General features: G+C 42.4%; 4 protein-coding genes across 6 annotated transcripts; all 4 read right to left on the bottom strand.

The window, feature by feature from the left end:
- Positions 1-17,976: 17,976 nt before the first annotated feature.
- Positions 17,977-24,747, bottom strand: LOC133916434 (serine/threonine-protein kinase ATG1c-like). 2 transcript variants are annotated; one of them, XM_062360108.1, is made up of 13 exons: positions 24,276-24,747; positions 23,522-23,639; positions 23,390-23,448; positions 23,195-23,259; positions 21,648-21,741; positions 21,478-21,558; positions 21,264-21,369; positions 20,269-20,341; positions 19,835-20,193; positions 19,370-19,710; positions 18,765-19,035; positions 18,617-18,687; positions 17,977-18,515 (listed from the first exon to the last, which is right to left on the bottom strand). In XM_062360108.1, exons 1-13 carry the CDS (start codon positions 24,519-24,521, stop codon positions 18,312-18,314), a joined length of 2,088 nt encoding a protein of 695 aa, XP_062216092.1. In that variant the 5' UTR covers positions 24,522-24,747; the 3' UTR covers positions 17,977-18,311. The 2 variants fall into 2 exon arrangements, with proteins under 2 accessions (XP_062216092.1, XP_062216091.1); XM_062360107.1 differs by having other exon boundaries at positions 19,370-19,743; positions 24,276-24,745.
- Positions 24,748-25,270: 523 nt separating this feature from the next.
- LOC133916435 (digalactosyldiacylglycerol synthase 2, chloroplastic-like) lies at positions 25,271-29,478 on the bottom strand. 2 transcript variants are annotated; one of them, XM_062360109.1, is made up of 5 exons: positions 29,320-29,478; positions 28,443-28,761; positions 27,456-27,722; positions 26,249-26,598; positions 25,271-26,093 (listed from the first exon to the last, which is right to left on the bottom strand). In XM_062360109.1, the coding sequence occupies exons 2-5, from the start codon at positions 28,725-28,727 to the stop codon at positions 25,598-25,600; spliced, it is 1,398 nt and encodes a 465-aa protein (XP_062216093.1). In that variant the 5' UTR covers positions 28,728-28,761; positions 29,320-29,478; the 3' UTR covers positions 25,271-25,597. The 2 variants fall into 2 exon arrangements, with proteins under 2 accessions (XP_062216093.1, XP_062216094.1); XM_062360110.1 differs by lacking the exon at positions 29,320-29,478 and having other exon boundaries at positions 28,443-29,313.
- Positions 29,479-33,756: 4,278 nt separating this feature from the next.
- Positions 33,757-36,743, bottom strand: LOC133916433 (probable mannose-1-phosphate guanylyltransferase 1). Its single transcript, XM_062360106.1, has 4 exons — positions 36,585-36,743; positions 35,480-35,624; positions 35,032-35,094; positions 33,757-34,928 (listed from the first exon to the last, which is right to left on the bottom strand). Exons 2-4 carry the CDS (start codon positions 35,588-35,590, stop codon positions 34,017-34,019), a joined length of 1,086 nt encoding a protein of 361 aa, XP_062216090.1. The 5' UTR covers positions 35,591-35,624; positions 36,585-36,743; the 3' UTR covers positions 33,757-34,016.
- Positions 36,744-58,577: 21,834 nt separating this feature from the next.
- LOC133916432 (probable protein phosphatase 2C 30) lies at positions 58,578-60,430 on the bottom strand. Its single transcript, XM_062360105.1, has 3 exons — positions 59,987-60,430; positions 59,527-59,862; positions 58,578-59,415 (listed from the first exon to the last, which is right to left on the bottom strand). Exons 1-3 carry the CDS (start codon positions 60,296-60,298, stop codon positions 58,903-58,905), a joined length of 1,161 nt encoding a protein of 386 aa, XP_062216089.1. The 5' UTR covers positions 60,299-60,430; the 3' UTR covers positions 58,578-58,902.
- Between the last annotated feature and the right edge of the window lie 232 nt (positions 60,431-60,662).

Genomic DNA, 60,662 nt, shown 5'->3' with positions numbered 1-60,662 from the left:
CTGCCAAAAATGTCCATCCCTTGCCTTGTAGAGATGGGCTAATCATCCAGATCTTTTACAGGTCAAGCACCCCTCGCCATCTTCTCTTAGCCCCAAATCTCGGGACGAGATTCTTTTAAGGGGGTAGGATTGTCACGTCCCAAAAGTCCTAATTTAGTCATTAAGTATGCATAAGCATTATGGGATTTTGAAATCATATTTTACATAGACAAAAATGTTTTGAAAATGTATGTATTTAGCTTATGTGCATTTCCATCGGGTATAATTAAGTAGAAATGGTTTGGAGGTGGTTAGCAAGATCCCAAAACCCTTAGGAAGAAAGTCAGGAAAAGACCCCCTTGGCGGTCCAACCGCGCCATCGTCGGTCTAACCGCTAGAGGCGTGCAAAACAAAATTTAGCCTCTGTTCCCGAGCGGTCTGACCGAGCTTCCTCGCGGTCTGACTACCACTACTCAGAACTGCCACTCAAAGCCATCGCCAAAATCTTATCTGCTCAACCACCCCCATTCGTTCTTCCCCACCAAGAAAGAGAAAGAGAGAGAGAGAGAGAGAGAGAGAGAGAGAGAGAGAGGGGAGAGAGGAGACCCCCCTTGAGCTCACCGGAGGCTGGAGATCAAAGGTAGAGGTTGTCCACGAGTCCCCTATGTCGTCCCCGAGCTCGTCCCCAAGCTTCTTCGTCACCGGAGCGAGCCCCAAGCCGGAGGAGAGCTCCACCTCGACCACCATGATGTTTGGAGATCAACGAAGATGACTTCCCCAAGATTCCTGAGGACTTCCTCGAGATCATCCCCTTCATCCTCTTTGTCAAAGAGGATTCCAAGCATGTACATCTATCTCAAGCTCCAAACCACCTTGGAGCCCGATCGCCAAATCAGAGCCTCCCCGGAGTGGACCCCTCCGCGAGAAAACTTCTCCATACCAAGGTGAAGCTCCCCCAACCTCTTTCCCTTAGTTTCCCCCAAGTTTTCCTTGCTCTTCGTAACCGTAGATAAAGTTCAACCCTATCCTAGATCTTGTCCATGGAGCTTCCTGAGTTTGGCTCGGTGAATGTCATTCAAACCACCCTAGAAGCACTCTACTAGTCTCATAGAATATTTGGTACCCTTGTAGTCGAAGACATCGCCGAAGCCTTCGCTGGTGGCCTCGCCAAGACACTGTCGGTAGACCCCAGCGGTCTAACCACCATCTTGGCTGGTATGACCAATGGGACGAAACTTAGCCAATCAGCTTCATGTTCAGATCCACAATCAGGTCTCAGACCACCATTGGGCCGGTCTGATTGCCGAGCCCCGAGGTCTGACCGCCCCAGGGTTTGGTCTGGACATTAGATGCCAAATCTCTGTGCAAGCCACTGGTTTGACCGCTCGACCACTTAGAAAAGCCACAGGTCTGACCGCCACCCCTTCCTCAGTTTGATCGCCACCTTCCTAGTCTGACCACCAGCTTCACAGAACTCTGAAGCCTTAGGTTGTCATATCTGACGTTTAAATTTCCTTTAGCCTAATCATTCGAGCATTCTTTTACAAAAAATTCATAATCATGCATAATGCAAATTCGTTTATAGCATTTCATCATACTTATTGCGTTGCATTCTTCCCCTTTTAGTGATCAACGAGCCGGAGAGTAACGGGTTTTCGCGACAATGTTTTTCGGTTTGATCTAAAATTGAAGAAAAGTAGCAAGGCAAGCATCTAAGCATACTCAACATATTACTTTGGATCTTGTATTGTATAACTTGATAAATTATATTTTATATATGTTTTCATGAGTAGTGGGTCCATTGTCGGATTTTGGTGGTAGAACCTATGTTTATGCATTAATTCTCCTTCCTTGAGTTACTGATATTTCTTATCCTTGTCACCTGAGTTCAATATGATGTTGTCTAACCTGAAAGATATCCAGAATGCTTAACAATGAATAGGTTACCGGTAGAAGTCGAGCGATGGAGTGTTGCATCATTCACAAGTATAGGCTTTAATTTCTTTTATAATGATAACATATTGGGTTGATGATGTGTGTTGGATGAGTTGTGAGAATGAAGCAAGATGTGGACGATGCTAGGGGTATCTTCTGCACCGGAGGAGTTCCTCAGTGTAGTTTGGAAGAGGAACCCGGATGCCATAGACTACTTGCATTGTTTAAGTATCGTCTGTTGGTGTTGTTGGCTTAAGGCTTTCCGTACAACTAAATATTCGGATAATGAAAGAATTGTTTAAGTATCATACGCCGTGTTGACGCTTGCTTGTAGCCCTATGACGCGAAAGAAAAATAAAGGAGAAGCAAGGTGACGGGGAGCCTGAGGTGTCCGAGACACGTTCACGGTAACCCTAGTGACATAGAGATATGTGCAAGTAGGTAGTTTAGGATATGAGAAAGGTTGTCTCGGGGGGCCAAGAGGATGGACCCAGGTCATGTGAGTAAAATTGTACCCTCTCGGAAGGGTGTAAAATCAATTCGATTTGCTGCGCTCTCGGTCATGAGCATGCTTCTGTCCATCCGAGTCGGTCGTAGAGTCATGAATGTGGGATAGTGTGGTATGACATGTTGAGTTATGGTTGAGATAGTTCTATTTACATATATGCTTATTGTGGTTCCAGTTACATATGTTCTTGTGATGATTATGGGATAGAATGATACCTGTGATTAAGTATATATGCTCACATGTGTATGTCAAGTTGCATTTCTCTTATGAAATTTACTTAATCATGTGTTGATTCCTTGCTAATCCTTCAATACATTCTCATTAGAGTCAGGTTATTATATGTACTCATTATGGATTAAGTCTTGCGAGTACTTTCATATTCACGCTGCTTATTTTCTTTTTAGGTGAAGTTAGTTGCCAGCTACTCTAACCCCGGTCGGTTGCCTTGTGGGCAAATGGCGCCATCAGTTTTGTTTTCTTTAGCTATTTTCCGCTGCAGCGTATGTATGTTTACGCTAGATGGAACCTTGTCTTTGTTAATGCATAAACTTGTAATATGTTGAACCTTGATTTTGTTATGTTGTGATATTCATGTTGGTAAAGGTATGTGTGGGCAATAGCTTTCTTGGAAATTACCAGATCACACATACCGGGACTGTCGGAATTAGATTTGCTTTAATCATTAGTGGCTACAATTATTGTGGTGAGATGTGGGTTAGCACGTGGTTCGTCGAGATATGAGCGCAGGCTAGCTCTCATCTTATGAAATGATCGTCCTAATGATTAATTAAAATTTAATTTGGACGGGTCTATGAGTTCACCGTTATGTCCTTCGGCCTTACCAATACACTGACATTCTTCATGTATTTGATGAACACGGTCTTCATGGAGGAACTCAGCAAGTTTTTTGTTGTGTTCAACGATGATATTCCCATCTACTCCAAGACCGAAGAAGAGCATGTCAATAATCTCCAAGTTGTTCTTGGCCGACTTTGAGATCACCATCTCTATGCCAAGTTCAGCAAATACGAGTTCTGCCTTAAGAAAGTTGCTTTTTTGGGTCATATCTTTTTGAAAAACGGTGTTGTTATTGACCCGAGCAAATTACAAGAAGTTCTTAAATGGGCTCAACCCAAGAATTTCACCGACATCCAGAGTATTTTTGGACTCGCGGGTTATTACCGTCGGTTCATCGAGAACTTCTCCAAAATTTCCAATCCCATGACCGAGCTATTGAAGCAAGGAAGTGTATTCGAGTGGTCAAGTGAATGTGAGTCACCTTTCCAGAGTTTTAAGAACCTGCTCACGACCGCTCCCGTTCTTGCTCAGCCTGAAGTGGACAAGGGTTTCAACGTCTATTGCGATGCTTCCTGCATATGCCTTGGATGTGTCCTCATGCAAGAAGGTCGAGCTGTTGCATATGTTTCACGCCAATTAAAGCGACATGATGAAAATTATCCAACTCATGACTTAGAGCTTGTGGAAGTTGTACATGCTCTGAAGATTTGGTATCACTATCTGCTAGGTAATCTTTGTCGTATCTATATGGATCATAAAAGTCTCAAGTATATTTTCACTCAAGCTGATATGAACATGAGACAGAGTAGATGGATCGAACTGATCAAGGATTATGAGATGGAAGTTCATTATCACCCCGGCAAGGTGAATGTTGTCGCCGATGCACTGAGTCAAAAGGCTCAATGCAATTATATCTTGCTCAGTCACCACACTTTGTGATGATTTCCGAAGGCTTGGACTCGAGATGGTTTTGGAGGGATTTCTTGCACACTTAGAGATCAAATTCGCCCTCCTGAATTAAATCAAAGAAGCTCAAAAGGATGACAAGGGCATGGCCCGAATTCGAGATAAAATGAAGGAAGGCAAGACTACCTATTTTTCTAAAGATACTCAAAGTACTTTGTGGTTTGGGAAGAGGCTAGTGGTTCTAAGGGTTGATGTATTGAAGAAGAAGATTCTGGATGGGGCCCGTGATTCTTTGTTGTCCATTCACCTGGGGAGTATCAAGATATACCAAGACTTCAAGCTAAAATTTTGTTGGACCTGCATGAAGCGTGAAATCGCTTGTTATGTCACCGAGTGAGATATTTGCCAGAGAGTGCAGACCAAACACCTCAATCCAGGCGGTATGCTCTAGCCCTTACCTACTCCCTCCTGGAAGTGGGAGGAGATCGGTAAGGATTTCATTACCAGTTTGCCAAAGACCTCCCGAGGGTATGACTCGATTTAGGTCATTGTGGACCGACTCAAAAGTCAGCGCACCTCCTCCCTGTGAAGACTTGATACGGTGCTAAAGACTATGCAGAATTATACCTCACCCTAATTGTTTGCCTTCATGGAATTCCAAAGAAGATCATCTCTGATCGAGGCACTCGGTTTACCTCACATTTCTAGAACAACATTAATAAAGCCATAGGAACCGAGCTCTTTCATAGCATTGCTTACCACCCTCAGGCCGATGGTCAAACTGAGAGGGTGAATCAAATCGTAGATGACATGTTGCGAGCTTGTGCTCACACATATGGGAAGAAGCGAGAAATTTACCTGCCGTTTGTAGAATTCTCCTACAACAACAGCTATCAATCTAGCATTAGAATGTCTCCATTTGAGGCTCTCTATGGCCGAAGATGTCAAACGCCATTGAATTGCTCCGAGTCCGATGGAAGGGCTTTTCTAGGTCCGGATTTGGTCAAAGAGGCAAAAGAATATATTTTGACCATTCACAAGTGCCTCCTCATAGCTCAGTCCCGATAGAAGAGCTATGAGGATCGCTGTCGATGAGAACTTGTGTTCGCCGTTGGAGATTTTGTGTATCTCAATGTGTCTCCTCTCAAAGGGGTTCGACGCTTTCAAGTTAGAGGGAAGTTGGCACCTCGGTATGTGGAACATTTCCAAATCATTGCTCGGTGTGGAGAGGTGTCCTATTGGTTGGACTTACCTCTGTCCCTCTTCGCTGTGCATAATGTGTTCCACGTCTTGCAATTGAAGAAGTGCATTTGTGTTCCAACCGAAGTCATTGAAATTGTAAACCAAGACTTGTGATGCGCGTTTGCCCGATCTTCTGAAAAGTAATATGATAAGTAAATTGGTGGAGCTTCAACTTTGATGATTCAAAGGCTCCGAACAAAACAGATCGAAAACCCTCGCACCCACTACACCACTACTCTGTGGTTATCAACCATGCGAAGAAGTGGTTGACCTCGCTAAGAAGGCTTTTCCTGCAAGCGAATCGAGAACACAAGCAAGAAGAAGTAGATGCAATCTGAATATTGCTAATTACCAATGAAGTACTCGAGTTAGGGTTCAACAAACTGAATAATCTAAGCTAAACTCGAGCCGAAACTACAACGGCTATTGTGTATATATAAGGGGACGTGAGGAAGTCGACCTCGGATTGGGCATCCGTGGAAAGAGGCGTACACAACCTGGACTTCGACTCCGACACGATTACAAGACCCAACTAGGTCCAAAACGGTGGCGCAACACCTTACTTCTTTGACTTTAACTAAAATATAAGGAATATTTAGTAGAGTTCATATCCATTATAAAGGGCTCGTCGTAAGCTTTCCAGAATGTCCAAGATTGCCTAAAACGGACTTCGTATGAGAGAGTTATGCCCGTTTTACTGACGTGCTGTCCTGAGACTCGATAGTGACCACGACTTCGACCTCGACAATGACTAGAGCTCAGCCTCAAGTCTGAGTAGACTTACCCTTTGAGGGGTGATGTTCAGGTAAGGTAGCGGTGCTTCTCCCATGTTCCTAAACAATAAAACATCATAAGAACTTAGTAGTAATCCATCCAATGAAGCATGAACAGCAAGAAACGAGTTCACTGGTGGTTTAATTATCGCGCACGTGCTCTTGTAATTGGACCTTGTATGATTTGAGGAATATTAGTAGAATTGATAGTATCCGAAGGAGCCATGAGCTCATCAACTTGCAAACTGATCTAGCTTACTGTGAGCAACTGTCGGTGATATAGGAACTGGGGGTTCCCGAGTCCCGAGGCCAGGACAGCACAGTGCCACATGGCGCCATCCCTCAGGGACCATCTCCCCGAGGGTTCGAGAAAAGCTAGACCTGGGAGGGGGTGCTTGGGGCCGAGAACAGTTGGCCCCCGAGTACCCAGAGCTAGGGCCCGAGAAAAGCCAAGTCCAGGAGGGGTGCTCGGGGCCAAGAACAGTTGGTCCCCGAGTACCCAGAGTTCCCCGAGGATCCGAGAAGAACCAGGCCTGGGAGGGGGTGCTCGGGGCCAAGGACAGCTAGTACCCGAGTACCCAGAGTTCCCCGAGGACCTGAGAAGCCCCTTGCCGGTGGACCCCGCAAGGGCTCCACGGTGAGGTGTCAATCGGTGGGAAGCCCGATGCTGCATTTAAGGGGGAGCGTGGCCGGTCACATCCAACCACTTCCCCCCACGCCTGTTGTACTGAGTACATCAGTCCCTGCCACTGCCTGGCAGGAAAGTGCGGGGACAATTAATAAGACGGGTCCCATCGCACGTCACCCTGCGGGGTCCATAAAGGAAGACGGCTTGAGGATATCGTCGATGGGCTCGAGGCGTATCGCCTGTCGCCCTGCTGCGTCAGACCGTGTCAGATCTACTCTGACCGGACGTGCATGCGGGGATATTCAGTGGTTGGCCAGTGGGCCCCCCTGCACCTGCTAAAGTTGGGGCGTAATGACCGACGGGACCAACCGAAGGGCGTATTTTCAACCCCTGTAACATCAAACTGTAGACCCATAATGGTTGTTTTCCATTTATGGCTTACGAAAACTTGTGCCCCTGTTCTAGGCACACCGAGCCTCCCTCTCGGTAGGATAAAAGGGGGGAGCACTTTGTAGAAAGACAAGCTAAGTAGAGAAGAGAGACTCAGATAGGTTACAAGTGACAAGCTGATCGAAGCTCACCTCCACACAAGCTCAGAGAGACCAGCACTTGAAGACCGAAGCTCAAGACTTGTTAGATAGACCAAAAACCCTTGTAACACAGAGATCCAGAGAAAGGCATTCCAAAAGCATTAATAGCACATCAGATACACAGGAGTAGGGTATTACGTTCGCATTAACCCCACGTACGAGGTAGATCCAGAATCAGCCCCCCGGCCGAATCTCAAAGGGGGTCCCTTAGGATCCCCGCTTGCAGTGTTCATCCACCGACAGCAACCAATTCGGACATTGGGCGAAACAAAATGCAAAACTCGACACCAATCCATCAAATTCATCAAAGTGCAATGGAAAAATCATACAGAAGATGAAGCGACTTGGGAGCCTGAAGATCGAATTCGCTCCGAATACCCCAGACTTTTTGAAAACTTGTGAGTATCATTTCAATTATATGTGTGTTGAGCATCTCACATATCCATAGTTCATTTTCATGTTGGTCAAAAAATTTGTTCCTGAAGGATCGCACTTTCTAACCGGGAGAACATCCCCCTGGTGGTCCAACTGAGCCTCTACCGGTCAGACTGCCAGAAGCATTCAAAACCAGCAAAACCCTTTGCTCCCGAGCAGTCTGACCACCCACGGCTCGCGGTCTAGCTATAAGAGCCCAAAACTCTCTGTATAGATTTTGGTTTAACTGCCATACCCACAGTCCAACCATGTTGCAGTCTAACAGAGCTTAGCTGCGGTCTGACCGCCATGGCACAGAAAGATTCGATGGCTATCTTCCTATTTCATTTGTGAATTTTGACATAATTCTTTTCCATTTATGGAAAGATACCTTTCACTTCATCGTCATCACCCTTCCTCGAGTTTGCCAAATCTCAGGATGAGATTCTTTTTAAGAGGGGAGGTTTGTCACATCCCAAAATACTAATTACATAGTTAAGCATGAATAATCATTATGACATTACATTTATGCATGTTTATTTGTTAATTTAAGTTTAAATGTACTTCAAAAATACCTTGGATATTAGTAAAGCCATTTAGAAAGGAGGAGGAAAAGAAAAGAAAGGAAACACTCGGATTTGCTTCTAGCGGTCTGGTTGGGAATAGCCACGGTTTGACCACCAGAGGTAGCCATGTGGGCTTCCCATGGTCCGATCGGGACCGCCCAGGTTCTGACCGCTAGAGCTCAGTGGCTTTCCACTTAAGGCATCGCCCGCTCGCTCTCTCTCTCTCTCTATCTCTCTCTCTCCCCCCCCCCTCTCTCATTTCCTCTCTCACTCTCTCCCTCCATAATGCCCTAGAGAGAGAAGGAGAAGCCCACCCCAATGTCCATGGTGACCGGAGAACGATGGTGAGAGCTTCCCCAAGCTTTCGGAGGGCTTCCCCGAGCTCCTCCCCTCTTCTCCCTCGCCGGAGACACGTTCGTTTCACCTCGAGCTCATCAACCACTCCGGAGCCAGATCCATAAATTAGAGCTTCCCCGGAGCTTTCTAACCCACTAGGAAGTTTTCCTACACTACGGTGAGACATCCCCTACCGATTCCCCATCATTCCTGAGCTCTAATCGATCCTCATGTCATTTAGGCCCAAACTCAACCCTAGATTAGACCCCATTCATGGAGTTTTCCAAGCTTGGCTCGATGAAGGTTGTCCAAACCACCCTAGAAGCACTCCATTAGTCTCCTAGAGCGTTTTGGTACTCGTTGTGGTACAAAATCTCATTGGAACCTCTGCCAGCGACCTCGCAGAGGTGCTATCGCTATGGACGCACAGTCTGATCATCGCTCATGCTGGTTTGGCTGCCAGTTTGGAGATCAAAACCTCAGTCAAACACATAGTCAGGATTCAGACCGCCGCTAGGACCAGTCTGACCCCCAAACACCAAAACTCTCTGCACACCGACGGTCTACCAGCCAGCCATGCAAAGATGTATGACCTTAGGACGTCTTATCTGAGGTTCAAACCTTCTCTAAACTGGATTGTCTAGCATTCCTTTGCAAATGTTTAAGAAACATGACACTTAATTATTGTTCGAGCATGCATCATATGCACACTTTCCATCGTTCACTTGTTTATGCTATGCATTCTTGATTCGTTTAGAGAGTATCGCACCACAGATCCAAGTGGTTGAAGGCGAAATCGAGCCTCTGGAATTCTGGGAGTGCTACGCAGGTAGCATCAGGCAGGCGCCAAAGCAGTAAAGCAAGCATCTAAGTATATTGCACCTCTTACTTTGGATTGATTGTGTCTAATATGATAAATTATGCTTTATGTATGTTTGCATGAGTAGTATTCCAGAGTTAGGTGATATGGGTAGAACCTATGTTGATGCATTACCTTAACTTTGATATTGTTGTTGATCCTTATACTTGTAACCTGGGTATCATGATGTTGATGTCTAACTTCAAAGGTTAACCAAAATGCTTAGCAATGCCTAGATCTTCGATAGAAGTCAAGTAGTGGTTCAACAATTGCTAGCGAGCTTAGGGCTTACTTATGGTTCACAATGATAATGACATTGGGATGGATGAGTGGTGAGAATGAGGCGAGATGTAGGCGGTGCTAGGGGTAGGTCGGGAGAGGAGCCTGGATATCATAGACCGTTTGCATCGATTAAGTACCATCTGTCGGTGTCGTTGGCTTTAGCAATTTCCATACTAACCACATATCCATTTATGGGAAGGATGAGCCAAATACCTTATGTAGTTGTGACTCTTTGGCTTGCATGTCTCGGGTGTCATGAGTATAATAGGCTTGTAGGGGCATCTAATTTTCTCTGAGGGTAGTTCTAAATGACCCCCGCACCTTGAGGCGCCTATTCAAACGATTGGGGCTTATTTGGGAAAGGTTGTCACGAGTACCCCTTGTGTGGACTTTAGCGGGTCGCATAAGCCGAATGGCCCTCGTGTCGTGTGGGTAAAAGAGTACCTATCGAGGGTAATCCCTAACAGTGATTCTGGCATATGTTGGACAGTGGGTGTGTGATCTTTATTCGAAATGCGTCTGTTGGATCTGGCTGTGAATGTGCAACTCAAGACACTGGGGTTTATCCAGATTCAGACCCCCCTCAGGGTAATAGTTATACATCATATGTATTCTTTTTCTTGTGGTCTAAGCCAATTACAGATGATGTTCTTGCCAAGCCTTCTTCTTTGCCTCTTTCCCCTCTCCTTTTCTTCCGATGCCCTCCTCCTTTTATATATCAGAGGGAGACATGACTTACACGTGAGTCAAGATATAGACGTAGGCCTCGATAGAGCTTTCTACCTAGGCCCATCATTACTAAGAGCGGATGTATCACATTTGCTCTACGGCGCCACAGAGCCTGCCCCATCGCTCCACCACCTGCGTCATCCCGGTCGCCCAGACTATCCCATCTCGTCCCCACGCGCCGCCTACGCACCTGCAAAAGAACTCCTGCCACCCCTGTCAGGCCGTCCCGTAGTGTTTAATGCTACGAGACGGGTCACGGTCACTCTACGCCAACCACGTCGTGGATGACCGGAAAGGGGACCTGGGAAAGGGAACTACTCAAGTGAAAAATCATTTATTGTGATTAGATTGCTTAGACACATACCTACCCTGCGACTAGAGGTGACTGGTAGTGGGGCTTGCTCCTGCGACTGGGGACTGGTCGCGGAGCTCGATCGAAGAGCCTGGTTGCGTGGTCGCTGGCTAGTCACGCGGTTGCTGACTGGTCGTGCGAGAGGACCACAGTTACGGACAAAACATGGCATGTGGTACCTGCTGATATCTTACCGGTGTGGGTCCGCCCGCCAAGGGACCCCGCTATTCTTTACACCGACAGTACCCCTGCAGGATGTAAAAATAATTTGAATTCGCTCTCAGTTATGAGCATGCTTCTGTTCATCCGCATCGGTCGTAGAGTCACGAATATGGAATGATGTGGTATGGTATGTTGGGATGTAGTTAAGATGGTTCTATTCTCAGATATATTTATGATGGTTCCAGATAGATATATGTTTATGTCGCTGATTATAGGATAGAATGGTATAGGTGGTCATGTGTAGATGATTACACATTTATGTCAAAAATTGCTTTCACATGTGAATATACTTAACCTTGTGGTAGTTCCTTGGAGTCGGGTTATTTATATATAGATTAAGTCTTACGAGTACCTTCGTACTCATGCTACCCTTTCAGGTGCTATCAATGTGGAGGAGGTAGTGTTCGGCTACTTTGATCCTGTCGATGTAGGTGGTGGGAATGAGTAGCGTAAACTACTTGAATGGCGTTATTTTGGGGTGGAACCTAAGGGCATATGGCTCCACCTATTTTTTATTATCGATAGATATTTTCTTCCACTGTGTAGTTTCTCTTTTGGCTAGGTGATGATCTGTTTATTGTCCTGCTAGCTCTCTTTTTATTGTAAATTGTTATAAATTATTAATACTCAAAGACTTGTAATATATTTTCTCACTCTTTATTAAGTTTTGTTGTGATTATATATATTGAAAAGACTTATGTTCCAATCTTAGACACAAAACACATACCGAGACTACCGAAATGGTATTCTGGTTAATCATTGCAGTCGTGATTATAGAAATAATCAACTTAATGATTAATTAGAATACTATTTAGACGGCTCATCACACCTTATCACTATCTATACTAGCAAAACCAGTATTGATAGGCAGTTTTCGATTGAGGTTTCTATAGTAATGTAACTATGATACAAGAACAAATTGGATAAAGTCGAAATGATGAAACCGAAGAAAGGAACATGAAGAGAACTAACTAATGATAGAGAGACCCCTCAAGCTTTGATAGATTCATGGCAATAATATGCATGGGACTAGCCTCGTATCAGGGGATGGCTGACTGTTGTTGAAAGATGAGACCTACTGACCTGCGCCTGGGAGGAACTGTGAGCTTCTTACAAAGTGAGGAAGAGAACAATGGGTAAGGGGATTCAGCCAATGAGGACAATAAAAAACCATGAAGCATGACTACTCGACTGCTGACCCTTGATTGCTCATCATTCTTGCAGTTACAAGTGAACGAAGGGACATACAATTAATAGGAGGTGCCCTGGTGATTGCTACAGAGCAATAGAGCAAATTTTAATGGGGATAGAGAATGAATGGAGTGAACGCACATGACGGAGAAATTGTGAAGGGATGTGGGGAAGAATGGTAAGGATTAACTAAAGTAAATGATTGGATGGATTAGATTACTATGGTGACGTGGCTCAATGTAAGGACAACTCTCTAGAAATTAATGATCTTAATGGGTTGCATCTATATAAGATATGTAGATACTTCAACCAACCAGCCAATATCACATCTCTACTTCTTTAGATGTTATCATCAAGGCCCATACCTAGGACCTCTCTAACACAATCTGAAACCCAAAGTAAAACAAAAAGAATAGATAAAATATATGGTAGAGACTTCTCTGCTTTATTCTAATAAGTAATTCTCATTACAATAGGTGTCTCATCTCGTATATAGATGTAAAAACATTCTCTCCATGAAGGAGTAGGAATAGGTAAAGTAGCACATCTAACTTAGGACTAGGACTCCTTGTCTTGTTCCGTTAGGAATTCGACACTTCCCCTTGGATAATTTACCACGATTTATATGTCTAGTTCAAAATTCCATCCAAAACCCAGTGGAAAAAAGGCACATGAGAAAAGAGTATATAGGATACTCAAGTTGCATTACACATGCTGCCTCATTAAAAATCTTTTGTGATAAACCTTAATGTAAAACTCACAAAGGGAAAAGGAGTAAAACACTTAACCTTCTTGGTCTTATAACATTTTAGATATTCTATTCTTCATGAATAGTCATCAATCTTCATGATATTTCCATAATGATCTACTTAATCATAAACAATAAGTAGTATACCTTCAAGGCACATTAAAAATAATAATCATCAATATGATTCCTTCTTGGTATATTAATATAAAGACTTTTGAGTCCAAAATTCAATGATTAAAGTTCATTAAGTATGCTCCCCCTCGTAGCGACATCATTTGAACTTCATAGTTCAAAATGTCTTAATTACATTTTTCATAAATGTTCATAAGCAATTATATGCTATTACCACAATTTTGAGTTTATCATAGACTTATCCTATGATTCTTCTATTGTGATGAGAATGATTGGAGCAACGTGTTCCATTGAAATTGAGCTTAACTCATTTAAGTAACCACATATTTGACTAGTTGTGAAATACACACAAAGTTTATCCTTACATACGATAATAGGGGTAATTAAGTTTAATGATACACAACTATTGGATATAGCATATTGTCACACCCGATTTTAAGATTAAAATCAAGTGTAAACTATATGTATGCCAGGATCAATTTATTCATACATATAGCGACGTCATCAGTGCATAACAGACACAGTGCTTCTTATTACAACGTTATTTATTACAAAATGACCACACACGGGTCTAAAAGAAAATACACCATAGCGGAACAGAACACAGCGCAGCTCCACGCCAACAGGCAGTCGACCGAAAACTCCACAAGCCTAGAACTCGGTATCATCTTCAGGGAAATCTTCAAAAGCTTCACCTTCTGAAACAGCAAGCGTGAGTATTTCCAATACTCAACAAGTGGGGAAAAACTATGATATGGTGGCTTGAACCAAGATTTCCTATTCTCTAGGGTTTTATTTGCATAAAACCCAATTTTTATCCTTGAACTATGGAAAAGCAATTTTATTTTAAAAAGGAAAAGATGTACAAAAGATTTTCATTAACCTCCGAGAATCCAACCAATTCTCAACCATGTAAGACATCCACCCGACTAATCATGTGAGGGTCCATGCCGCTCATAATCGTGAGCACGGCTGAATATTCAGTTTGACACTCTGCAGAGTTTGTACACTTTACTCACAAGTCATGATCTTCTCTGTTGCCGGTACCTGCCGGTACCTTACACACTTCCGGGGTGTGCGCCAAGAGATCACTACGAGGCTTTTTCAAAGAGTCTCCCAGTATGCACTTGCCCACTAAGGTTTCACCGTCGTACATAAGTGGAGTAACCCTCCACCCCAGAAGCCCCCTCTTGTGCCGGGTAGAATTGGGAAGTAACCCTTCCTTATCTACACATCCAATTGGCTCATACAACACTGGGAGAACATCTAATTACTAGGCCAAGCTGTACCATATTGGTCTCGTGGTTGTTCTGTTGCCATGGATGGTCGCTCCACGAACCGGTCTTTAAATAGGTCTGGGCAAGACCGCCAATAACCCCATAAGGGTAGATTACCATGCACCTCCAATCAACCAACCATGCCGAGAATAACCCCTTTCTTGCCTAAAACCCCAAATATCTTTGCTGTTAACTCCCTTAACAACATCAGTTTTCATGTCATACTTCCTATATCAACTTTTAGTTCATAACTCATGATTCATCACCTACACGCTACATGTTCATCTAAAAGCATGGCTAAGCATAAACATGATGTTATTTTAAGGATAAAACATCTAGTGTTTGCTATACTACCCATTTTGTAAAACAGCATGCATATTTGATAAAGACTATCTTTATGTAAAACCTGGGTTCACAGCATGGTTAAGACACTTTCCTTCGTCGAAGTGATGCACGGGTCCTTCAAAATCTTCTTCCTGGAAGTTTCCGAACTCTTGGACTGAATCGTCTACACGAGCACACAATCATACATAAGAATAGTTCACCAAACAGTCCTAAAACTAGAGAAAAACCCTATAAACAGAATCTACACATCGCTACGAGAATATGAGCGCTAAGATTGCCTAAATCGGAGCTACGAGCAAAAAGTTATGAGCGTTTGAAGTTCCAGGGGTGTTTATGCAAATTTTACTTATTATCAGAGAAAATCCGAATTGTTTTTATACTGGAAATTGGATTTATGATGTCATAAAACAAAACTAGATTTATTTCTCAAATGAAAAAGACATGGAAATGGTCTACGGGGCTTGTGGACCACTGAAAGAGCATCGGTCCACCGGTCCATGGTGGACCGAAGGGGTAAGATACCGGCCGGTCTAATCCGGGCCGTTGGTCGGAGATCCGAAGGCCGAGATTCAAAGGGGTGGTGCCGGTGGCTTTCAACCGGGGGGGGGGGGCGGCCGGCAAAGGCAGGGGCGGCGGCGAGCTCGCCGGGGATGCGCCAAACGGCGTATCCGGCCATGGAACTCAACGGCGAGCGGCGCAGGAGAGAAAGGGGGGAAAGGGGAGTCTTGCCGCAGGCTCGACGGCGGCAGAGGAGCTCCAGAGACGGCTGGCGATGGAGAAGAAAACCGGAGGTGCTTCGGTCACGGCGGAAACGGCGTCCGGCTGCGAGAGACGCTCCAAAAAGCGCCAAGGTGAACTCCGTCAACAATGGCGGGCTCGGCGGAGAGCTCAAATCCGTGCGCAATTCAAGGGGGAAAGGGGTGGTTCAGGTGGGGGACGGAGCAAGGAAGCCGAAGGAGGGCTTAAATAGCCGAGAGGGGGAGGGAGACGGCCGGATTCGAGAAGATTGGCCGGCGGCTCCAAATGCAATCAAAGCTTCAATTTCCATGCAAGAGGGAGGGGAATCAAGGGGGAAACGGTCGAATTGGGGGTAAAGGAAAGAGGGGAACGCGGCTATGTACTTTGATTGCCGAATCAATGCGCGGGGAGGCGGTGATTTGAAGCGGCGGCGGAATTTGGGAGCTCGGGGGTCCTGCGACGGGAAGAGGGAGAAGGGGAGCCAACCGGACGGCGGCTCGACTCGCGGCTCGGGCGGGACCCACGCGACAGCGAGAGAGGAAGGAAAGGGAGCGGCTCGGGCGGGCGCTCGGCTCGGCTCGGTGCTGGGCCCACTGGGCGGTGAGAGATAGGGGGAGGGCTGGCTTGGGCTGCACTGGAGGGAGATAGCCGGCCCATGCAGGTGGGGAAAGGAGGGAGTGGGGAGGGGGTGAGCTGGGCCGAGAAAAAGAATTCAGCCCAAAAGCATTTTCTTGATTTTCAAAGCCTTTTCCAATTGAATTTCAACACATTTTCAAAAGAGGTTTTATAGCGGCGAATCCTAGCGAAATTTTTGCAAACTTTTTCCACCCAATAAAACCTTATTGCATCTACAACGGCATGAATGCATTCAAACATTTATCCTAAGCCAAGTTAAATTTAGAAATTAATTTCCTATTGAACTAAGTTGCAACACCTGATTAAATTTCTAGCAAAATTTAAATTATTGCAAAAATTGAATTTTTGGGTGTTACACATATTCCTCAATACTAGAGGTTAAATACTTGCAACTCTCTCTTAGTGGATTGAAAATTACAACCAATTAATTTTTTCTATAGATTTTCAGGATTTGGCTAGTACCACTATAGATTAATTCATAAACTAGCCTTGATTTAACAATTAGGGGATAAATTAATTGCCAATCATCATCAATACTATTATACCTTCTATGGTAATAGATGATATCACCATTTATTTCTAGCTAGTAAAATATACACTTTGTAAGTGCTTATATGGTCCCTTCATTGTCTTATGATTTCTCATTTCATTTTCTCTAGTCTATATACTCTTCTAGGATCATTGGTGTAATTCAAGAATTGAATGGTAAGTCATTCATTAACTAATTCCTTCAAAGATGTTCTCATTCTTTGATAACTAGATTTCTCTTCTGGGAGATATATTCTCTCTTATGGTAGAGACATCATATATGTGATTTACACATTTTGTAATAATAGTTCGAGTTATTCAATGAACTCTACATACATGAAATGTTATTCACTATATGTTGTGATTTTGTTTTCTTCAAGAACTAGTGAGTCCTTCAAGGATCTCATCATATGTATTTTTATAATCCACTGATTAATTGTATATTCTTTATTCATTCATTCATACCATTTATCATATATGTAGCATAACTGCATCATATAATTCATTCATAATAGGAGAGTATAAGTCGTTATATATACCTATGAACCATGATCTTTCACTATATCACTATTTTCATAATTATTTGATTAAACTGGAATTCTAGTTTTATAGGCTTTCTTTAGTAATTTATGGTTCATCCTTAATTGCTTTCTCCATTGACCCGATATTAGCACTACAAGTGATTTTGCCATGGATTGTATTTTCAAATCCAGATTCTTATAAGAGAAATATTAGCAATTATAGAGGTAGCTTTGTCGATAACTATTATTTTCTTCCATATTCTCATAATTTGATATTATTCTATTGGTAACCATATCTTTTGTTGTTTTCTGAATCTGAAACCGAAACGTTTCTGAGAAAATCTGAAGCCCTGCTAAACGGAGCCCTTAGTTGCTCTGCATTCCAACACTAAGGATGTACGCTTGTATCATTAGATCTCTCTAGGAGACTTGAGAAGTTTCTTAATGATTACTTTGACAAATGCCATTAGATCTAGAACTAACGGGTGTTCCTGTAGATTTCAGAACGACCAAACTAGTCATTCTACCTAAGTGATATATCTGCAAGCGTCCCTGGGATATACCGCACTTGCATCCAAAGAGATGGGATCGAGCTGGCCTGGCTTAATCCTCGAGCCTGCCTAGGAGCATTCAGGCAACCAAAAGAATGCTACGGTACATGGTGAAACTGTGAAAGCGAAACGATCCAAAAGCGAAAGTATGGCACCATCAGGGTAAATATATGAAAGTAGGACGCCAGACTTTAGTGACGTGTAAAATCCCGATAAATACCAAAGAAACTACCAACGTAGCAGTCTGAGCCTGTTTACATTTGCACAAACGACCACGATTGGTCTTAAGCTTCAGCCTGAATTGGCACAGAATGGACCTACCACGTATAGGCACAGCACAGCGCTCACATTACAAGAGTCGTCTGGGCGAGTTACACTGGAATTTCGCTGCTCTGCCTAACTGCACATTTCCTGGCATTTTACATGCCCTAGTTCGGGCCAACAAATATATTTACAAATGAAAGAATATTGTACAAGTCCACCGCCCCTCGACCTGAATAGATACTGAGAGGGCACTGGCAGCAGTCAGTGCCTCTGGCACTGCAGTTGGCCGAGCCTGGTGTTGAGAGCTTCGATGTATGTGCGCAATCGATGTCGGTCATATCTTGTCAGAGTCAAAGGAGGATTGAGGGCAAGTGACGGTGCCTCGATCAGGAGAAAGCGCAGCATGGATACCGCCTTCATATACCACGTCATGGCAACTTCTGCTTTCCCCATCATCTCATCAACCTGCAAATTGAGATGAGAAGTACAACAAAAGCAGTGGGCGGTCAAGAGGTAAATAACAAGTCCTGTTAGTCCTGGAATGGAATACATTGTGCTTTACTTACACCACCACGCCTTCCTAATTGTAGGGCAGACTGAAATATTATTTCAATCGCATCTGGCATCTCTGTAGCATCTGCATGCATTTTTATCGTTATCAGCATCCAGAAAGATTTACCAAGAGACAATAATGATCTGGCAAGCCTTACATACCAGCTATCTGTCCTACAGTGCCGGCAAGTTCTTCAGCATATTCAACTTCAATGAGAAACTGTCTCTCTATTTGCATGCAGGCATCATCAGCCAGTTGAGAGTTTGCAAGCAAATGGGGTGCATCTGCACTGAGCCCCTTCATAGGGATATCCTGGGAAGGACTTTCTCTTGATGAAGCTACATAGGAATTGCATATACAAATTGCTTGCTTCCAGGTTGCAAGAACAATTAGCTGAATTGAGAACGCCTCCAAGTGTCCGCCAACTTTGATCTTCAGTTTAGGTGGTTGAGCAGCAAAACAAATGCAAGTCAGCGATTTCTTAATTGCTATTAACAATCGTTTTTTAGGGCTACTACTAAAAAACATTGGCCCGAAGCTTTCTTGTTGTTGAAAACTAAGGCCTTGAGTTACAGTGAACTGCATAACAATAGCTACTACTAACAAACTTAGAGACAGTTCAATGTAACTCAAAAACTTTGTTTGCTACAATACGTAAAGCTCCAGGCCAACCACCTCTAAAGGTTTGAGGGGAAGTAAAATAAAACAGAAGGAAATCACATAGGAGAGCAAAGAAACTGAATGTCATCAAGCAGATAATTTTTACCTCTTCTTTGACCAACCCTGCTATGGCTGATGCGTACTGCTCTAACAATCTAATCCTCGTCAGATAATCAGACGGTGGCTGATCCATGGCATCACTCATATCTGCAGATCCCTGTGAAGTGCCAGATAATGGAGAGCAGTGGCTGTCCAAGCTACCAGTCCCAGCAGATCGTTGTCTATTTATTGCCAAACCATTTATTGGCATCGGTGCACTCAGTAAAGTTAACTTCGGTGGTGAAACAGAGGAATTGTCTTTTGATGGCAAGTTGCGTTGTCGAGAGGCATTCGTTGAAGAAGATGATCCATCTGGGTGCGGTCCAGACACAAAGACATATTCCTGATCTACAAACTCTAATGAATCAATGATAGGGGAATCTACATTTACAAGTAAAGAAATAATAATTCAGTAAGAAATATTCACAATGACACTGAGGAAGTGCATGATAGTCACTAATGACTTCAATACCTTTTGGATAACCACCTTTACGACTCTGTATTTCATCAATCTTGCTTTCCTTGGCCTTTTTACCAGGATGGTCAGGGCATTGACTACTAGGTGCATAATTATTACCCATAATATATCTGGAGAATAGACCAACATGTTTCGATGGACTCTGGCCTGAAGTTTTATCCAACCTTTTACCCATGGCAAACCCATACAATTTCATCGCACTCTTACTTTCAGGAACAGGGCTCTCATCCTGTCCACTTGACTCATCATCTAAAGGGAAAGGCATACAGTCTTCTTGAGAATTTTGGCTTGAAGGCCTCGTTGGACTGCTATTATTGAATGGAAAGCCATCTCTTATGTCAGATGGTGTCCAGCTGTCAATGCAATACATAATATCAAATACATCCCAAGATGCAGGAGGAGCAGATGTAGTGCAAACAAAGCATTACCACAAGGTCCTCTCTGGAGCATGTTCAGAAAGAAATGGGTGGTTCACGAACTCCTCAACTGTAAGCCGCTCCACTGGATCAATTACACGGATTAGCGCATTATTAATGTTCACCCATAAGTATATAGGATAACAGGAATATAATGAGATGTTTCAGTCTGTCACTTTCAAATAATTCGTGTTGTTTCTGTGCTATGCGACAGCTGTACAGAGTTATCATAGACACTAGTGTTATGCTCAAATGAAAATACCAATCACTCGCGATGTTTCTTATTTCCTAAAAGTACTTTTTCCAGGAAAACAATTGGCCATTAATAAAAGTGATGTTCTGGTAATACACTAATGCATAGCTTACCCATAACCCTTTCGTCTAGACATGGCTAAAATCTCTTCTAAAAAACTTTCACATACTGATTTGAACTCCAAATCCGAAAAAGGTACAAATGGAGTCACAGTAAAAAAATGGGCAAACAACAGCGCCATTAAAACTACTCTTGTATGGCATCATTCATTTTCCAAGGAATATCTGCTGCATCGGAGCAGCAAGCAAATGTAATACACTAAGGGCCTGTTTGTTTCAGCTGGAGATTGTGAAAAGCAGCTTGTAGATTGTGGATTGTAAGAAGCTGAATTGTAAAATCTGGATTGTAAAAGCTAGATTGTGGATTGTTACAATCTGGTGGAAAACGGATTGCTGAATTGTTACAATCTGGATGTTGGATTGTAACAATCCAGCTTTTCCAACCAGTTGTTTGTTTTAGCTTTTGAATTGTGATCACAATCCAACTTTTACAATCCAGCTGTTTGTTTCAGCTTTTGGATTTTGATCACAATCCAGCTTTTACAACCCGAAACAAACAGGACCTAATACTGCTAAAAATTTCACCATTCCAAGTAGCAGCATAAGAAATAATGACATGAGGTTAACTTCTTTGTGCCATTAAAGAAAATATCATAACAAGACTTTTTGTGTAACTACAATCTAGTGCTTTGTACCTGAATTGAGCCGCAGCAACTTTCTGCACAAGTCAATGCAGCCATGGCTCAACTCACAATCAGGTGGGAATCGTATTTCATGTGACCTGAGTATATTTTTAAGCAACTGGGGAGCAAATAACATTTTTTTCATTAGTAGTTGTAGTCAAATCCAATTAAAGCAATTTAGAACAGTAGAAGTAATGACGTTAATCTAAAAAAACTGAGAGAGAACCTGGATCTGATTATCCCCATTAAAAGGTGGGAATCCAGTAACAAGTTGATATAGAATGACACCAACACTCCAGAGATCTGCCTGTTCTGGCAGAAATCGACCATTAAACACTGTCAAGAACAAGTAACACTAGATGATAAACCTCATATGAAACAGAAAAAATCCCTGACCTTTGCATCATACTTCTGAGCTTGCATGACCTCTGGAGCCATGTAAAGTGGTGAACCACAAAGTGTCTCAGCTAGGGCAAAAGGTTGCAAAAACCTGATCACGAAAAGGGGTGAAAGCAAACTATCATATGTCTGACACTATCAAGTTGTTTAATGGCCCATCCATCATTTAAACCTAACTTGATCAAACAAACATCATGTGGCATGGAGAGAAAGCTGCAGGGATGTTACTGTGGACTAAATATGCAAGGAGCCAACACCACACAGGGTCATTCATGAGGTATCCTAATCCTTATCTATCGCTAACCGCAGCACTTATCTTGAACTAAGTCTTGTACTTGGTTTCTCCAAAAAAAAAAATGTTTACAAACTCTACATAAATTCCGATGAAGGTGCATGTAAGAGTTGGATAGCTGAATAGTAAAGCAGACCTGAGTGTTGGAAGCTACTAAGAGTCAAGATAACTTTTTGATTAAATAATTAATACAGGTGTATTAGTACACGAAGCTTTTTTATGCAGACAAAATAATTTTGTAATCGAATGAAATGATGTTGTAATCTATATTTGCAGCAAAAGTAACAATCAATGATAAAACGTGAGCCACTAAAAAGTGACGTGCTATACAAAAGATTAGTTAAATAGTGTATATTTATTATAGTTAGAAATGTCGGAGTTCAGAAAATTTGCAACTTGTAATAGCTCCTAAAAGATGCTACAGGAGATATAGTGCTGCATTAGGGTTTGTAGTATAAAATCCAGATTCATTGAAATAAGATTTTAAAATGTTGCATCTGCAAAAAATTATGCATGAAAATTCTGAAATGTTGTAAGCAATCTTTCAAAATGACGCAGATGTCATTTTCAAATTTTGGCATGCTGCAGATATTATTTCCATATCTTGCATGTTATTGCAGATATGCTTTAAGAAATGTTGCGGAAGTTTTTTTTTTTTCCAAATGTGCAACACCGTTTGCAATGTTGCAATATCATTTATATAGTAGTCATTGCAGCCCTGTTAAGGAATTTTGGCATGCACCAGTGTAACTTTACTACATTTTGATAAGATGGCTCTATCATCAGAGGATATACATTCATAGGGAAGGGTTAACTCGATAGCTGACACTTTGCAGTCAAAGAAAAAGAAATTCTGTTAGTGCAGCCCATTCAGGATACAGGTCTGTTAGGAAAGGAGCAGACCAGTTTGGTCATGGTGTTTTGTGTCCTGGCTCATGTCAAACATTAGCTAATCACTCCCGAAAACAAATTCAAAGAAAAATAGAAAACAAAACTGATGTCGGTTGACTCCACTATCAAGAAGCAGGAGTTAGTAGGAAAAGGGGATTGGAAAGGGGTCAAGGGCCATTTGTCCAATATGTCAGTAGCGCTAATACTATATCCCATTGATCCAAATCCAGTAGAAGATAAATTCGCAAAAGCAGGCATATGCTAAGTTGCAGATAAAATAAGAAATTCATGCCATTTGTAAAAAATATATATACTGCTATTTCATCTAAAGAATGAAAGAAATGGAACATGAATAACTCACTTTGCAAATCCAAAGTCGGCAATCTTCAACAGAGAATTTTCATTATTTTCAACAAGAAGAATGTTCTGTTTGCAAAACCACAAAATTTAGAATCCAATAAATCAGATAAATTTAACCAACCATGACATTCTTGAACTCTTTGTCATGAATATTCAGCTATAGTGAAAATAAAAACTGGACAGAAAGTAAACAAACCTGTGGCTTTAGGTCTCGATGAACCACGTTATTGTCACGAAGCATCTGCAGACCAGATGCTGTAGAAAAACAGAGACATTACAAACAAGGCTCAGGAGACAGAGAGGGGAAGGTGGTTGAGAAATCACTTACCTAGCTGCCGGATGAAATGCTTAGCAACTGTTTCAGAAACTCTTTTATGGCGTTGAAGGTACGCGTGCAAGTCACCACCTCGACAATACTCCAATATGAAATATATCTTCCCATGATCCTAAAATCATATACAACCGTTATGTATAATAATTAGAAACAGCTCTTGTTCTACAGTCCCTAGTCTTTTCTTATTTGAACAACAGGCAGATAACAATATTAATATCAGAGACAAATTCGAGCATATGAGTTCGCCATTAAACTGAGAGAATCCACTTACAACATGCCGAGACCTCCATAGCTCAACACATTACAAGTTATACTGTTCCAATGTTCCCTAAAATCCCAACTTCCAGTAACATCAAAATCTAACAAGCTAACCAAGTTCGGGCTTATGTAGGAATTTCACAAAATCCTATGTCCATCAGGATTGAATCGTCCTGTTCCCCGCAGGCGATGAGCGAGCATCATGTTAAATTACATACGCTATGCCATTAGCAAAAGACCAAAGCTACAAACTTTGCAAGCAATTTCTATCCGAAGGGATATCAAGTAAGACGTGTTATCCGTTGCTTGAGGTCTCTCGCTACCTAGAATTCTCAAATTGAACTAGAAATCACCACAGGAACTCCCCAATTTCATGCATCCCAGACTTACAAACAGGCCCCATCAGCACCAAAAGCTTGCAGATCCACAGCAATCGCACAGGAGATCACGAGGCACGTCAACGGGGGGCGGCGAGCCGCGGGCGGGATACCTTAATGGAGTCGTGGAGCGCGATGATGTTCGGGTGGCAGATGCGGCGGAGGATGTCGACCTCGGAGAGGAGGCTCTCGCGGAGCTTTCTGCTGAGCCGCTCCATGGCGATCTCCTTCACGGCTACCTCCGTGCCCCGCGCCAGGTGCCGCCCCAGCCACACCTGCGAGTACGCCCCTGACCCGATCGGCCGCAACAGCTCATACTCCCCTACCCGCCGCCCGCCGCCGCTGGCGCCGTCCCCCATTGCCCTCGCGTCCGGTTAGTCGCTTAGCGCGCCGTCGGGACTCCTGAGAGACCGATGCCGCCGTGCCTGAGAGAGATGCCGCCGCGGGGAGAAGCGGCCGTGTCGCTGCGCGGAACAGAAAAGAGAAGCCAAGGAGGCAAGGAAACCAGGCCAGGTCGTGTTCACCCGCGGCAGGGCCGGCCCTGTGGTTATCCCTATCCGCTGCTCTTATAAGATTCCGACGTCTTTCGCAAGATTCTCCCCGTTGGAATATGATATATCCTTTTGTTTTGGCCACAAGAGCAATACAGTTTTGTTTCGTCGTAATGTTTCTTTTTTGTATGATTTGAAAAGAGAAAAAATGGTCTGTTATTATATGCGTCAAATTCTGTGGTTCAGTTTCATGGTTGCTTCTAAGGGGAAAAATGCTGCCTGGTTTTCCAATGATTTAATGCGAATTTCTTTAGGAAATATTAGTCAAGAACAACAGAGTTGTTTCCTAACAATTTTTCTAGAGCTATAGATTACGAAAATTTAATCGCCATAGATGCAAAAATTTCGTAATTTTTGTCAGTGGCGTTTTCCATCTGCGTGTCAGCCTTTCGTGCTATTGGAATTTTCGTAGTTGGTCGTACTGGATGAAGCAGACAGGAAGATCTGATGGTGTGTCGATTGCCGAATAGAGTCAACTGGAAGCAAAACGAACACGACTCCTGTTGTTGCTCGCTGCTGACCATCTCAAATGCCACACGACCACAAGGAAAACATGGTAGGAGTAAGTTTCTTCATCTGGCATATGAACACGGAATGATGTACAAGACTTCTTCACATCTTACACGGTTGTTAAAGCATGTGCCAATCTCGGGAAACAACAGGAAGATATAAAACACAGGGTACATACAGGAGATCATAGCATGCGGTGGAAAATTGAAGCACCGCCACAACAGAAAACCACAAGAGGCTGCCTGATCAATCTGACATCCTTTTCGAGTAACAGAGTTTTGTGCTGCTTAGTTAGTTCCTGAGCCACCAACTGGACTGAGGTTAGTTGCAAATTCCACCCAAGTTCCTTGACAACAGCATCACGAGAGAAACGATTATTGTCTCTGCAAATTCCACCCAAGTTCCTTGCATTGCTGTTCATCCGGCTGCAGAGTATTTGGTATTGCACCGAATACATAACGGGCAGCTTCAATCCCAGAAATCGTGTTATGGAAAAATGCCGATGCCTCTTCCATGTTCTTCTTCAGTTCATCTGGGGGGATGCGCATGAAATGCTGCGAAGAGGGAGGTTCTTGCCTGACAGACATGGTTGGTGCAATATCAGCAACCCTAACAAATCTTTCTGTCGCTGCCTCCCAGGAAAGCTCATGCCTCAATTCATTTGAAAGTGGGATTGGCTCTTCTCCCGATGCTTTCATTGTTAGCCTTACAAACTCTTTCTCGGTACTGTACATGTGACAATTAGGAAACCTTTTGAAAAATTCATTTGAAGGATGGTTTGCACAGATCACGATCTTCCCCATCGCCAAAGCTTCTGCAGTTGTTGTGCATACCACATCAGTTGTGCTTGGGTTTATGAAAACCTTGTAGCTGAGACAAAACACCAGATAATATAATTCAGTTAGGTCAAGAGCACAAATTGATGGCATAAAGAGCTTACAATAAATTTTTCCTCTGAAGATAAGACCATGTAGCAGCAATGAAGCTTGTGGGGGAAAAGTATTGCTTATCTATTAAATACTCACTCGTGAAATATTGAATCTCCATGATCACGGCCTGGATAGACTCTAATATCTAGATTTAGTCTCTCAGCTGATGCTTTTACTTCATCAGCATCTTCCCCGCTCCCATACAACTCCATCTTAAGACCAGACAATTCCTTTTGGTGCTTGTAAAGCAGTTGGAGAAGCTCTGTGTAACCTTTACTCCATACCATCTTTCCAATATAATATGCACCCTTGAAGAAAGCTTGCTCTCTTTGACATAGCTGCTGATGCTTCAATTTGCCAATTTCAATAAATTTGGGGTTTACTCCATGAACATTACAAATCACAGACCTAGGGACATCCTGAGTTGCTGCAGACAATCTTATAACCTTCAAAAAGAGTTTTGTAAGAAGAAAGAGTCAGAAAAACTGCACATAGCAAAGCAAAGCTAAATATGCTAGAAAAAAAGTGGAGAACATGATTACACAAGAATTAATCAACGGATATCCGAATTACTAATACAGATATGGATATATTGCTGTTCATAAAATATATAAAAATATAAAAGTACCTTATGCCATTATGGTTCATGGTTTGCTAGTAAGCAGGGCAGCTAATAGCTTAACAAATTAACAGTTACAAAAGAAGGTGGAAGAGTTTTAGCTGATCACAATGCAAAAATGGTGACTCCATTGACGCATACTATATTGTTGATTTAATATACTAATGTTTTGCGGTAGCTGATAACAAACTACAGCAATTAGCAAGATAAGCGAATTTAAGTCCTCAAACGAGTTCAAAGAATAGTATTCAGGTTAAGAACATGTTAACTCAGACCATGAAGGTACTCAGTGGAACTAGAAGACTAGTAGATTATATAACCCATAAAGGCTTATGTGTGCTTATCTAAGATTAGCACTATACTGTCTTTGGCTTGAAGGTATCAGTTGTGCCTTATGTACCCCATTATACTTACCAACTGGGCTACCATAGAATACATCAATCATCCCCCTATACTCCTAGCATGCTATATGCTCTTGTCGTCTTTATGGTGACATCTGGTGTTTTCTCTTACATCAGCTAAATTTTGACATATTTCTTGGGGAGTTGCAAAACAACAGCAGACAGCCTCACAAGTCATACTACGGTTGTCAACTTATCATATTTTCTCCTTTTCGAACTTAAGGCTATTGCATGCACTCAAGTTTAAGGGAGGTGTTAAGGATAAGAAAGTGAAAGTGCTAACCTTATGGCAGTATATGTCAGTGACCCAAGAATTGATGTGTTTCAAGATAAATGCACTAATATATCCATTCTTCTCTCTTTTCACGTATTCCAAGTAGTTTGTATGAACAACACCAATGACTTTCCGGAACTTGTTTTTCCACCTCCGTCCATGATGGTACCATGTAAGATGTTCGGGCTCTTCTAGCACTGCAATATCTGCTTTATCATCAGATATGGTCTGTGTGATGTCCCCAACAGGTAGAATGCTTCTTTTCTCCGTTGAAAACTGCATATGGACACCACAAGTAGGTTTGTCTATAATATTATGATTATTATCTCAAGATAAAAAATATTATCTGCACAGCTCAATCATGCTCTTCTACATAAATTATTCTATGCAAACATTATACATTGGTGATTTTAGTTCCCTCCTCTCTTCATACACTCAAGCCAGAGCTCTACATCAAAGGGGTAAAGACAAGTTTCGTACCATTCAATAATTCTCGCATTCTACTTTGTCTGTGCTCCACTACCACAAATTTTCTAGTCATTCAAGTATTCAATTGGCTATGTGCATCTCACGATGCAGAGGTCAGAAGTTTACTCCAAAAAAATCAAGTATTTAATATATTGGATGCATAAATTATTAAAAAACGAACTGCCTCATACTATCTACTTCACTGGTATCTCTAGTATTAGTTATCTAATAAAAAAAATGGCTGAACACAGTGTTCCATATTTTAATTTTGCCATTAACATAAATTCACGGAGATGCCTGTACAATCACATAGATGAACTATGCCAAAATATAAACTCCAATAGGTAACACATTTTTTAGAAACGATTTTTTTAGAACAGAGGTAAGCGATGCGTTTTTGTGAGCAAAAACTGGGAGGCTTGATTTCTAAAAGGCAGTAAACCGTGCTTACACATGCATACCTACACAACTTCACGTCATATTAACATGACATATAAAACTATTTTTTTAGATATGTTCAACTTTTACCTTGCCAGGATAGAACTTTATGTCAAATCTCAGCAATACCCCAATCCGCTCCTCAAGCCACCTCCGCACATAGCCTTCCTGCTCCGTCGGCAAACTAAACTTCATCTTGTTAGGATAAACGAGCACCTGGTCCGCCTTGGACAGCCATGGGACCACCAGCGTGACCTCCCAGTCCCCGGCCTTGGCGAGGTAAGCTGCCCGGAACAGGGGGTTTACGGCAGTCCCAGTCATCCACGGTAGGCTCGCCGTGGTGAATATCGCAACATGCTGCTGCTTCCACGCCATGGATACCGAGAACACCCACGGCACCCAGCTGCTGCTGCAATGCCCAAGAAACACCACCACTAACCCTCAGACAATATCACCTAAGAATAGCATAATAACTGATGGAAAGAAGAACAGAATGCAGCATCCTGCAAAGGCTTATTCGCCCATATTCCCCTATAGGTCAAACCCTGGCGCACTTCAGAATAGATTCACTCGCTGCGGATCAAAAGTTAAGACACAGGAGGAGCATCTAATTCGATCTCCCATAAATGCAAGCGTGAGTCACCCACGCGTGGGGGTCTATGAGAGAGATCCATCGAGGAACAGCCTGACTGCGACATCGATCTGAGCTCTCAGCTTCTAATCGTATGCTTAGCTGCGCTAATCGGCTCTTGATGCGTCTTGGGTCATCTCACACAAACAAAATCCCAAACCATCCTATCACCCAGTACCAAACACCTTACTTGAACCATTCCATTCCATTCCACACAAGTTGGAACATCTTATGCAACCCTTCGACCTCATACCCCGCAACCAAACACACCCTAAATCGCGATTACAGGACGGCGCGCGAACGGAGAGGGATCTGGGGGGCGGAAGAGAAGCTTACCTGCGGCGATTGGCGCGCCTGTGGATGGGGAGGAGGGGAGGACAGGGCAGCCAGGTGCGGACGGCATTGCAGGTGACGACACCGCTGCCTGTCCCCGTCGTCCCGCCCCCGAACGCTTACGGGACCCGCGGGAATCTTCCCATCCGTGGCCCCCGGATCCTCGCGGCCCAGCGAAGCCACTCGGGGTAGAAATGGCAATATGGTACGATAGATATGGACAGGATTTATCTATATCTGTATTTATCGTTTTTTTATTTACTCTCATATACTCACAAACACATGTGGGTGAAGAGTCGATCTCAAACTTATTACTCATAGATATACCTATTTATTTATGGAATGGTGCAGTAACGTGATGTGATAGGGCACGGCGGGACATGGTGGTGGGGTGGAGCGAAGCAACACGGTGGGGTGGCGTGGGGAGGCATGAGGGTGGCAGCGGCAAGACGGGGTGAGCCGGGGCGGTGCGACGTGAGGTGACAGTGGTGAGATAAAGCCGGTGGTACGGTAAGTGGATCGGGATGGTTATTTATATAATATAGAATGTTAGAGTTTGGAGATGAGATATTTATATGACGAATATATAGGTTTTATGGATATGGGCACGTTTTACTTATGCTCGTACCTGTTTACTCATCGAGTAATATTTTTTACCCACAAACATACATGTGGATACCATTACTACCTATATTCTACGCTATTCGGGTATTTACCTATAGGTAATCGAGATAAATTGTTGTCCCTACTCCGAGGACTTTGGGCCGAAAGGAAATCTGGTTCTTCTATCTGACGTATAGCACCAGCTTAATCACGATTTTTTTATTTGTATATTTTTATTTTTTTAATATTTGTAAAAGTATACGTCCAAAATATTATATATCTAGGTTACCGTCATTAATTGGAAGAACGATAATAATGTCACTCGTTAATATTACACATCTAAACTATCATCGTCTATTGGAAGAATGACAATAAGGTATCATTGAGTGACATTTTATAGGATCCACAACATAACAGTTAAAAATTAAATACCTAATTAATATGGTGTCCACATCACAAATTTTTGTTGGTTATTGGAAGGATGACATGACTGAACGAACGACACATTTTCACACATACCTTGTTAGTCCAAAAAGTATGCATATATACATGTTTTTCAATGCATGTTGTTACTTTTGTACATGCAATGGATGTGTTGTATGCATGTTTTTGGACACACGTCAATGCATATTGTTGCTTTTGAATTAAGAAAAAGTATGTGTGTAAAAAGGTGTCGTCTGTTGAATGATCGATATTTTTTATGGATCCAGTAGATTCATGTCACTCTCTCAACGGACGATAGCAAAGTTGTCGTTTGTTGATTAGACGATATGTTGACGTGGATGTTACGTCAATCAATATATTTAATTTCTAACACGTTTTTTATGCGAACCTCACAAGATGTCACCTATTGAATGTGCGACACCTTATTATCACACTTCTAATGAGTGACGATAATCTAGATATACAATATTATAAAATAATCTCTCTCATATATATATATATATATATATATATATATATATATATAAGCACGCTTAATCGCTCGGATCATCCCATACAGCTGGGCGTTTCATGTGGAGGCCGGACCAAAAAAGGTCCCGTCTCATGTTGTATCGCCTTAGCCCAAGGAGTTTAGGTCCAGGGTCCTTTTCATGTAACTCGGACAGGGAATAAAATTTCATCTAAATTTTAGTGAAATTTTATGAATTTTGAAAATTTAGGAGGGGAACGAAATAATTAATTCTAAAATTTTCTTTCACTGACACATGAGAACCGCAGAGAAGATAACGAAAAATAACAAAAAAATCGATGAAATTTCATGAATTTCAATCTTTTCATCGGTGAACGAAAAAAATTGTAAAACGAAATTGAAATCCCCGACTCGGACAGTGGCAGGCTGAGAGAGAAATTATTTTTTTCTGATCTTCTTTCTCAACTAAGATTTAATTGTCTTCGCAGTTCGGTGGAATTTCGCACTCTCATCTCTCAAACCCCATTTCTGAATCCAGCTCATGAGATGCTTCCTAGATTGGCCTGATCAAACCCATTTTAAGCTCAAGTGTCTGCAGTTTCAGAGTTGAATACAAGCTTTGTCAGGTGCAGAGCACTTGTTTAATGCGCAAATGGAGGTTTAAGTGGGTCCTTACTCTCTCTCTTTTGAGAGGAAGGCTAGGGCTTTATTTAATCATATAAGTTCCAAGGTACAAGAGATATATCGGGAGGATACATGTACCAAACATGATGTCCTATCGATAAAGTGACACCTACTTTCGCCAGATTGTGGACTTATGTATTTGTCGTCCTTCTTTCGTGGTAAAACTCTGTCATTTGGAAATGGTTTCGCCTTGATCTGACAGCTTCCACACATACTGCAGCTGGCTCCACCAACCCATCAAACACAAGCACTGAGGCCATCTCGAGAGAATCCGTATCTCCATTCCGCAATACTGTTGCAACACGTTTTGATACTTTTTAGCTATCAGAGGCAGTTGTATCCAAGTTCAACAGAATCGGTATCTAGTTCAACAGTGATGTGGTCTGCTGCTTCGAGTGGCAACTTTACCGAAGGAAAAATGACTCTGCATTACTGTTGTTGCGTATGACTGTGGGTTCGAGAAGAGATGGAGAGTAATGGAAGATAAGAAATAGGGTAGCTGTTAGATATTGAAAAAATAGAGGATGATATAATAGTGTTAGAGGATGCTGTAATAGTATTATAGGAGATGAAGTTTTAAAGTATCTGCTGGAGATGATCTTAATGAGCTTTGAATTCATTGTCATGTTTCACCTAGCCATCCAGATTGCCCAACAAGTGATCAGCAGCTTAATAAATCTTTCATGTTCAAGTGTCTCCATCATATGAAACAACTATAGTTTAGAATCATCCAAAGAACACAATAGCTTTTCTTTTTATCAGTAGCTTCTGCTTTTTATAAAAGCTGATAAGCTAAAATAAATGTTAAATATATTGCTAGCTTATGGTTTTTAATAAGTTGGTTTCTGGTGAAATAAACTAAAAACTGATAAGTTGACTGAGATCAGCTTCTCTTAAAAACTGGTGTGCTGATAGCCTAAAAATTAAGCCCATAAACTAACTGTTTTTCCAAAAACCATAAATAACTTTTTTTAAAAATCCATAAATTTTAGTTGTTCCAAACAAAACCATACAGAGAAAGTTCATTACTTGTTAGGCAAAAACCACTGGCCCTGGAAGTCTTATCACCAACTGCTAAACATTAGGTTATGCTTTTGGGGAGTTCTAGAAGTCCTCGCAGGAACCAAAGTACAGGCGATGCTAAGCTGAAAAGATCATTTCAAGTTGAAGTTTTCAGTTCTCAAAGAAAAAATTGAAGTTTTCTAGGTTAATGTTTGTGCTTGAAAGAAAAGTCTCCTGTTAATTCTGGTGAAAACAGTTGTTGCTTAGTTTGACAATTTGTTGCTTCCACACTGCTTACAATCAGCAGCATATATATGTACCTGCACTATCATCACTCAGCTTCTTTGTCGATATCAAGAAATCCAGAATTAGAAGGTGGCAAGCTGCTGCATGATAATATCTCCAATAGTTATAGATAATACTAGCTCATGAGAGCGTATATTTCTTAAAATTTATAAAAATTTCGTCGTTTACAATTTCCTATACCTCATGAAAGATAGGGATATTGAGGTGAGACATGTTTATACTACAAGTACTAGCTCAATATATGTGGATCCCACTATTTACAATTCTTTGTACTTTAGCACCTCTCTTCTTTTATAAGGTACATGTAGTGAACAATAAGAACTATATAAATTTTAAAAAGTGTACTCTCACCTAAGAGCTAATAATATTGGAGATGCTATCGGTGTCACATAATAGATAAAAAAAAACATGACAGGTCCACCGACGGCATGACAGGACTGCCTAGCTACCTAAGCAAGTTGTTATGTCAGAACGCATTTCTTCAAAGAGGAAACTGAAATTAAAACAGGACTGTTTCGAGGAAGGGGCAATAGCGAATCTGAAAGATGCTCCAACTGAAAGAACCAGAGGAGCTAGAGATACGGACAGAGGACTAGCAACTTTTAGCAACTCACATAGGAAAGCAGAAGAGAGCAATTCCTGGATGAATAAAGTAGTAACCTGACATGTCTTTCCTGAAGAGTAGCTTAATTGGTTTTGTGACAAATTCGACATATTTTGCAACAATTTTCACGCGGCAGACGTCTAGCATTTCCGTAGTTTTTTTGACATGGAGAATTGCTCATGCGTCAATGGAAGGGTGTAAGCAGTAAAGTTTCTGACAGAAATAGAAGGCTGAATAGTGCAGATACCGTTATGAACACATCCACTTTACGATACTCTTGTACAAGAGGGATGCAGCACAACAGAGGAGAGGCTCGACTTATATCACATAAAGAAAACTTTTGTTCTTTCGATTCATCTGGTACCTATCTACAAGCCCGGAGAGACTTGAGACTCATCTAACCATATATGAGTAGCTCGATAAACACTAGTTGGGAGTCGGCACAACCTGTTACACTTGCAGACAAACCGAGCAACAAATGAAACAACAAACATATGAAGCACACGGGATGCACGGGAACCCTTGTAAATCTGGCGCACTTGGAACCGTACATGCGTCCAGATTTAATCCTCGCTATGCGTGAGACCGTCACATAACGATTTCGGGTTTGAGGATGCTGGACTTGATCTCCTTGTGCGGGAGCACGACGCCGCCGTTGCTGTAGATCTCGTCGCAGACGTGCACGTCCTCCCCGAGGATGGTCATGTTCTCCACGCGCGCCCACTTGCCGACGGTGGAGTGCCACCCGATGATGCTGCTGGAAACGCAGGAGTGCTGCTTCACGCGGGCCCCGCGCATCACCGTGCACCGGGACAGCCGCACCCCGGCCTCCACCACGCACCCGGGGCCGATCGCGACGTCGGGCCCGATCAGGCAGCCCTCCCCGATGACCGCGGTCTCGTGCACCAGCACGTTGCCCAGGACGTGCGCGCCCGACGCGAGCCTGGCGGGCGCCTTCTTCCGCAGGGAGTCCAGGTAGAGGCGCAGGCCCGTTATGTAGTCCCTCGGCTGCCCGATGTCCATCCAGAAACCTGGCAGCACCATGGCGAAGAGGCCCTCGTCCGCCGCGATGCGCGGGAAGACCTCCTTCTCGATGGACGTCGGCTTCAGCTCAATGCGGTCGAGCACGGACGGGTTGAGCAGGTAGATCCCGGCGTTGATCTTGTTGCCCACGAACACCTTGGGCTTCTCCACGAACCGCTCCACCTTCCCGGTCCCCTCCTCCATCATCACCACGCCGTACTTCGAAGGTTCATCGACCTTGGTGACCATGATCGTCGCCTCGCCACCGTGGGCCTTGTGGAACTGGATGAGCTCTGCGAACGGGTACTCGCTTATCACGTCGCTGTTGAGGACGAAGAAAGGGTCGCCGGAGCCGTCGACGAGCTTGTCGCGGGCCAGGGCCAGCGGTCCGGCGGTTCCCAGCGGCTCTGTCTCCTGGGAGCAGGTGATCTTGATGCCAAGCTTGCTCTCGAAGTCCTTGAGAAAGTTGAGCATCACCTGTGATTGGACCAAAAGTAAAACAGGGTGCACCAGTGAGATCCGGGCACCCCACAAATGCACGAACGTTCATGCGCGCGCCATGCCGAGACAGGTTGGTTACCTCAGGCTGGTAATTGATGGCGAGGACAACTTCTGTAACTCCAACTTCCTTCAGAGCCTCGATCTGGGCATCACAACATTCAGTAGATTCAGTTCAAGATTCACTGGAAAAATCATATATCAAATGCAACAACAGAAAGCCTGAAAGTGATATTTGCTCGGTGAAGGGAAAAAGACCGGTTTTTGGTTACTACCAATCAAAGCCATCCTTTTCTTTGTTAATGTTACAATTGTTAATCACCAAGAAACACACAAGTAGCTGAGGGATCTACTCACATGGATCCACCTTTTATCAAAGCATGATGTGGAGGCCATAAACTATGTCTACAGCTTATAACAACTCGGACTGGTCAATCATCGCCATTTCCCACAAATGGACTTCTCCTTGCACCGTTTCCTACGACTTGAAGAACTGGAATTTATCTCAAAGATGGAGCATTCGTGCTGACCTGATGCAGGATCATGGGCTTGTTGCCGAAATCGACCAGCGGCTTGGGTACGCTGAGCGTCAGCGGGCGCAGGCGAGTGCCGAAGCCTCCCACGAGAATGAGCGCCTTCATTTCCGCAGTTCTCCTCCTGACTCAGCCCCCCACCCTGTGAAACGGCAAGCAGCAGGAAACAATGAGATAATTCGACCCTGATCCGATCGGATCCAGACGTTGTGGTCACGGAGGCTACAGTTCGCGAATTGCCAATGGACTCCAAGACAACCCCTCCCTCCCCTCCCCTGCCCACCCTGCCTACGTAGACGCCATGTGTCCCAGGACAGCTTCCACCCGGTCTCCTCCACCTGCATGGCATCTGCAGTCTGCACAGGCTGCAGTAGCGTGCACCGTGTATACATAGAAAGATGCAAAGAGCTGCGGTTCGAATTTCAAGGCAATTGGGATAAGGACGACCTGATGTTTTGACCCCCGGGGGAGCGGTTATGGATGGTTTTAACGGGTAGGTGACGAGGAAGCGAGGAAGATGACAAATGCAGGTGGAGGAGACCGATCTAATCCTCTATCTGTATGCGGTGTGCTGCCGAAAACGCAAATGCCCCTGTGCTTGTAATGGTAGCTGCTGCCTCCCACCGAAAAACCAACCTAACAATAATAAATCTCCAGCCAGCACAAACAGCTGGCTTTTTTTGCTTCCTTCATTTGTTATCCTCTAGTAGTAGGAGTATTTTTTTTTGGCAAAATGGTTACAGGCTGGATCCATGATGAGGAAAGAAGAGATGACGGCATGGTCACGCAATCCCTGAAATCCATGCGAACAGAACAGAAGGGAAAATGATAGGAACGAAACGGAAGGGATGAACAGTGGCGGTTGCTCCTTGCAGATCTGTAGCGGCCTGGCCTGATGCTCTTGTCTGTGGGCTGCCTACCGACACAACGACCGCTGCTAACTCTGACCGGCAAATTAAAAGTCATGGCATGATGATCCATCTCCAAACCGGCGAATAGAAGCACTGATGCAGAGGAGACGAGAGAACAGAGAAGAAATCGTAGAGAGAGAGAGAGAGAGAGAGAGAGAATCAGCATGGCAGTGCACGCATGGTGTACGCACCTTGATGCGGAGGCGGCCGTCCGAGACGAGGAGAGGTGTTTCGTCAACGGCACCGAGGAGGATTCGGCGGCAGTTGTAACGACGGAGCAGGCAGGGAAAGGAGAAAGCGTCGGTTGAGTCACCTCACGAAACGACGCCGCGTTTTTATACCGGTTCTCCTCCTCCTCCCTTGGCCACCAACCCCAAGATTAAACAACGGGTGTCCACCAGCTCATGCAGAAGCGTGCCAATGACCTGTGGGCCATATGCTGTTTGCCTCCGGCTCTGTGCTTGACTCTTTTGTATTAATACACGGCGGTTATCAAAGGCGATCTCTAAAGTTAGGCGCGTTTCTGGCGGATGGCTGGATCATTATTGGAAGAAGCCTCCGACGGCGAGGCGGCGACCTGGTTTGGCTTTGCCTCGTCCCCCTGGCGCGCGCGGGAACGATGACCAATGGGTCCGGCCCGGACCTTCCTTACGCCACCTCGTCAAGGCACGAGCCTACCTGGCACATGCATCGCTTGCGCTCGCGAGCCAACAGTCAGGACCAGATCTTTGATACTTAAAGCGGTTTCCTAGGTCAGCGAACGGCTATCGTCCGATTGTAGAAAGCATGTTCTCTTTTACTACTTACTACTCACGTTTGACTCCGCTAGGCCCGTGCATTGATGCCTTCTTCATCTTGTAGTTGTACATTGGAAGTAACCTTGAACCTGAGGCAAGTAAGCCCAGCCGATGTCAAACCGATGGCTTGTAGTGCTATGAATATACCTACTACCAGGCCCGGCCCGGGGGGGGGGGGGGGGGGCGAGCGGGGCAGCTGCCCCGGGCCCCCAAATCCCAGGGGCCCACCGGCCACCGTGCGTCCGTGCGAGTTGGGACTTCAACACGCGCCCACGCCAAACGCCTAGAGCCCGAGTGACCGAGTCCCGACGCGAGACGCCCACGCCGCCCACGCCGCCACGCGACGCGACGCGCACGCGCGCCCAGCCGCCCACGCCCCCACGCCGTCACGCAGTGACGCAGTCGCCCACGCCCACGCCGCCACGCGCCGCGTCCGGCATGATTACATTGCATGGTGTGCTTCAGTTTGAGTTTCTTCCTCGTATAGAGATACAAGCGGAGGACGTTACCAAAAAGGACTAAGCTGAAAGTACAACTCTTCGGAGGTTGCTTCAGTTAACAATTGGCATGCGACGCGACGACCAATTAAGCTAGGAAGTAGCAATCAGAAAGCGAACAACATCTATCATCTCTCCCGGAAGAAATACGAGAGAGTAAAAAATAGCGATAGGTCAAACCTAGGGCATAAAACTTTTCTGGAAACAGAGTACTGGGAGCAGAATGATTTCTTTTGGACTAAACGAGAGAACAAACAGGAGATAAAACGTCGGTTACTACTATTTTATCAACATCGAGATGAGTCCATCCTGGTTCTTGAAACTCCACATACTACTTTGCTATAGTGGGGACAAGAGTTCCGTATAGGTTTAATACAGTAATTTATTTTTGATAAGAGCTTTAATATAATTGCTAGTTTGGACTGAAGAACTCACAGTACCGGCATTGCAGGACTTATATATATATATATATATATATATATATATATATATATATATATATATATTACTACTATTTTATCAACATCTATATGATTTGATTTTATCAAGATACTACTATTGTTTTGAGCCACTGTACTATATAAATATTTCAAAATTTATATTTAATAGGGCCCCATTTTTTAACCTCGCCCCGGGCCACCGAAATATCAGGACCGGCCCTGCCTACTACAGTGGCGAACGCAAGGAAGTCACCGAGGACCTCATCTCCTTATTCTTCTCTTTCTCTTTCTCTTGTAAAAAATGGAGGAGGTTGAAGGGAAGAGCTATAGGAGAATAGCAGCTGGTAGGGGCGCTTGAGCCCCTTCTCTCCATGAAAATCCGCCTAGAGCATACAGTGGACCTGTAAGTGGTAAGCATAATGAATGGTCACATAGTAACCATATAAAGTATAAAGTGTGAGTCCGTTTAAGTGGTAGACAAAAGAAATCAAATATTTACTCTCTTATGTTGTAGTATGATCCAAAACAAAAAGTACATAGAATGAGGGTTCTCAGCGGTTCGGACATTATATTCGACTACATGCACAAAACCACATCAAGTAGCGAATCAAGCTAACATCAGTAATTGTCTATGCAGCTGTGGCGCGGACAAAGTGAGAGCTGTAAGAAAGCATCCATAGCGTGTCGGAGGCGAACGTGACACCTGATCCTTCAAACAAGGAGAGAAGCACATCAGTCATGACCCTAGTCGCATCACTCCACACTGTAGCAAATACGGCACCGAACAAATTAAACTACTTCTCATTCATTCGTTGCAATTTTATGCAGTGGCATCACAACATCGAGCATCAAAACGGAGCACTAGCACGTCCCCTTCATCTTAGCTGCCTTAGACCTAACCTAGTCTGGACTGTAAAGAGGCATGATTGAACCACTGATTTTGGACTCCGATCTTAACGTGTTTGGCCTGCATCTCATCGCTTCCATGCTGGTACTACAAGTACTGCAAACTGTTAAGCAACGACTTATTGATGGCGAATCCATATACAATTACCTTGTCAGACTCTCTTGATCAAATGCTACGAACCATTTGTGAAGAGAGGCCGAGACTATAATCAATAGCTTCACTAATAGATCCGAGGATTGCGTCCCCCCCCCCAACCCTGCAGAATTCAGTGGATCACATGGCTAACAAGCCCTACATGCATCGCAAATCTGGGATGCAAACAAAATTCCAAGACCGACACCTGATTTACCGATTACACTGAACCGGTATCACTATTTCATTCCATTTCATGCGAAATGTTATTACAATGTCCTTGTACTGTGATATGGGAGGAGAAAGTAACCCCAAAGACATGCATCATTCTTACTCCTTTTTAGGGCCCATCGATTTGTCGGTAGTACAAGCTTCTTCATTTGTCGGTGAGAGTTGCCTGCTGCAGGTGGCCATGTTGCTCTATGTAATTGATCTGTTAAACTGTACACTCCTGTTTAAGCTTTTGGCATAATTGTGCCCTATATTGTACTTCTTCGGCTGACATATTTTTTATCCATGCAACACCAGTTAGGATATATTCTTTTCTTGCAAGGAGAAGGTGCTCAAAAGCTTAGTTCTCTGACTGTATTATTACTGATGATTTGCACAACACACCCAGAAATTACAATAAAATCATGCAAGACGGTGGAATTGATCTGATCGGTTGTTCGTTCCATTGTTTGCCATCATCCGACAATATCACTTGTACTTTTATTTTAGATTAGTGTAGTATTTGCTTCACTGCTTTAGTGCGTCAAGAATTGCCTCATACAGATTTAGAATGAAACAATAACCAGCCTGATCATCCCTATCTCCAAAAGAGCAGATGCTCACTCCAAAAAGCACTCTTTTATGGAGGGTCTCGATGTTATTAAACTGTTGAATTCAGGAAGGGGACGAAGCTATTGAGTCACCTGTCACCATGATTGGTTGCTATAAACAGGTTGGGATGGATGCTGTTGGGGTCATTGGATCACGAGGTAGGGCCGGATACAACCGTCTCATCATGACCTCGTGATCCAAATCCCAAATCACACACACCGACAAGGAAAAAAAAATAGAACCTCTCTCAATGTGATCACCCATGTCCCACCGAAATGTTGAAAATTCAATAAAATAGGAAGCAATGAGTCTTCTATGTTCACACTCTAATCAAGAACGTGCCGTTTCAGGCGGCCACGACTGTCACCGTCGGCCGCCAACGCGGCGACTCCCTTCCTTGTCCATATTCAAAGGTGGTAGAAGTGTCCACCCTTTCCAGTCCGTACTCCAGTTAGGGCCTTGGATGCTACAGCTTTCAGAAAGCACGGTATAGGTTTTTTGCAAGTAAGAAATACCATTGTTTATGGAAACTAATATATCTTACAAAAATTATGACGTGTTTGGCACTTCCAATATTTGATACAGTATTTTAATTACATAAAAGGTTCAAAGCTAGTCCCAAAATTACATTGCGCTAATCACTGGCCTACTTTAAAAAAGCATGAGACCATGGGCAAGCATTGATCTGTCCAATTCCCCATGAAGCACATAACCTGAATCTAGGTTGCAAACATGAACGATGCAGGCATCAACTATATTGTATTTACCAAATTATCTAGTTTTTAGATCATCTTCTCCTCCTACCTTTTCCTAAAAAAACACTGCCTACCTCTACTGCTCCCACCACCAGCACCTCACCCTGCCCCTGCCTACGCATAAACAACACAAGGCCACAAGCCCTACCGCTCCTAAAACCCAACGCCGCCAGCATTGGCTCCTCCAAACTACCTCTGCAATGCTAAGATGATGAGAGGAAGGGGGAAAGGAGAGATGCATCCATGGTGCTCTGTAAATAGATTTGATTTTGGATGCCCTATGCCGCTACCATGCAGAAATCAAATGGAACACAAGAATAGGAAGCAATTGTTGAGGAATACACACCTTTTCTTCCAACGCACTTTCTCTTTCTTTCTCCATGGCTTTCATATGGGAGGAGGGTTGCTCCTTGCTCCCCGTAGGGTAGAGGAGAAAAGGAGAAAAAGATCAGGAGAGGAAGAGTAGATGCTCCGTCGCCTCGGTCTATAAGAAAAGAGATCAGGAGTAAATTTTCTGTTACTCCAAAAATACTATAGTTTTGATAATACTACATCTTGTAGCTTTTATGTATCCAAACACCTCATAGTATGGTAAATCACGGTATTTTTAGAAAATCATGGCATCCTACCAAAACTCTAGAAATAACACGAGTCTTAACCGGGCCTTAGTTTTTTAGATTTTGCGTTCGTAAAGGCCAAGACATGGCGCCAACAACCGTTTAATAAGGCCTAGAAGTGCAAAGTGCAAACACTATACTAGCTGTTACTAGTATCACTTTTTTATCCAGTTGAAGGAATGGTCAGGTAAAAAAAATCCAGCCGTCCCTGAAGGTACTCTGGCCTGCCCTTTCCAGGACAAGGAGAGGAGGGCTGCATCTATATCACAAATGGGTTGGAAAACGTTGGATCTGAGCTACAAGAGTTGATGACTGTCCAATGTGGAGTTCGACTCGTTCGCTCGAAAAATCCTTCCTCGCTCGCTCGCCCTGATATAGACGAGTTGTGCCTCCGCTCCAGATGCTTCGACTAACTTCGCGCTCCGCACACCCTCCACGCATTGTCACTGCCAACCGTGGAAGGTAAGCTGCTGCTTGGGGAGAGCTGACGCCACCATATCTATGCCGACCGGAGCTGACACCACCATATCCATGCCGACCCGAGCCGCCACCGACGGACCAAGCGCCAGGGATAGCGCGAGCGTCAAGGCCTCCTCGGTCAGGATCTCTCTCTCTCTCTCTGCTCCATTAGGGTAATTTTTGCTCTCCACTACCCCATCTCGATCTACCCATCTGAAGCTCTTCAGCACTAGTTGATGACCCCAGGAGGTAAAGACCAAGTCCCCAAAGCTTCCCCATGCATCACTTTGCACTCGCTGTACCCAAGCTCATCCATGGTTCATATTGCTTCACCATTGCGCCATCTCTACAGTGCCTCAATGACCAAACTCACCTCAAAAATAAGTTTCCATATTTTCACAAGTCTACTGATATTTTTCTCGCTCAAAACGGTGATCGGAGCCTCCCGACGGTGAAGCTCTAGCTAGTTCTACCTGCTGTGCACGGCGGCGCTCCGCTGGATCTCGAGCAGCTGGTCGACAGGCCAATAAATGCAGCACTGTGCTGCTGCCGATAGCCAAAATAGAAAAAAAAAACAGATAACAGAATATTCCCTTCCTTTTTCTTTTTTCAAAATTTTCTTCCCAACAAAATTTAAAACCTCATTTCTCCTCTATTTCAACTCCGATTTTCACAATTCTTCTTCCTAAATTCATTTAAATTCATAGTCTAACCATCAGTCTCAAATTCATAAATTTTCAATGTCCGCTTGAATTTGTGTGGTTTTTGTTTGAATGGGCCCGTATATGCGTATTTAGCTGACGGAGAGTTCATATGCCTAAGACCCAAGCGAGGCCTGAGCCACATCAGAAAGGGATGACAGGGCAACAGACCTAGAGCAAAAGCGTATCCATGTTGAACGGGTGGAGAGGCCAAGGCACTTGAGCTCCTTCTGGATGAGGGCATTAGCGACAAAAAAAAGGAAACCTTTGGATAGCAGAGATACACGACATATGAACTTTTCTTTATCGAGGCAAAAGCATATGAACATCAATCATGAAGATGAAAGATTTCTATGAAAGAAAAAAATGTATATTTACTAATTGTAGATACAACAAGTTCCCAAAACTTGCAGTGCTATCTGAACACCCAAAGTCCAACAAAAAAAATCACATGCGAAAGCATCTTCTTGACCGAAGACGCTCTACCAACTACCGCAAAGCCTATCGGGCCTGCATAGGTTGCTCTCCAATAGCGGCACCTAGGCACGCAAGAGAGGGCCGTTGGCATCACCACTTTATGGATACTGATAAAGCACTTCAATTTAGTCACAACCATAAACATGCATGACAAATAACACAAGCAGGGAGATGAGAAGAGACCACATACACTGCTTATCAACTGGACCGAGATACATAACATGTAGACCAACAATAGTAGCAGTTGGCAGGAATAAAAAAGAATAGTAGATAGAATGATTAATTAGAAGAAGTCTAAATAGAATGCAAGCGTCAAGGCCTCCTTGGCTGATATCTTCTTCCGCCACCCGAACCATCCACTGCCGCCCAAGCTCGACAGGAAAGTTGTTATTAGTTGATCGAGGAGGAGGCAGATCTCGTCCACACACCTATTCGTCTGCGATGGCAGTCGTGTCCATGCGCTATGGCACCGCAAAAGGAGGCAAAATTCGTGCTGCGGCCACCACCGTGTCACGCTCCGGGCGGATGGGGCATGTTCGCACATGCACCAAGGTGCACCACCGACGCCGCGTCCTGCATGAACGCGTGACTATCCTCATCACTACAACAGGTACTATCCTTTCCACTTGCCTCATGTGATTTTTGCAAGCACATTAATTACCTGCTTCCTGTAATCTTTTGTTGCATAGATTATAGAAATGACTTTTGTTTTGTTAACAGTTGAAATAATTTGATAGTACTGAATCTAAACTGAAATGCAGGTGTTAACACTTTCTATATACACTTCAATTCAACAATATTTGTAAAGACAGAAAAGATCAACATCACATTATAAGTCAGGATTTATCAACAACTTACAGTAGTAGACCTGTTCATGCTAAGATTTTCTTTTGGCTATGTAGAATTTAATTATGTTGCTGATTGTGTGGTACCAAAAGCAAATATTAAAGGTATTTTTTAACTATTCACAAGTTTTGGACTTACATACACCTTTGTACCTATTGAAAAAGAATAGATATCTAGACCATATTGGTTTTAGTATGTATGGAGTGACCTATGATGCAACTATCATGTACTTGCTTTCTGAGCTTTGTCAAAGTTCCAAGATTGCAATGGCATAATAGGTTTGTTTGTGATTATACTGTCATTTAAATCACGAATGCAACACTAATATACCAACCAAAATATTAGCACTTCAAAAAATGCCACTGAAAGAATTGATACATTTTCCCTTATGTAAATGGTGTTTCATAAGCAAAATACCAGCAACAACTTCAACTTTGGTCTCTAAGATGTATGCAGAAACTACCTTTAAAGTATATATGGGAGGTCACGTAAAATCTGATTAAACATATGCTACAATAGCAATATTGAGGCAATCTGATCTTGAATTATTAATTCTTGTTTTAGTTCCAATCTAATTATGAATCATGTTCATAAGTATTTTTAGCCGATGCTATGGTCAAATGGTTCATACTGTTCGGAATTTATCAAATCCTATGTCTTTTCATTATTATATGATATCTCATCTGGTATTATCAGTTAATATAATAGTGAGTATAAAAAACTCAAGAGAGATAGAAGACCTTTAGCATGCCCTTTCCAAATAATGCATCAGCAATCTGAAATCTTTACTTCAGAATTGTTATTTTCTTCTCTAAATTCTTATATCTGATTTTAAGTTAACACAAATATGCTTATTCTATAAATTTGATAGTTTTACCTAGGGTTGAAGTTACCGACCGGAGCTCCGGCGGTAACCAAAAATGCGCGATAACCGCGGTTACTGGTCAAAAATTCAAAAAAAATCAGAGAAAATTCATTTGGCAAAATTTGAAATTTGGAAAAAAAAATCGCGATTTTAGCCGTTCGGTAACCGCTCGGTTTTGGTCGGCTACCGAGCGGTTTTGGTCGGTTACCGAGCGGTTTGGGTCGGTTACCGAGCGATTTTCTCGTATTTTTGAATTGGTCGGTTACCGAGCGGTTTGGGTCGGTAACCGCTCAGTTTTCACAATTTATCAAGCGGTTTTATTGAATTTCAGCGCAGTTCAACAAAAAACCCAAAAAAGGGCTCAACCTTGTAAAATCAATAACTAACTAATTCATCTGAGCTTCAAATCAAATGAAACAAATTTTGTTGGTTTTCTTGTAACATGATCTACATGATAAAAGTATTTATACTCATAAAAAAGTTCAAAATTTTCTGTGAGAAATTATATTTGTTAAACCAAGTTAAATGCATAGTTTACTCTTTGCTAATCCAAAAATCATGAAACTAATTTTTTTAGTCTTCTTACATGATCCTATGTTTTTTAAAAATACATGAACTCATGAATTAGTTATTGTAACATGCATGATTGTGTAAATGTGTTGCAACTAGATTAATTCATAACTGACCCATCACATCTCAAAAATTAGTGAAACCACTTTCATTAGCTTATTTATACTATGATTTATGTAGAAAAAATAATAGTAGACATGAAAAAGTTAATTACAGTGTTGTTTCTTAACATATTCACTTTATGCTTGTGAACTTTGTAAAAATCATAGAGAATTTAATAAAACTATAAATAAAGTGAAATCAATTTTAAAGATTCTCTTAAAATAAGTTTTACACAAGAAAAATATGTGTTTGAATGTTACACTTTTCCTTAACGTGAGTTAATAACTGAGCCGCACGCTTCAATTTTTTTTATTTTTTTCAAACTTTCTCCGTATAGAATATGATGCAAACGACATTATTTTTGAAAAAAAATTCATAGAAGGTCTTAGAATTGTGTCTAGTGTTTTTAAGATTTTTTTTTGAATTTTTTTTCGAATTTTTTGAATTCAAATTTCGGTTACCGTTCGGTTTCTGAAACCGGACCGGACCGAGAAGGCCGGTAACCGCGATTTTTGGGCGGTTACCGACGCATTTGTGAACCGTGGTTTTACCCTTTTTTAAACATGTCATCAAAATTTTCTTTTATCTAAAACTTAAAGACATCAGAACACCCTGTGTAACCTCTTTAAATGCAAGTTAAAGAAATGCAGCTCGTGAATTTTATGAGGATAAAGTTGCTATAGAATCTACTGCTTCAAAGAGAGAAATCCTAGAATTTTCTACCATTTCTTTGGATAAAAAAAATGAATGCTACCTCAAGGTTTGTGAAGTTCCAACTATTGTTTCTTCCACAATGTAGCATCTAGGCCCCTAAGTAAGTGATAAGTATTTCAGTGATTAATGACAACCGTTTCGTTGTGACTAATGCGTATATTTTGAAGGGAATCAAATTCTTTAGTTCACAATGATTGGATGGGTTTTCTTGGTCCCTCATTGAATTCTATTGGTCGATCAAAGGACATTTGTATCAAGATTAAGGATTTTCTAGCTCTAAGTGTCACAAGGTGATGAAGAACACTTAAAGTAGACATATGTTTCTTTTTATCTTTTGACTGTACTATAAAGGGGGGCTAAGTGTTGTAGCTTGACCTAGTTGAGTCTACACATAGTTGGATGCACACTTACAAAAATCTAGCACTAGGTAGCTCAAAAAAACTCATGAGTCTAGACATAGTTGAGAAGTTAGAACTCAAAGTCGATTGAATTGTACGAGTTCCAAATAGTTTGTTCTCACCGGATTGTCCAGTGCCAGAAGGATTAAACTCACTGGACTATTTTTCCTCTGTGTGAAGATTTCAAATGACCTCATCGGATTGTCCGGTGATGGGAGGAATTATGCACCAGAGCATTTAATAGAAGAGTCATTTTCAGAGAAAATTGAAGTTACATGCACCGGATTGTCCGGTGATCTGAAGGACGCATGCACCGGACTATTTAACAGAAGGACTGTTTTTCTGGAGAAAATATGAGTTGAACTGACTGTATTGTCCAGTGACTTAAAGGAGTTATCACTGGACTATTTAACAGAAGCTTGGTATTTTCAGAGGAAATGTATTATAACTCACCGGATTGTCTGGTGATGCTATGTGGAGGAACATCGGAGCATTTTGCAACGGTTATTGACAACTGTCAGACCAGCGTGTGGAAAAAATAAACTCATCGAATTATCCGGTGTTAACAGAGGCGTGTGCACCGGACCATCCGGTGTTCACAGAAAAAATGAGTGGTTCGGCAACGGCTAGATTTAGACATCTAGCATATATATATCCATCACTTGGTTTTATTCTACTCTCTTGCAACCCATAAGCATTCATACACAATGTATATCATCTAGAGACAAGGGGGAGCACTTGAGGTGATTTACAAGTTCTTAATTGAAGATTAAGGACTCAATTAGTGTTTCAAGAGTAGTGAGTGTGCATCTAGCTATTGTTCAGGTTTGATAGGGATCGAGTGAACCACTTAGCTTGTTACTCTTAGTGGTTGGCAACACCTAGCCGGTCGTGGAGATTGGATGTGTTCTCGGTGAGCTCTTGGAGGTCTTGTGGGAGTTTCAGGAAGGTCATGTACTTGGTTTGATGCTCGCCAATGTGGAGATGGAGAAGTGGCAATCACTAGTGAGCACTTGAGTTTTGGTGACTCAAGGGGGAGTGACATACTTGTGTGGATGCTCAAACGAGGATTAGTGAAGAGTGCCAATTCTTCGATACCTCGAGAAAAACTCGGTGTCTTCTTTCCCTACTCTTGTTACATTCCGCATTTTGCTTCTAGCATTTCCTTCATGCAAGTTTCAATTCTGCACTTTACTTATGTTCTATATGCTTGCATGTTTGTGCCTATCATTCTAGCTTGTTAGGTCGTCTAGTTACTTTTATTCATTCTAGGCTAAGGTTGTTCTTTGTTCTAGAATTTGGTAATTAGTTTAGTTTTTTATTAGTGCCTTATTCACCCCCCCTCTAAGGCCATTAGATCATTTCACACAAAATCCTCAAATTTATCACTGTCAAAATCTTCTATACAAGGTATTTCGCAACTATCTCAACCTATTGCATTATAGTTTTCTTCTGATTTTTGTATTCTAAGAGAACGCTCTGTGTACTCCTATAATAATTTGCATCGTGATATTCAAACTCAATTTACGCACCCTGATGGCTCAACTAGTAACAAGATTGCATCTATAGATGTGTTATTTTAGATTTTTATATTTCATTTTACCATATAGAGATGCAAAGAATTTAATGCATTGATAGAGGAATTTGGCAGGGATAATTGGGGGAAAAGGTGAAATGCAGTAAGAGAATGTCATGCTTTTAAAGGTGAGTGAATAATTGAGTTGTGTTATCATTACAAAATTCATGAATGTTTTCTATGGTACAATGCAAAACTTATTCCACCAACTATGAATTAAATGTCTGCAACTTGATACCTACATCTCTTCCTTGATCACTCCCCTCCTCACACAGATACCTCAGTGCTCGACAGAGTTTTATATTCAGTGGTAATACAAATCATATTTAAATATGAACAGATAAGTTGGGAAAAACTTTAGAATGTTACTTTGACCAAAGTTTATTTATCTTCTTGATGATCCTTTGATACAGTTATAAGGCATTTTTTAGGTATATAGTAGTTCAAACACTGCATGTTGAGTTAATATGATATTTCTACAAGATTGCATTGTACAACTATGAACCAAATAAACTGAATGATGTTTTGGTAGACTTCTTTTTTTATATAGAAATTCTGACAAACTTAATTTTTATGTTACTACATATGGGTTCCAACTATGTTAAACTTTAGAGTGTTACTTTGATCAAAATTTATTTATCTACATGATAATCCTATGATTAAATTATAAGGCATTTTTCAGATACAAAGTGGTTCAAATACTGCTATTGAAGTAATATGACATTTCTACATAGTTGCATTGAACAACGATAGATCAATTAAACTGATCAACATTGTGAAATATCTCTTTTGGTATAGAAATTCTGATAAGACCTCATTTTTATGTTACTATGAATATATGCTTGCATTGAACAACATATTTACAGTTGTACCCATAAAGTAAAATCTTTTCCTTCTAATTTGGCATGAAACTTAGCCATTTGTTTAAAGTTAATGCTCAATTGAAGTGTTGTTTGAGAACTTTATTTGGCGTATTCAATCAATGAATGCTATCAATTCCTGATTATCAATAAACTTATTAGTGATGTCTTACTCCAGTTTTCCTCTAATGGATATTCCCTATCTTCGAATATACTATTTATATGTTTGTTTATGTGTATAGCGTAAATAAGTATTTCAGTAAATCAATCACCGGTACCTCCACACTTCGTATTTGAATCACGCAACAGAAAAAACATAAATTTATAAAATATCACTCATAATATGGGATAAAGCGATCATGACAAATACAAAATGCTTTGAGCCATTATATAGATCATTCAAAGATAAATCAGTGAGCAAAGTCCATATGCTAAAATGGTTCTATTTGGAGGTAATGTTATTTTCTAAGGAGGTGACATTTGACAAACATTACTTGTTACAGGAAACGGTACAAAATCACAAATAATAAGTGCAGCTATTATAAAATCGTCTTGGCAGAACTATGTTCATATTATAAAATTGACAGAAAATATGAGATTGAAGATTAAGACAAATAATATTATGGAATATTAGTAATTAAAAGACTTTAATAAATAAAAGACCCAACATGTTGACTCGAGACTTTAAGATCCAACTAATATCAACGGAACATGATGACTATAGAACTCCCGGCGTGGCCACGAGCCATCGGCCGCGACAATACCGTCCCGAACTTCTAGTCATTCCACGGTTGGTGCTCGCCATGTTGCCATAGCGCAGAGTCATTGTGTCCCAAAAAGCAGTCCGATGTTGATTGGTTACGCAAAAGCCTCAGAAGTGGGATGATGGATCATCTCTCTCTCTCTCTCTCTCTCTCTCTCTCTCTCTCTCTTTTCTTTTCTGGTTGCGACAAACATAAAAGAGAACAACGCAATGCAATTCATACCAATTGACTCGACTTGCTGGCCCAAACGAAAAGCTAATAAGTAAGCCTAGGTCCATTACTGGGCCCAGCTTCCGAAACTTAGGCTAGGCCTATCCGCCAATAGGAAGCCCAGCTTATCAGACTCGGGGTCCACAAATTGACACTCCAGGTTCCGGCCCAATCGAAAGGCGCAAGTCGCGGATTTTTTATTTATTAATCAAAAAATTACCATCCGTTTTTGAAAATTTGCATAACTAGACGTCACTACTCTCAAAATTCAAAACACAATAGAAATATTTATGAATTTTTTTAAATAATATGTTGTAGAGAATTCTGTTATCCAGCTTTATAAAATATTTCAACTCAAAAAATTACATGTACAATAAGAAATAAAAAGACAAATGTCATGATCCTTAAAATTTATCTTTTTTATTTCTCATTATACAAGTTATATTGTTGTCTAAATTTTCTAAGTGCTAAATGATAACATCCTCTACACTATAATTAGGTTTTAAAATTGTTATAAAAATTTCGATAGTGTTTTAAAATTTAAAAAATATTAAAAAACTATATTTTTATTTTTAAAATCTGTCACCCGTTAGAAGTATCTGGTTGTCTTAGACGACATGAGTCTATATTTATAATTTTTTAAAATAGTACATATATTTATATTTTTTATTAAAAAAAATAAAAAATCCAAGTTACCACCTGACATCGGGACATGGCCCAATCTTTCTCAAGCCTCTCCACCACAGTCCACAGCAGCGACGATACGCTGCAGTTGCAATCGAAGGACCACCCAATTAGTCAGCTATCGCCTATGGCTCTCGCTCACCTTCCTCATGGACTGTAGATTCCGATAAACCGGGTGACCGCCATTCTTCACCACGAGGTTCTTCAACCCCCTTTCGAGAACAAGGTTCGTTCGCCCGCCCAAATCCCCTCCCCTCGACGCCTTTCCAAAAGCAAGGCAGCTTTTGTCTTTTGGGCTGTTCCTATTCTACGGCAGCGCACGGGGTAGATGAACCACAGAAGTGGCAGCCCCGGGATATTTTTATTTTTATATTTCGAAAATCAAAAAATTACAAAACTAGATATCCGTTTGAAATAATTATAAAAATAGATTATTTTTGCCCATTGGAAGGTGTCACTGAAATAAAGATGTCATATTTTTAACGAGCGACAAGTTAACAAATAAAAAACACTGCATTCCAAAACACTTTCGAAGTAGTCATGAAAAATTCTAGAAAAAAGTATGATACAGAGGATGCTATAATCTATTTCTCTAAAAAATTAAAGTCAAACAATTACTTTTATAATGAAAAACAAAAAGGGATAAATTTTATTATACATATCATATTTTTGTCTAGATTTTTTAGATGTAGATCATAGTATTCTCTTCAATATATTTTTTTCAAAATTTTTCATAACTATTTTAACAGTGTTTTAAATTTGAGAGCAATAGAATATAGTATTTTTTTATTTTTTAACATGTGGTCCGTTGAAATGGCGATATCTTTATTTTTTTAAAGATATTATTTATTGGAAGGGCGATACTTGCTATCGCACATTGTGTCGCCTCCAACAGGCGACGATATCTTATTTTTTAATTTTTTCAAACAAATTCTTAGTTTTGTAATTTTTTTATTTTCAAAATATAAAATAAAAAATTCCAGCCCCAGCAACATGCGTTGGGCCGTGTTAACCATGTATTCCCTGATACCAACACGGCATCGCATCATCTCATTTTCTCATCCTTTCTCTTATGAAGTGGTGTAGCGCAAATAGCTCTATTAGATCATGATTGTGATTTGGTGATTAATGACAACATAGATACTGGAACTAATATGTGTATCAAATAAATGCTTTAGTAGGTCTTATGGATGTAATACATGAAGAAGTCACTGTAGCTGAGGTAAAGATAGACTGAATTAGACAAGTCTCAGGAAGATAAATCATCGGATAGTTCGGTGTAGAAGAAGTTGAACTCACCGAAGTATTTCTGACTAAGTGGGAGAGAAGACTGAAGAAGGTGCAGAACTAAAGAAGCTATCGGATAGTCCGGTGATGGAGAGACTGCAAAGGCGCAAATTGGCTCAGGATAACTCACCGAATAGTTCGGTGATGGAGATGAAGTATATACCGAAGTGTTCAATGTTCACAGTGACTTTGAGGTGAGTCCAACGGCTAGTTTCTACTGGTGTACACACTGGATAGTTAGGTGCTTGTACCACTGTTGTCACCGGATCATCCGATATTAACAATAAAATTGAGTCATTAGGGCAACAGCTAGTTGGCGGGTTTGACGCTATAAATATCTCTCCACTTGGTCATTTGAAGGTGCTATAATCCAAAGAAGTCTTTATACACTTGAGAAGAAATCTAAGCCACCAAAGTGCTTAAAGTGATCATTGAAGATAATTAAGTATAAGATTAGTGAGTGGTTAGTGCTTATAGGCCTAGATATAGTGTTGTTAGGTGATTGTTGCCAGGGAGTGAATCAAAAAGTGATCATAGCTTTTACCAAGTGGTACGTCGTCGCCTTGTAGTCTTGGTGACTCGCTGATAACCTGAGCCAGAGTTATTTAAGCTTGTTGACCCTCCGACTTGGTATGAAACGGTGGCAAGACACGTGTACAGAAACACGGAGACCCTTATTTTGGTGGCTCAACCTCCGAAGTGATCACAATGGTAAGTGATCTGAAGAGAGACTAGTGGTGTAGCCTTGTCTTAGAAGCTTGGCGGCTCATCTGGTTTGAGGTCTTGCCTTGGTGGTTTGGTGGCGCAAGAGCTATGACTATGTGCCACCTGAAAGCTTATCCTTAGTGGAGCTCTAACATAGAATAGGGGTGATATTTATACTATCGATATCACAGGATAAAAATATCTTGTACCGAGTTTATCTCTCTACATTATTTACGTTTTTTTATTTACATTTTTGCAATTTATCTTACTAGAGTAGGTTACAATTCTCTTAAGTGGTAATGTACAAATACTAGATAAAACTAGAACATATTTAAATAAAAATTAAAATAGATTTGTCTTATAAAGCTTTTAAAACCATTAACCTTTAAATATCCTAATTCACCTTCTATGTGGATGTCACTGTTCCTCTCGAGTGGTGCATCGTCGTGGAACAGATAGCTCAAACGATGACCACTGCACCTGAGCAGGCAGCCACTGAGCTTGGGTGCAACGAGTGACGATTTAGGATTAGGAGTGTCGCATGAGAGCTGCCCCGTTTGGCATTTGCGTCAGTATGTTGTCGTTCCTAACGTGGCTAACGCATGCTTGTCTTTATACCACTACTACAAAAGTTATTTTTCGAGATACCTAGATTTTATTTTTACAGACGGTTCACATGACAAACCGTCTGAGTACTCAGTTGCGGCTCCGTGCGGATGTGAATCGCATGTAGAAACTAATTTACACACCATTTTCACAGCGGTTCACATAAGGAACCGCCTCGAAAAATATATATTTTCACATGCAGTTCACATAAAGAACCGTCTGTGGAAATGAAGTTATTTTCATAGGCGATTCACATAACGAACCGTGTGTAGAAACTAATTTTCACAGTGGTTCACATTAGGAACCGCCTGTGGAAATATCTCCATAAATAGTGTCTGTCCGTGAATAGCTAGATTCAAACCGAGCTCATTGTTGTTCGAATAGTGCAGATCAAGAGGCGGCCGTGAAATTTGAAAAGAACGTGGGGAAGTTTTGTTTTTGAATTCCTTAAAGGCATCTAAGGTAAGAGTATCTCATCCATACGTAGCATCTTTTTTAGTATAGATTTAGATTTATAGTTTATTTAGAGTTTGAATATGTTCTAGAGTGCTCATGGTTCTAGCCATTTAGATTCTTAAATTAGCTAAAATTTATGGTAATGTTAATTCTATTGTGTAGATTCACATGATTCTAGCATTATATTTCAAAAATATAGTTTTAATTTGATGTTTTTAAGCTTTTAGGAGGTTTCATCATGAATAGAGATTTTTTTAATCTAGATCTAGATCTATATGTAGAGAAGAGTAATGAAACCACATTATTTTGAGCCATAAATTTACGCCAATGTAGATTCAATTGTGTCGACATATTATAATCATAACATGCCAAATTTTTTATATTTTAATTTTTTTTTAATTATGATTTTATTGTTAATTAATTAACTTATATATATATATATATCTAATTTTGTGGTTAAAGTTAAAGATGGACAAAGCATGAATATACGATACGCTAAGACATGAAGAAATATACATCAAAAGACTTTCTGCTTTTATTGAAGCCACCGAGAAGGACGCTTTGACTAAGAAGACACAGAAAATATATTGTCCATGTTCTGACTGCAAGAATTGAAAATTATGGGTCAAATCAAGCATAATCAAATCACACTTGATCTTGAGAGATTTTATCGAGGATTACACATGTTGGTACAATCACGACAAACAACGTATAAGCGAACCAAATGACGACATCGCTGCTGATCAAGTGGATGGTGATGATGTGGGAGTTGAAGGTGACACTGATGTTATGGTGGATGATGATATTAATTTTGATCTGGAGGAAATGTTGCACCAAGCAGAATCGTATGTTTTAAGGGACACGAGAGGTTTAGATAATTTTGAGGCGTTACAGAAGACATCGAAGGAACTTTTATATGAGAAATCGAATGGTTGTGATAAGGAGTTTACAGTGTTGCATTCGGTGGTTGGACTTCTAAGGTTGAAGACTAGTAATGGATGGTTCGATAAGAGTTTCTTGTTGAGTCTCTTGGCAAACATGTTTTTGAAGCCTAACTACTTGTCCATCACCAGTTATCAGGCGAACAAGCTTATCTGCCTATTGTCATTGGATGTAAAAAAAAAAATACATGTGTTTCTGAATCACTATATCCTTTACCGTAAAGAGTACGAAGCTATGGATAGATACCCAATATACAATACGAGTCGGTACAAGAGGAATGATGATTGTGGGGACGAAGATGCTTCCGTTAACACGAAGAGAAAAAGAGTAATACTGGTCGTGACGAAAAAGACACTTCTTCCGACACGGAGAAAAAGAGAAAAAGTGCTACCATGGTGATGTGGTACATATCAGTGATCTCCCGCTTGCAGCATTTGTACTCGAACCCTAGAGACTCTGAACTGATGCGTTGGTATTTTGATAAGCTTAAGAAAGATGAAACTAAGCTTCTACGCCCCGCTGATGCTAGCTAATGGAGAATGTTCGATGCCATGTATCAACATTTTCCACAAACAGTTCACTTAAATAATCACCCGGGATATTGATTTTTTACAGGCGATTATTTAAGATAACCGCATATGAAAATTTATTTCCGCAGGCAGTTGTTCTAAAGAACCGTCTGTGAAAATATTTTCACAGACGGTTTTTTAAGTAAATCGTTTGTAGAAATAAATTTTTATAGATAGTCTATTTTGTGTTTGTAGAAATCATTTATTTTTATAAGTCTTTATCATATACAGTTACGCTAAACATCTTAAAAAAACAGTTACAAACCGTTTCCGAAAATATTTTCGGTAGTGGACGCTTTCTAATCGGGTGGGCAAAGGCACGCCGAGTTCCTAGCTTGCAGAGAAGGGTCCGTCTTGGACTCCGAGTGCGGCAAGCAAGAGCTCGTGTTTCACGGGGAACGAATTCTACAATTCCAAACAGCGAAGCGAAGTGGCGCAAAAATGAAAAACCTACGAAAACGAGTTTAGAACGATTCTGTAGGATCACAGTAACCAATGAAGTAGCCTGTACGTTTTCAGTGACGTGTAAAGTTTCTACAGCTACGCGGCGAAGTAGCGTTAGCACTAGTACCGCAAGATATGTGGCTCATTAGGAAAGCCGTCAACTAAAACTAGGCTCATTGAGATCCCGAAACCGACGAACATCCAGCCAGGTGTACGTGACGGCTACCTTCCATGAGCGATCCACGGGAGAAAAGCATCAAGGCAGCTCCAATGCTAACTCTAATAATAAAATACATTTTAAAAGAATATATATAGTTATAGTAATTTCTCATATCTTACAGAGAAAAGAGGTGCTGAGATAGAGTTCGTTTTATATTACAACTATTTATCAGATGACACTTCAACATCTCTCGTTAAATAAAAATTATAAATAACAAAATCTATATAAATTTAAAAAGTGTATTCTAATATTAAGAACTAGCAACAAGCTCCAATCTCAACGTCCCCGAAAAGGAAGACCGAAAAGGCCGCCCCCTTGACGTGGCGCGGGATGATAATTGCCATCCGGACCAAACAAACAACGTATCGCGACCGGAGAATCTCCGACGCGATCGAACTCGTCAACCGATGAACCGAACCTAGCGCCACGCACCAGGTGTCCGCCTCCCTGAGAAATGTGATTTCAGCGATCTTTTCCGCCCGGTTTCCCTGAGAAACGTGCCTCATGTCCACCATGATTAGGCAGCGCAGCAGCGGGTTTGTTTGTTGACTCGCTACTGCTGCACGGCTCACCCGCCAGCGACGGCTGGCCGGACAGGCGGCAGGAGACACCAAGAACGCTACGATAATGTTGTAATTGGTTATGGTTGCTTGATCCACCAACAACCGTCATAGGTGATTTACATGCCTTTCCGTCTCTCCCCCCAACAAGCACCTATACACCATATCTAAATATACATTGTATCGATGAAATGAATCAATGGTTTGAAGCTTGAGATCATTTCTATTCTATTCTGTCAATATACGATTTCTATTCTAAATATGTTATCAGCTATTTTTCTCAATTCATCATTAATCGGTCGTACCATCGAAAGAAACAAGGCTACAATACAGATAAGTATATCAGAGGCACGAAAGCCTTTACATAGAGGAACGACCAAGAACTCAAGGCATGTAACCGCCACTGAGGTTGACATCCATGTAACACGACGAGCGAGTGTAGAACATCGATTAGAGATAGGAGAGTGAAGAACTCTTATCTCGTTGAAGGTTAATTGACTCCATTGCTCTTATAGTGGGTGGACTTGTGTGTCCTCTGTTTCGCCTTTATATTATTTCTACTCTAAGTAGATAAGAGTGCATTGGATTTCCAGCTTGTGAAGCTTTGCAATTATTAAATCTTGAACCGTGTTGTTCTGGGTGTTGTGCTGGGAGCTGAATTGAATATTTAAACTTAGTTAGCTGTTTGGATTTAGCCTAATATAATTAAAAAATATTAAATAAATTTTAAAAGGCCAACTGAGTGGAGATGAGAGTGAATATTTTAGTCTCATCTTGCTATGGAGATGAAAAAGACCAATTTTAAAAAATTCTCTCATCTACTTATTTAGCATATATGGATGAGAGGATTAGGAGATCATACGAGCGTACATGCTCGTCTCGCTCGGCTGTGACATGGGGGCAAGCGCACGGGCACCTACGTGAACGGTCCATCAAAATCGAATCCTATTTCTTACGAAGGTGTGACCTTCTTTTACAATTATCTTATTTTCTTTAAGTGGGCAAACAGATATCCATGTACGACTGTGACACACGATTCTCTCTATATATCTATTAGCCACCAACATAAAAAATGCACGTAATTAGGGTTTACCTATTTTTTCTATACTGTGTCGTCACACGTACTCTACTCTATCCCGTTGCACCAATGAACAGTAGAACAAGTCTCTAGAATCTGTCGCTCTTGTGATATTGCACCGGAAAAGGACGTAAGATTTTTTAGGAAGTGTTTAGCACAACTACTCATGATATGCTTCCTCCCTATCATCGTGATCTGCTTCATCTATTTCATGGTATATTACATGGTCACTACAAGGGCCATTGTATCATACACTATGATTTATTATATATTGGAGATAAAGGTGGCTAAGTGGGCCAAGCCAAATAGGTTGGCACGAGGCAGTACTATTTCGGCCCGGTTTAGGCACGTCACGGTACAGCGGCTAACAAGCTAGGCCGACATGGCATGACGGCTTGGGCCGTGCTTAGATTGGAGTTACGGCACGATGGGCCGACACGGTACGGCCCATTTAACTGTTTCTATTTTGTAGTATATTATATAATTTGTTTAGATCTAATATTATATATTATATATGGTGCAATGGTAATGTGTTTAACTACTAAGCAAAATGTGGTGTGTTTGATTCCGGTGAAAGTAAGTTTTTTGATTTTTTTTCAATTTTTTACGAGCTGACGCGCCAAAAAGGTCATCGGACCTACCGTGCCACGGGACAGCACGGCACGGTGCGATCTTCAGCTAAACTTGCGTCACGTGGGTCGACATAACACGTTTAGCTAACGGACCTAAACGGACCGTGCCTCAATAAACCCGTGCCCTTTCGGCTGATTGGAGACTTTATCGAAGATTGTCAAAATTATTGGTTTTGTATCCGACACTGTGATTTATTATATATTAGAGATTTTATAGGAAATTGTCAAAATTATTCTGATAAAGCTAGTCAGATCAGTTAAGGCTAATCAAAACATTACATTTAAGAATTAAATTAAATCGAATTTGAAAGTATTATTTTTCCAATAAGCTTTTTGAAAACGGCATGGAGAGAACGAATATCCCCCAACTTAATACAATATTCGAGGCTGCACAACTAAATAACTCACATTGCAAACGCGTCAAAATGTTCGGACAATCATGATGGTCAAATTAAACGATAGAACAAGAAAACGAAGGAGCGCATCGCGATCTAGTCAGAGGAAGGTGGAAGAGACACTGGGTTATATTACAATTTATCGGACGCTCGAGAAAGTTTCTTCAAACATCGGAAATACATGCGCTTTTCGCTTTTCTTTGGAGAAAAAGAAAGGAGGGCTGATCTGTCCGACCCAGATCAGAAACGCCAAAAAAAATAAAATGAAATGATCCTACTGGAATCTGCAGTTCTGCATGGATGTCACACTTTTGTTCGATCTTTGCTTTCTCATTTGGTTCGATCGTGTTGCTTTGTCGACGCGAATTTCGAGTTAGGGGCGGGCAAGAAACCAAGAACGGCTAGGCCGGTGGATCCGCCCGTCACGACCTTGGGCGCCGCCTGAGATTGACGACGACGACGCTGACGTTGTCCGAGCTCTGCCTCGCCAGCGCCAGCTTGGTCAGCAGGAAGGCCGCCTCGGCGCACACCTTGTCCTCGCCGCCCTCGCTGTCGCTCTCGGAGCTAGCGCCGTCGCCGGGCCCTGCCTCCTCGTCGCCGCCGCTGCTGCTCTGCCTGGGGCTCGGGCTGGAGGTCGGGCTCAACCGCTCCTCGCCGCGCGGTGCTCTGCTCCGGAGGCAGGCGCGCACGACGTTGCACGCCACCTCGTTGCTCACCACGTCCCACAGGCCGTCGCTGGCCAGGATGAGAAACTCGTCCTCGCCGTACTTCCTCTCCACCACCCTCACCTCCGGGTCAGGTATCACGAACGGCTTCAGGTAGTTGTCACCAATGGCTCGGGACATGGCGAGCATGCCGAAGATGCGGGCGCCGTGCCAGAAGATAACGCGGCCGCCCGCCGCTTGGATCCGTTCTAGCTCGTCGGGACGTTCCGGCTGAAACGAATCATACGGATTTGTTTAGAACAACACCGTTCATCTTTCTCCCTGATAGTGAAAACAAAACTCTCTCTTTTTTTTGGGTATGTCGTGGATATACGTGCATACCTTGTGGTCAGATGAGAGCGGGATGGCGGCGCCACCGCTGCAGAGGACCGCGCGGGAGTCGCCGCTGTTGGCGACGACAAGATGGCGAGGCCCCACCACGGCGACGACGGCCGTGGAGCCCACGTGGTCGCACTTGGGCAGCTGCATCTCGCACTGGCAGGTGGGCACCGGGCCCGCGTTTCCCCTAGAGCCGACGGCCTCGGCGTCCATCCGCGCGTAGCTCTTCTCCATGACGCCCCTCCACCGTGCCGTCTCGTCCGAACCCGGCACGCCGGCGGCGGCGGTCACCTCCTCGGCCACGATCTCGTGCATCCGCTCCCCGCACGACGTCGCCACCTGCATGTACATGCAGCCAATCGGTAAATACTCGGAGAGCCAAACAAGTGCGCCGGCCATCACATGCGCGCGCGCTCGTTTCGGCAAAATATGAATGCCAAGAACGGACTCAAGAGGCACTCACATGCGAGCAGCCGTGGCCGTCGAACACTCCGAAGAAGTGGTGGCCGTGGAGGAACGCCGGGCGGGCGGATACCGCGTCCTCCATGTCCCTCCGCCGGCCGCACACGGATGTCACGCCGTACCTCGGCGCCGGCCGCCTCACCCCCTCCTTCTCGTCACCCTCGAGCTTCCGCCTCTTGGCGGACGCTTTCTCGGTGACCACCCTGAGCCGCCGGATCTCCATCCTCCGCCGCCGCGCCGCGCGGCTACCGGCGTCGCTGCAGTCACCGTTCCGACCCGAGCCCGCCGCCACCTCGCAGCAGATCTCCGCCATGAGGAAAGAACGATTCCACGAAGGCTCCTCAAATCAAGAACGCTTTGAGCAAGCGAAGGCGAACGATGCAGGTATAGTTGCTGCTGCTTCTCTCGTTTTTTGTTTTCGCTGGTGTGATCATGAGAGCGAGAGCGGTTGGGTTACAAGTGGTGCCCCCGATACATAAAAGCAGGGGAGGCCACGCGCCACGCGCCCGACGGTGGCCGGCCGTACAGTTGTGCAATGGCACCAAAGCCGTCGGATACGCTCCACGTGACACACGCCCGTGGCCGGTACGTGCACCTGGGACGCGTGCCGAAGCGCGGGCGCGGCCACCAGGCGGACGGGAGCTGGGGTGCGCGGCCGCGTGACACGAGTTCTCGGG

Source organism: Phragmites australis, chromosome 4 (genome assembly GCF_958298935.1).
Source record: "Phragmites australis chromosome 4, lpPhrAust1.1, whole genome shotgun sequence".
NCBI classification, from domain to species: domain Eukaryota; kingdom Viridiplantae; phylum Streptophyta; class Magnoliopsida; order Poales; family Poaceae; genus Phragmites; species Phragmites australis.
Note: the sequence above shows the minus strand (reverse complement) of the source record. Positions and strands in the feature narration are given on the sequence as shown.

Bases quoted from the DNA above. Each gene is read 5' to 3' on its own strand.
- LOC133916433 (XM_062360106.1), bottom strand. From the start codon at position 35,590: ATGAAGGCGCTCATTCTCGTGGGAGGCTTCGGCACTCGCCTGCGCCCG. The intron at 35,095-35,479 runs GTCAGCACGAAT...TGTGATGCCCAG, and splicing joins AGCCCATGATCCTGCATCAG to ATCGAGGCTCTGAAGGAAGT. The intron at 34,929-35,031 runs GTAACCAACCTG...GTCCAATCACAG, and splicing joins CCATCAATTACCAGCCTGAG to GTGATGCTCAACTTTCTCAA.
- LOC133916434 (XM_062360107.1), bottom strand. From the start codon at position 24,521: ATGGGGGACGGCGCCAGCGGCGGCGGGCGGCGGGTAGGGGAGTATGAG. The intron at 23,640-24,275 runs GTATCCCGCCCG...ATATGATTTTAG, and splicing joins CGCTCCACGACTCCATTAAG to GATCATGGGAAGATATATTT. The intron at 21,559-21,647 runs GTCAGGGATTTT...CTGCCAGAACAG, and splicing joins CTCAGAAGTATGATGCAAAG to GCAGATCTCTGGAGTGTTGG.
- LOC133916432 (XM_062360105.1), bottom strand. From the start codon at position 60,298: ATGGCGGAGATCTGCTGCGAGGTGGCGGCGGGCTCGGGTCGGAACGGT. The intron at 59,863-59,986 runs GTGAGTGCCTCT...ATGTACATGCAG, and splicing joins ACGGCCACGGCTGCTCGCAT to GTGGCGACGTCGTGCGGGGA. The intron at 59,416-59,526 runs GTATGCACGTAT...GATTCGTTTCAG, and splicing joins CGCTCTCATCTGACCACAAG to CCGGAACGTCCCGACGAGCT.
- LOC133916435 (XM_062360109.1), bottom strand. From the start codon at position 28,727: ATGGCGTGGAAGCAGCAGCATGTTGCGATATTCACCACGGCGAGCCTA. The intron at 27,723-28,442 runs GTAAAAGTTGAA...GTCCATATGCAG, and splicing joins TAAAGTTCTATCCTGGCAAG to TTTTCAACGGAGAAAAGAAG. The intron at 26,094-26,248 runs GTGAGTATTTAA...GTTTTGTCTCAG, and splicing joins GGAGATTCAATATTTCACGA to CTACAAGGTTTTCATAAACC.